We start from the raw sequence: 72,089 nt of genomic DNA, 5'->3' as shown, positions 1-72,089 counted from the left end.
CCACGTTGGAAATAGCACCTGTCAATATGAGAAAAAATTTATTTCTAAGATAACCCCTCAATGATTTATTTTGTTAATAAAACCCCCTTTAAATTGAGAAGATATTTATTCAGTGCTACACTAGTGGTAATAAGCAAAATTAAAATTTTAAATCAACAATCTGGCTCCAGAATATTACATCTTTACCATAACACTAAGCTTAATAGAATAAAGATTTAAGTGAATTTTACCTGGAAATTTTCAGAAAAAGTTAGATAAAATGCCAGTACAGATAATTGGACCAATATTTTAGCAAAGTACCTTAGCTACATCTATCAAAATTTTTAAAACGTATTTCATTCAGTGCAGAAACCCCAATTAATGAATTTATCCTATTGACGTATGGTAAAGATACACAAAGATACATATGTATAGATATGTCCAAGGCAACACTGAGTACAATATCAACAAAAAAACCTAGAAAATTTGCATAACAATCATCAATAATGGGGCTGGTTATTGTATATGTATGATATTACAGTGATTTAAAAAAGTAAAAGATGTTAAACAATCCAAAAATTGCTGGATATTTAAAAATATTTTATACATTTTTTGCTTTACATTTATTGCATTATATATACTATGAAATGTGTAAATACATAGGATAAGATTCATTAACAGTATTAACTGTATTTGAGAATAATAATATTAGAGAAAGATGATGCTTATTTATTTATTTATTTATGTATGTATTTTGGTATCATTAATCTACAATTACATGAAGAACATTATGTTTACTAGGCTCCCCCTTTCACCAAGTCCCCCCTACAAACCCCATTACAGTCACTGTCCATCAGCAGAGTAAGATGCTGTAGAATCACTACTTGTCTTCTCTGTGTTGTACCTCCCTGTGCCTCCCCCCACACACATATTATACATGCTAATCGTAATGCTCCCTTTCTTTTTCCCTGCCCTTACCCCTCCCTTACAACCCATCCTCCCCAGTCCCTTTCCCTTTGGTAACTGTTAGTCCATTCTTGGATTCTGTGATTCTGCTGATGTTTTGTTCCTTCAGTTTTTCTTTGTTCTTATACTCCACTTATGAGTGAAATCATTTGGTACTTGTCTTTCTCCGCCTGCTTATTTCACTGAGCATAATACCCTCTAGCTCCATCCATGTTGTTGCAAATTGTAGGATTTGTTTTCTTCTTATGGCTGAATAATATTCCATCGTGTATATGTACCACCTCTTCTTTATACATTGATCTACTGATGGACACTTAGGTTGCTTCCATTTCTTGGCTATTGTAAAGACTGCTGCAATAAACATAGGGGTGCATCTGTCTTTTTCAAACTGGGCTGCTGCATTCTTAGGGTAAATTCCTAGAAGTGGAATTCCTGGGTCAAATGGTAGTCTATTTTGAGCATTTTGAGGAACCTCCATACTGCTTTCCACAATAGTTGAACTAATTTACATTCCCACCAGCAGTGTAGGAGGGTTCCCCTTTCTCCACAACCTTGCTAACAATTTTTGTTGTTTGTCTTTTGGATGGTGGCAATACTTACTGGTGTGAGGTGATATCTTATTGTGGTTTTAATTTGCATTTCTCTGATGATTAACGATGTGGAGCATCTTTTCATGTGTCTGTTGGCCATCTGAATTTATTTTTTAGAGAATTGTCTATTCAGCTCCTCTGCCCATTTTTTAATTGGATTATTTGCTTTTTGTTTGTTGAGGTGCATGAGCTCTTTATATATTTTGGATGTCAACCCTTTATCAGATCTGTCATTTATGAATATGTTCTCCCATACTGTAGGATACAATGATGCTTATTTTTATATTTTGGATTCAACTTTTTTTTAATGCTTACTTTAACCATGATTATTTCATAATTACTAGTTTACATGAAAAAAATTTTGTTTTCTAACCTTAAATTTATATTGGAAAATGTTTACACTAAATGTGGACAATATCCATAATGAACTGTGAAAATGTTATTTAAAAGAAGTCATCTGGAATTACCATGGAAAGCACTTTTTCCAGAAGAAATTGACCTTGGAGAAACCCTTAGAAGTGCTAGTGTAAGTTTTTGCCCCATACACCTGCACCACAGGGAGCTAAGATAATTTCTTCAAAAGAGCCTTGTCATTTCTGTTCTGACACACAAAAAGCTTGAAGGTCATTTTTCCACCTTCACAATAAAAAGCAGAACAAAGTGCATACCAATAACTGTTCTTAGCTACATCAAAGAATAGAGGTCAAAGGACAAATCACTGTCCAGAAAACCAGAGGGACAGGTGAATACAGGAGTTTACTCAGAGCAGAAACCATGGCAGCCAGTAAGTGGTATGAATACTTAAATGGTAATTGATGAATTGCTGGAAACTGCATGTGCAACAGCTTGAGAGTTAAAAGCTCCAGGGGGCCTAGTCGTACGGGATTCCTATGCAGTAGGAGCCTATATTTTCTGTGGAAAGTTGGTGTAGATTCCCTTATCTTTTGGGCAGATGGACAGGATAAGTACCCATTTTAAAATATGCACAGAAGAAAAATAACCCTTTTGAAGTATGCCAGCCTTTAGGGTTCTGTTCTCTATTACAAAGGCCTACTTCAGGAAAACCTATTTACTTTTACTGGAGCCCTGTTTGCCCTAGGGGAAAGGTAACTAAAAAACTGGGGCCACCTGTAAGACTTGTTGTCAACATAAAGGGTCAATAGAGGTTAAAAAATAATCTTCCAAAGTTCACAGACAAGGGACTCAGCCACATAAAAAAAAAAAATCTCAGATTCAATTATATTATAATTATAACTATAATATAATTAAATGCCTCCTCTCCTCATTACCTTACCACCACATCAGAAATGCTCCACTATGACAGTGATTACAACAGCTACACACATTTCATTTAAGAAGAAGTTTCTACGGAAACCCAGTGGCAACAGTGGCCAAAACCAAGGCAACTAGAGAAAACTGAAGCCTCTGACACCCACAGCCACAGCACAGTTGGCACAGCCTAACATTTAGAGATAACTATAAGGTTTCACATGAAATGCCTCTTTACCTCTTTTCTGATTACCTAAACTGTGTTGTCTGCATTTCAATTAAGGGTATACTAAAAGGCAAGAGAAAACATAGTCTGAAAAGAAAAAGCAAGAATCAAAAACCAGACACAGATGTGGCAGAGTTTTTAGAATTATCAGAATGGGAATGTAAAACAACTATGATTATAGATCTAATGGAAAAATTGGACAAATTGGAAGAAAAGATGTGTAATGTAAGCAGACATAGAAACTCTAAGGAAAAATCAAATCACAAAGAGATGCTGTGAATGTTAAAAAGAGGGCTAGTTATAAAAAATTCCTTTGATGGGCTCATCAGCAGACTAGAAATAGCCAAGGAAAGAATCAGTGACCTTGAAAATAAGTCAGTAGAAATTTCCCAAACTGAAATCTAAAAACAAAATAAAACAAAAAACCCAGAACATGCAACTACTTTTAATGACACTACAATAGTTACATGGCATAATGCATTTGTCACAACTCATGTAACTGAACAACAAAGAATGAACTCTAATGTAAACTATGAACTTCAGTTAATAATAATGTATCAAAATTGGTTTATTAGTTATAACATATATACCACCTAATGCAAGATGGTAGTAGGGAAAACTGCATGAGGTGTGGGGAGAGCAGATACATGAGAACTCAATATACCTTCTGCTCAATAGTTGTATAAACCTAATATTTCTAGAAAGTAAATTATATTCCTTTAAATTAAAAAAAATCCTTGGCAATTTAGGCAATCAAAAATAATTTATTATATTATCACCTCTTTTGGCTTTTTTTTTTCTCATTTATCTTTCCTTCTTTCTCTCCTTATCCTTTATCTTACATAACAGAGATGCACCTAACTATATGCAGTTCAAAAAAAAGGCTATATTTGTCCCCAAATGATTATATGTACTGTTAATTATATGTTCTTATAGGTTTAATTTTAATTGTGTCTAAAATTATTTTTTAAGTATCATAACACTTCAAAAAATTATACTAGCTAGCTATATTACAGTTATTATTATTTTAAAAAACCAAAGAATATCTTTAAAATCTGAGAGTACAGTAATTAATAAGTATAAAACAGTTACTGTGCAACTATTTAGGTTTGCCTAAATTATAGGACACTTAATACCAGTATTCAATACTATTTTCAAATAATTGTCACAGCAGAGGCCTAGGCAGATTTCTTTCAGTGGTTAAATATTCAAAATTAAGGATAATGCTTCCCACAAATAGCTGTAAAAAAGTTGTACACCTCTGTCATTTCACCCCATTATTTGTCACTTAGATATGAAAAGACTGAAATATTCCTAAAATCAAATCATATGATAAGGAATACCTTACATTATCAAATTAATTGTAGGATGGATAGTTAACTAGTCACTTGAATCAACTTCATGACAATTTTGAAGTTATCATTTATTTGTGATAATTTGTTCAATGTTTTATCCTCTTTGGTAGTGTGTAAATGTCATGAGGTTAGGGCCTATTAGCATTTGTTCACCAAATAATTATTTATTCATTAATGAATACATGAATTTTCTGTCTGGTTTTACTAATTACTACAATATAAGAAGACATTACCATTACATATATACAGGTAAAGACTTACACATAGACAATGCATATTTAAATAAACAAACAAATGAGGTATGTCAATCAAGGACATCAGACTTACCATATTTATCCTTCATTAGCTAAAAATTTTTAAATATTAACTATAGTTTAGTAAATATCAAGTATCTACAATATCAGAGAGCAATCCTAGACTGGTATAGTTCTAGACCTCTTGAACATTTCCTTTATTTTCAGTAGTACTTTGCATTTTCTAAATATACTGGTTTTAAAACAAATAGTTGCTTTAAAAAATAAAATACATGTTTAAATGATTTGGAATAAACTAAATGTGGAGTATTTGATTTATTTCCCTACTTTCTATGCTTTGTACATAAGCACATTTGTTTCAAAAAAAACCACAGGAACATTAAAAATGAAATAATTTCCCATCTGACTCTTTCATTCCCAACAAGGGCAGGACTTACCACTTTGTTTTTTCTTAATAACAGGATAGATCCTTTATCTTTCACCATCATAATAAGTTAAGCTAAAAAAATAGAACAGTTAAAACAGGGGTTCATAAAAGTTATTTATGCATTTATTAAATATTAGACTAAAATATACTTGGTACTGGTATGCAGTAGATTCACTAGGGTTCAATGAAAATTTGTATCTAGTTGGAAACTATAACTGTGATCTTATTTGGAAATAGGGTTGTTGCAGATGTACTCAAGATCAGGTCATAGATCAGGAGTAGAACAGGCCCTTATCCAATGAATAGTGTCTTTATGAGAGGGAAATTTGGACAGACCCACAGGGGAGAGACCATGTGAACATGGGGGCAGAGGTTGGCATGATTTATCTAGAAGCCAAGGAATTCCAACAATTGAGGGAGACCATCAGAATTTAGGAGAAAGGTGTGGAACAGGCTCTCTCTCTCAGAGCCTCTACAGGAGCATGGCCCTGCTTACACCTTTACTTCATATTTTTAGCTTCCTAAATTTTAAAGGAATAAGTTTCTGTTGTTTTAAACCACACAGTTATTGGTAATTTGTTATGGTAACCATGGGAAACTAATACAGTATTTTATCAAGTACTTGGTAAATTGTTTTTGGTAACTAACAAACTACTAATATCACTAACTTACAAATCTTTGTGCATATATTTCAACCGTTGATCTTTGTCAAAGGCCAATGCATTTACTTCAAGTACTAGTCAGCTTCTCAAAGTTTACCACCAGCTTTTCTTCATAAAAGTCCAAAAATGTATTACTCTAAAGACAGTTTCAGTTTCTCTATAAACAAAATAAAGCATATTTAAAATGTTCCTGGAATTTTTTCTTTTTTTAAAATCTATCTACATACATTTCTTTAATTAAAAACAAATTATAGTTGGGATGACTATTTCTATTAAGACAAATACTTTTTTTTTACAAACTTGCCTTTTTAGTATCACAAAAATTTTAGTTTTTAATTTTGTACTCAAAGAACCAGCAACTCGTTTTACACTCACATTTTTTTCAGCAATCAAATTACATCATTATAATATCAGGTATGACTGGCATAAATAGCATTTGGAGCAAACACAACTGACTCTTAGTAAACATACAAATAAACAGGTGGGAGTGTACTTGAGGGCAGCGCACAGCACATACAATATGGCCTTGGCACCAGTCACATGACTGCACAAAGGAAACATTGAGATTTGATGTTCTTGGGATAAGGTCATCTGGAGGTCATAGAAGAGTGGCTCCTCTGTCTTGGCCTCTATCTCCATGACAACAACAACATCTGTTCATGTGTCTATTTCCTACTAGGGGTGAAAAAAAGGAAGGGATTTCTGTCCTACGAATGATAATATTGTGCCTAGTACAGTTCTTGAAACATAGTAGACAGTCATTTAAATATCCGGGAAATGATAATCAATAATGAATGAATGAATAAACAAAATGTTTTACTTAGAGAAACACTACCAAAGACAGTGGTTGTTATTTGAAAACAATTGTTAAGAGAGGATTCCTTAATAGAAAAACTTTCTTCCTCTATGGATATAATAAAGGTGCCCATTATCAAACTACCTTTTCTTTGTTTATATAAATTATTTAGAATTAAAACTGTATGGGGAGAATATATATCATAGAAAGTTTTTTGTTATGAACTTCGTGAAACAGAACAGATCTCATAGAAACTGGGTTTTTCTGTATTTGACAATAGTGAAAATGTAAGAAAAAACAGATCTGAAAAATTTCAAGTCTCTCTTCATAAGATAAAGATTACTTCAGTAATATTAATAATGTAATAATTTTGATTGCTCAGAATTACTAAAACTAATTACAGAGCTATAAACTTGTTGCATTATGTGATTGATACTTTCTTCTATATCTTACAGTGATAGTTCCAAGGCAGAAATCTTGTCTACTGAAACAAATTACTGTGCCTCCTGCTTTTCCTCTGTGTGTTAACGCGTCATATCTTTATGGCCAGTGTTTACTTCTGTATGAGTATTGTAGCCCTAGCAACCTCAGCTTTAGAGGTACCTTGGCCAACTGAATACAATTCAAGCAGTCTGTAAAGAATATTGTATTTTTTAAGAAGTTACCTGATCCATGTATGATTTTATGGAATAAATTTGAAAAGTTCAGTCTGCTTTCCTCCCTCCAAAGCAGGTCCACTGAAGTGTTTAAATAAGAGATTCTACTCTCACAAATGAAATCCTTATCTTCCCAGGAAAGAGTGATGGTCAAAGACTTTTCAGAAATTTCTTGAAAAATTTGTTTGAAAGTGCCCTTCATGTAGACAGATGATAGATAATGTATTAAAAGTTAATATACTGTATGTAAAAGTAAAACTTCTAGGTCTAATAGTGAAGTGAAAGATTCATATATTTATGTGTCAACAGTGATCTCTTCTGCTTCATCCTACAAACATAACACCAAATTTACACATTCTTCAAGAAAAAGGAAAAATATTTATGGTTTACATATTTTTCAGTTTCCTTTTTGGAAATATGTAGCATTGGTGCAATGAAATACTAAAGAAAATGCAATGAGAAAGCTTTGCTGAGATGACCATTTTTTTAGCGTACTAATAGCTATGATTTTAAACTGTAGGGTAGCTCCGGAGGAACTCCTAAAGAGTCATGCTGCCATCTATTGACAATGCAGATGTCTTTTAATGGTTATATGGTACATGAAAACAAATTCTTAATCAGAAAATATGTCTTTGGAAAACCAGGTGTTTTTAAAAATACCTACTTTGTATGGTAACTATGTGACATTTGAAATTTTTTACAATTGTTGACTTTTCCTTTTAATATGGAAAGGTTGTTAATGAATTATCCTGTACTAACAAATTAACTGAGTGTTGTAGACATTTTAGAGCACTGCAAGTCAGCAATTTGTAAGAGTTAGCGAATTAGTTGAACCTGTGTTTATTCATCAGAATACTGTATGCTATATTTTCTACAGTCACTTGAGTGAAATTAACATGCATATAAGGAATATAAAGCAACATTTAAAAAAGTAAACAAGACTTCAGCAAATTAGCTATTTAAAAAAAGAAAAAGGATGTGTGATCAAATAATATAGATAAAAAGGCATGCTTGCCAATTTTCTTTTCATTGTTTCATGACACATTACATCAAGATGAAAAGCACCTGTAATTCGTGACTTCTGAAGCAGAAACTTCCTGAAGAGAGCAAGACAGAACTGTAGTTGGACAACTAGAGTATAAATTGCTAACCATTTTTACTCTAGTCCATACATTGTTGGGAGAAAGCCTTCTGAGAATTTTCCTCTCTTCTTTCCCTAGTTAAATTTTTAATATGTTGAACATTTATTTAACAGGATGTTGGATGAAGTAAAAAATACATCTAAATATACCAGTTGCTTCTACTTCTGGTTGGAGAGATCAGGTCATTTGATCATCCTAGTGGGCAAATACAGTTCCAACTGACTAGGAAAAAATGCTTAATAGAACATTGAGGTTTGACGGTTGTTTCTTCTGAACCCTTTATTTAAAGCTGTACAGTGTGAGAAGCACCGATGTAAATAAGGATTCCTGGACATCCTTGGAGGAAATGACTAAAATTGCCCACCTTCTATTTGGAATGTGTACTCCAACCAAGGATTTGAATACGAGTCACAAAAGAAGAGGGGAATGGACAGGTGTATTAGTCAACAAAAAGAACCTAAATGTTGGTGCTGGAAAGCTGGTACCTAGATTGATGCCTTTCTGTATTCTGCCACTCTGACTTAGGGTCATATTCCCTTGATTCATGCTTAAACAAGTGGTGTGAATTCGAAGAGCTTTGACTTTGCACTCCTGTACCAAGGGCATGTCTATAGCAGCCAACATGCATCCAGTGACGGCGTCTAGAGATCTGGCGCTGAAGAGCTAGATGATTTAAACAGTGTATTTCTCTTTCATCTTTTCATCCTAGCAGTTAGAAATGACGCTGCCTCATCACCTCCCACAATGCAAAATTAACAAACTCTTAAGATTATCCAAACATATTAGATTAATGGAAACCTACGGTCTGAGGATATTGGACTTTCTAAAGATAAGGTTATGTTAGGAATTAAGTGGAAATTTAGGGGTGAAGTAGGGATGGAGATGTGCCTGTATTTGAATTTCACACTGGTAAAGCAACTCATTTTGTTTATGTTCTGTAATGATGGAAAATTACAAAGCATCAAAGATGAATAATGTTATGTTTTGTAAAATATAAACGAAGGGTAAATGGGACCCAAGATTTCTGTTGCCTAGTGATGCTGGTATCATACAACATCAGCTGAAAGTTCTCACCAAGCATTAATGGTGTCACCACTTTATCTGCTCTGAGACTGTGTCCCCTAAAATATAAAATAAAATGTTCTTTACTCTATTCTTTGCATTTCTCCCCTCTTTAGTCTCTTACTTGTATTCTTCATCTTGACTTCATCATAAATTCACTGTATTATAAAATTACATCTATTTTCTCTGTTATGTTGAGTTGAAATTGTTTAATCATCCTTTCTAACAAAATGTAATAATAAGCTTTTGATTTTATCGATATTTACATCTGTATCAAAAGATGGCCACTTAAATGACTTTCAGGGAAGTGTTTAATTTTCCATTCTCTATAAACATTGAAATAATCATAAGAAATTATTTACCTCACCCAACTGAATTCAATCTTCAGAAATAAACCAATTTCTTCATTGTCAACATTTTTGGTTTGACCAATGATGAAGGTGTCTAAGTATATGAAATGCACTTAGTACTGAAAGGTATCTAGATGACACTTACTTGTATCAAATGTCTCAGTTTATGTTCTCAGTTTTCACCATAATAATGTGGTGAAATTAATTAGAAAATGATACAGAGATATAAATGACTCGATTTCACAGTTTGGAGACCTTCACCATTTGAGCCCTTCACTCAATTGCCTTTATAATCCACTAAATACATACATGGAAGAAAAGCCAATAGTTAACTATTAGTGAGAACTCTTTTATTGCAAATAAAAAGTATCTCAGAATATCAAAACTTTCAAAGAAGTTAGATGTTGTTCTCATTACTTCCCTGTAGTCAGTCTGTTTCAACGAACATAACCAAAATGAACTGCACAGTGGGAGAGGAAATAAATGTAGCACCACAAGAAGACACTGTATAGTGCTATCAGAATAAAAAAAAGATGATTGATAGACAGCTAGATAGATCAATATAAATAAACAGATATTCTTGCTTCCCATTGTCTGTTGAATCTGTAGGTGACAAAGATTTCTGCCAGGTTGAAATCTCAGATAGGCTCCTTAGCCTGTCTACAAACTCAGATAAAAGTGAATTTGTCCAAGTTACTTGAATCATCTTATTTTATGAATTAATCTGTCTAATTCTGAATTACACAAAACTTTAATATTGTTTTTAGAGTTAAAAGTGTTTCCCTCCCAGAATGTCCCTGCCACAGGCTGACCCACTGCTGAGGGAAAGGGAATGGCAGTGGCTTTTTTATTTGCCATTCTTAATGCTTCTCTCCTGTCTTCCCCATTCACTTGACTGTTCTTGTGTTTTTCAGGATGAAGGTGGAGTAGGAAGGAGCGGTAGGAGGCAAAAAGATCTAACTGGACTGCCATTTTAAGTAATTAGGTGGTGTTTTTTTCTGTCAAATCCTAATGATGGAAGCTCCTCTTTTCTCTTGGGGTCTCTAAGAGTTCCTTACAGGGTCCCAGCAAGCAGCTCTTTGTTCTTGGATGGTGCTTCTTCTTGAGCTGGCTTCTTAAAATCGACTCTTAACTTCTACAGCTATTGGTAGAGGTTGGCCTCTGTGTGTGGGTTGCATCACCTCTGTCACCATCCAGGGCACAGTTGTCCCTTGTAAATCAACCACAGGCTAATATTGGCACTGAAGATAGGAATCTGGTCCCCCATTCAGTTTCTGGTAATCATATAACGTCAACTTCCTACTATAGGAAGAGAAATCTACTCTGCTGCCACAGACTCACTGACAGAAGCTCTCCTTTACTATTTTTTTTTTCAGCAGAGTCAGACATTGGTTGATAGTTTCCTATATATTCTAGAAAATGCATAACAATATCTTCTGTGTAGTGTGCTTACAAGACAAGAAATGATTACTCACCAAGTCTCTGTGATCTAAGTTTAGAGCACCACTTTCTTCAAGGAAATCCTCCAGTTTCCACAAATTAAATTCTTTTTATACCATCAAATTGATAATGGATTAAGGATTGGAAACTGCTTTTAAATGCTTCCTCTACAATTCTGCAAAGGTCACCTAATTTATTGGTTATAAATATAACCCATTTATTGTTTATTTTGTGTATTGTAAGGGCTTAGGCAAAAATAATAATAATAATAATGCTGCCACCACCACCACTAGCAACAAAATTCCCAAATCAGAGTCTCATTTCAAGAAGCTGGCACCAGGGTACAAAGATCTTAAAAAGTAGATACTATGATGCTTCATACTGAAATTATGAAAAATGAGGTGAAGAAGTTTGAAGTATATCAGGTATCAAATCATAATAATAAGATTATTACAGACATACTGAATTCTTGTATGGTATATTCTGCTTTGAGGAAAACATTTTGATCTTTAGAAATACAAATTGTGGCCAGTCCTTAGAGCCACACAGTACACATGTAGAACCCAGTAAGAACTGTCACTAGCTTAGCACTACTCTACATCAAGCTTGGCACTAAGTCCCGTAATTGTTACTATTCCCACTTAGGATAATAAAAGAGCATGAAGCTTAAATAAATTAGGTGTTCTTATGATGCTCATTCATACACAGCTGTTAGGGGGAGAAGGTGGGATTTAACAATAAAGCCTAGACTTCTGTCACTTGCTTTGTCTCTGATGTCAAGAGTTGTTACAGAAGATCCTTACAAATTCCAATGGTATTAGATAAATTATTGAATTAGATATACATTTGATAAAATGTAGTACATAAATATTAGATCATTGAGAGGAACTAGAATGATTCTGTTTCATATTTACTTTTTGAAGCTGTTATCTAAAGGACTTCATTAAGCTTTCCCATGACACAATCTAGAATTATGCTCTTCCAGTCAGAGTCTTATGTTGTAACAAACATGAGATCTGAGAAGACAGAGCTATGGTTGTGCTCTAATCACTTCTTTGCTCAGTTACACGTTTGCACCACATGATGTCATAAGGAAAAACCAGTGGTCAGTTAAAGGAATATTCCAGCTTCTGAATAGCCAGAGTTTAGGAACTTAATCATAAATACAAATCCAAATATCAACATTATGAACTTAAAAGCATCCACATGGTATTCTGAAACTCATCTAAATTCAAGGAAACTGCTTACTTTTTCTTAGTTTTGCATATGTAAGTTAAACTTAATGATTATAGTATTTATAGGCTGTTTAAGGTATTTTTTTAGTTTTGTTGATGCTCAAAGGATAATTTGGGGGAGATCAATTGTAAAGATTACAGATGATTTGAGGTAAACTGTCAGTGTTCAGACTTCCATTTTCAGAAACATTAGTATTGTGCTGCTACACCATTTTTATTCTCATGGAGAATTTGGAGTGAAAATATACAACCTTCATCTAAAAATAAGGTAGAAAATTTTGTTAATGACTAATATGGTACAACTTTTATTGTTTTTATCCGATCTATCATCAACTTCTAGTGGAAAGGAAGTGACTGCTACAAATAAAAGGGCAGAATTTTTTAAAATATTAAGGCCTTCAAGGTTTATCCTCTATTTATCCAGGATGCACCTGCACACTGGAGGAATAAGTAGATTCAATTTTTTCATTGAATTTATTTTGGAAAGAAAAATTTAAGTAAGACATGGCTGAGCATCTCTTTATTTGTTTGAAAGAAGATGATACAGTTATAATCTTGGAATAGATAGAAAGATACATTAATCTACAAGTTCTTAGCTATAAGTGAAATTAACAAACTTTTGAAAGTTTTGCCAGTTTAAAAGTTCTCTCTTGAAGATACTGTCAAAAACAATTTGCAATACTAGAAAAGTCATGAAATTTGGATTCAGCCCAAGACTGATCCAAATCCCAGTTCATCACTAGTTGAATGAGCTTCACCAAGTTCAAAACCCCTGAACCTCAACTTTCTCATCTCTATAATTCTCCTGAGAGAGGTAAAGATAATATATATGGCTTGGTGTGTGGCATGGGGTCAGTAATTGGTGTCTGAGATAATTTTGAATGAAGAGTGACTCAGTTTTACTATTCATCCAAGATCATTGTTTTAGATCTTCAGATCTTGGCAATCACAATTATTTTTCTGACAACTCTAAGTGATAAGCAAGACTCACCCACAGGCTTATCTATGCATAGGATGAGAAAGGGAGTTCTGGTCAGATTAGAGGCCTTTCAATGCAGTTCTAAAATGAAACATATTGCAAGTGACCTGCATCTCCTTCAAGATGAAACAGAACTACCTATCTTAAAATAAAATTGAAAAAAGTAAATGCTAGTAAAGGCATTATTTTATAGAGCAATGCTTTATAAAGAATCAACATTGCCTGAAAATAAATGCTCAGGTGCTATAACCAGATTCCCTGATATGTTTGACCTCAGTATGAATAAGAGTTCTCCAGAGAAATAGAACCAGTAGGATACACACACACACACACACACACACACACACATATATATAAAATTATAATTATTTATTCATTTTATATTTTGTTTTATTTATTTAAATATATATATTATTTGTTACATTTATATATTTTTATATATTTTTATAGTATTTTATATACTTTTATAGTATTTTATATTTTATGCATTATATACATATAATAAATAAGTTATGAAATATATATAAAAGACATTTATTATAAGGCATTGACTCACATGATTCTAGACTCTGGCAAGTCCCACAGTCTGCCTTCTGCAAGCTGGAGACCAAGGAAGGCCTATGGTGTAGTTTGAAGGCTTGAGAGCTAGCAAGACAAAGGTATAAATTCTAGTCCATGTTCTGAAGGCCTGAGAACAAGACCATCAGTGGCAGGAGAATAAGATGCCCCAGCTCAACAGTTAGTCAGAGAGAAGTCAGAGATGCATAGATCTATCACATGTTCTATTCAGACCCTTAGTGGATAAGCTGGGGCTTTCCACACCCGGAAGGGCACCCCTTTGCACAGTCTACCAATTCAAATGCTAATCTCTTCCAGAAACAACCTCATAGACACACCCAGCAATAATGCTTAATCAGATATTTGGCCATCCTAAGATCTAGTCAAATTAACACATAAAATTAACTGTGACAACTTCTCAATCTAACACTTCAGAGCTCTGTGCTCTGTGACTCAGTTTCTTCATCTGAGAAACTGACAAAATAAAATAGTGTGAAAAATAAGTCATTTACTATTATAAGTTGTTATATTAATGTTTAATTCTATACTTTTTAGTAATAAATGCTCAAAAAATGTCAGCTACTATCAGATTTTATATTTTATTTTTCTTCTACGTTTCTGTCTGTTTCCTCCCCTTCTTTGTGTTCCAGCCAGTAGTCAGGATTATAGAAAATATAGGAAAATTAGACTGCTAGTGACTATGACAACACAGTTTCTGATGTATTGATCTATAATGTTCCTATACAAAAATGACCATTTATGAATCTATTCATTATTACAGTCCTGTTAGGTTTCCTTTGTTTATAAAAATATGCTATTTAGAATTTTTTAAAAGCCAGAGTAACACTTACTCCATTATTATTGTAATCTTGTAGAGTCAGTCATATGTTCACTTCTTAAATTTACAAAATTTGAGACTGAGGCAAAGTCTGAAGAAAGCAGCAGAGAGAAGGGAGGGTGGGTACTGAGTGCTGAGAGAGCTGTCACCTCCTTCTCGGATGACACCAGTGCTGTCTCCACTCATGTCCACCGGGAGACCTTCTTCTAAGTCCCATTGCCCACTGACTACTGCTCCAGTCTCATTAAAATGTAATCTGGTGTATATGATAAATTTAATATCAGAATCTTTCTGATAGGATAATGAGTGTAGTATATTTAAAGGTAATGCTCTCCCACCCCACAAAAAATGATAAGTCCAGGTCCTAATCTCTGGAACCTATAACTGCCACCTTATAGGGTGAAATATGTGATTAAATTAAGGGTCTTGAGAGGGGACACTGACCCTGAATTGTTTTGGTTGGCCCTAAATCCAATGAGAAGGGGCCTTGTAAGAGCGAGGAAGAGGGAGATTTGACAAAGAGAAGGGGAGGAGGTAATGTGACCATACAGGCAGAGACAGGAGTTACATGGCTGCAACTCAAGGAATGTCTACAGCCTCTAGAAGCTGCAGATGTAGAACAGATTCTCCTCTAGATCCATTAGAGGGAGTGTAGCCTTGATTTCACACATCAGGTATTCTCAGAACCGTGAGAAAGTGAATTTTGTAGTTTTTAGCTAGAATTGGAGTGAATTATTATGTAGACAAAGGGAACTAATGTGAGTGATTATGTAATTGAAGAACTTTGCAAAGATAATAATAAGAAAGGGCTGCTTGATGAATCCATCTATTTCTTCCACAATAAACCATTATTAGTATAACTTTTTTTGAGATAATAATCTTGAATTATTTCCATGATGTATTTACAAAGCTGATATATCAAAACATACGGAAAAGGAGTACATGTCATGGAATGTGTGAATGCATGGAGATTGTATGCCTGTGCATATGTGTATTCTAGGGCACAAGAAAGTTGATTGACCTGTAATCCTCAATTCACACTAGTCAGAGGACCACTGCCTCACTTACATAGCTACTGTTTTAAACGCCATTGTTGTGATGACAGTATTTCTAGATTTACATTAAAGGAAATGGTGGTTGAACTGCTGTGACTGTGGAATATTGAAAATACAAACATAAATGAAATTGAAATTTGGGGAGTATTTCAATGACCATAAGATTATTGATTTATTTTTATTACATTCCAAACAATTTTTGGAAATGTGATGAACAAACAGACACTAGTGTGTAAACACACACTTGCATTAGTAGCAAATATCCCCAGAGCTGTTAGGGATATGTACAAAGATAGGTAAATAGACAGAGTGCAATACTCTTACATGCTTAGAATCTAAATAGAACATCTTTAAAGGAAAATATGTAATGACACATTTGAGAAATGCCAATTACAGTAGCATATGTATGCATCAGTGGAACACAGTTAAATTGAAATATTATGTTGCTTGAAGAGAAGCAATATTTCAGGAAAAGTTAAACAGGGTTTAAGTAATATCCACCTTACTATGATTTTTTAAAAATTATGAAGAATTTAGAAAGATTTAGAAATTGAGAGTAAGTAGGCATGTTAATCTCACAACAGATTTTCAGGCAAATGATTAAGTCAAAATACACACACATATACATATATATGCATATATGTATAAAAATGTTTTTTTTTAAGGATGGTAAGGCAGACTTTATTTAAGAGGGGCTATTACAATGGGGGCTAGTATTAGGAAAGAGAGATCACAATAGGCTTCTCGTACAATAAGGAAAAGTGGGGATTTATAGCCAAGGAGCGGGGTTGCGGGCCAGATTGGGGGAGGGGAATACAGAAAATTATAAGAAGTAGGATGATTCTTTGCTAACCTGACCTGCTAGCCTTTTTGCTAAAGGCAGGCCAGACGGACGATATCAAGGGTCCGGCAGGACCAGCGGTGGGGGATTCTGACTAAACTGATGCAGCAGTGTTCTTGCTGAAACGGGACAATGCAGAGATGAACAGGAATCTCAAGAGTCAGGACCTCCTTGAGAGGAGAGTTCAGAGGAGCCTGTCTAGACTTTCTCAGGAGGAAAACTTTTCTTTTATCATCTTATGTTAAATGACTGGGTCCTGCAAATTGAAGTGAGGAAAGACAAATCAGCAAGAGAAAAGACAGAGTTTTTTTTACGCCTGCACCAGTTTAGTGAGTAACTTAAAAAGGTGGTTAGAATTTGGAGTTTATCTAACTTAGTAGGATAAAGGGAGGGGGAGAAAAGCCTCCCAGAGAGACTTTTTTAGGAAACACAAATGGTTTTTTTTTTTTAAGAACATTATGTTTACTAGGCTCTCCCCTACCCCAAATCGCCCCCAAAAACCCAATTACAGTCACTGTCCATCAGCATAGTAAGATGTTATAGAATCACTACTTGTCTTCTCTGTGTTGCACTGCCCTCCCCTTTCCCCCACCACCCACATTATACATGCTAATCATAATACCCCCTTTCTTCTTCCCACCCTTATCCCTCCCTACCCTCCCATTCTCCCCAGTCTCTTTCCCTTTGGTAACTGTTAGTCCATTCTTGGGTTTTGTAATTCTGCAGCTGTTTTGTTCCTTCAGTTTTTCCTTTGTTCTAATACTCCACAGATGAATGAAATCATTTGGTGTTTGTCTTTCTCCACTTGGCTTATTTCACTGAGCATAATACCCTCTAGCTCCATCCATGTTGTTGGAAATGGTAGGATTTGTCTTCTTCTTATGGCTGAATAATATTCCATTGTGTATATGTACCACCTCTTCTTTATCCATTCATCTACTGATGGACACTTAGGTTGCTTCCAATTCTTGGCTAATGAAGTTGTGCTGCGATAAACATAGGCGTGCATCTGTCTTTTTAAAACTTGAGTGCTGCGTTCTTAGGGTAAATTCCTAGGAGTGGAATTCTTGGGTCAAATGGTAAGTCTATTTTGAGCATTTTGAGAAACCTCCATACTGCTTTCCACAATGGTTGAACTAATTTACATTCCCACCAGCAGTGGAGGAGGGTTCCCCTTTCTCCACAACTTTGCCAACATTTGTTGTTGTTTGTCTTTTGGATGGTAGCCATCCTTACTGGTGTGAGGTGATATCTCATTGCAGTTTTAATTTGCATTTCTCTGATAACTAGCATGTGGAGCATCTTTTCATATGTCTGTTGGCCATCTGAATTTCTTCTTTAGAGAACTGTCTGTTCAGCTCCCCTACCCCTTTTTTAATTGGATTATTTGCATTTTATTTGTTGAGGTGCATGAGCTCTTTATATATTTTGGATGTCAAGCCTTTATAGGATCTGGCATTTACGAATATATTCTCCCATATTGTAGGGTACCTTTTTGTTCTATTGATGGTGTCCTTTGCTGTACAGAAGCTTTCAGCTTGATATAGTCCTAATTGTTCATATTTGGTTTTGTTTTCCTTGCCCGGGGAGATGTGTTCATGAAGAATTAGCTAATGTTTATGTCCTAGAGATTTTTGTCTATGTTTTTGTCTAAGAGTTTTATGGCTTCATGACTTACATTAAGGTCTTTGATCCATTTTGAATTTACTTTTGTGTGTGAGGTTAGACAGTGATCCAATTTCATTCTCTTACATGTAGCTGTCCAGTTTTGCCAATACCATCTGTTGAAGAGACTGTCATTACCCCATTGTGTGTCCATGACTCCTTTATCGAATATTAATTGACCATATATGTTTGGGTTAATGTCTGGAGTCTCTAATTTGTTCCACTGGTCTGTGGCTCTGTTCTTGTGCCAGTATCAAATTGTCTTGATTACTGTGGCTTTGTAGTAGAGCTTGAAGTTGGGGAGTGAGATACCCCCCACTTTACTCTTCTTTCTCAGGATTGCTTTGGCTATTTGGGGCCTTTGGTGTTTCCATATGAATTTTTGAACTATTTGTTCCAGTTCGTTGAAGAATGTTGTTGGTAATATGATAGGGATTGCATCAAATCTGTATATTGCTTTGGGCAAGATTGCTATTTTGACGATATTAATTCTTCCTAGCCAAGAGCATGGGATGAGTTTCCATTTGTTAGTGTCCTCTTTAATTTCTCTTAAGAGTGTCTTTTAGTTTTCAGGGTATAGTTCTTTCACTTCTTCGGTTAGGTTTTTTTCCTAGGTATTTTATTCTTTTTGATGCAATTGTGAATGGAATTGTTTTCCTGATTTCTCTTTCTATTGGTTCATCGTTAGTGTATAGGAAAGCCACAGATTTCTGTGTGCTAATTTTGTATCCTGCAACTTTGCTATATTCTGATATCAGTTCTAGTAGTTTTGGAGTGGAGTCCTTAGGGTTTTTTATGTACAATATCATTTCATCTGCAAATAGTGACAGTTTAACTTCTCCTTCACCAATCTGGATTCCTTGTATTTCTTTGTTTTGTCTAATTCCCGTGGCTAAGACCTCCAGTACTATGTTAAATAACAGTGGGGAGAGTGGGAATCCCTGTCTTGTTCCTGATCTCAGAGGAAAAGCTTTCAGCTTCTAGCTGTTCAGTATGATGTTAGCTGTGAGTTTATCATAAATGGCCTTTATTATGTTGAGGTAGTATCCCTGTATACCCATTTTGCTGAGAGTATTTATCATGAATGGATGTTGAATTTTGTCGAATGCTTTTTCAGCATCTATGGAGATGATCATGTGGTTTTTGTCTTTCTTTTTGCTGATGTGGTGGATGATGTGGATGGATTTTCTAATGTTGTATCATCCTTGCATCCCTGGGATGAATCCCACTTGGTCGTGGTGTATGATCCTTTTGGTGTACTTTTGAATTCTGTTTGCTAATATTTTATTGAGTATTTTTGCATCTACGATCATCAGGGATATTGGTTTGTAATTTTCTTTTTTGGTGGGGTCTTTGCCTGGTTTTGGTATTAGGGTGATGTTGACTTCATAGAATGAGTTTGGGAGTATTCCCTCCTCTTCTATTTCTTGGAAAACTTTAAAGAAAATGGGTATTATATTTTCTCTGTATGTCTGATAAAATTCTGAGGTAAATCCATCTGGCCCAGGGATTTTTTTCTTGGGTAGTTTTTTCATTACCACTTCAATTTCTTTGCTGGTAATTAGTTTGTTTAGATTTTGTGTTTCTTCCTTGGTCAGTCTTGAAAGGTTGTATTTTTTTAGGAAGTTGTCCATTTCTTCTAGGTTTTCCAGCTTGTTGGCATATAGGTTTTCATAGTAGTATCTAATAATTCTTTGTGGTTCTGTTGTGTCCATCTTGATGTTTCCTTTCTCATTTCTGATTCTGTTGATATGTGTTGATTCTCTTTTCTCTTAATAAGTCTGGCTAGAGGCTTATCTATTTTGTTTATTTTCTCAAAGAACCAGCTCTTAGTTTCATTGATTTTTTCTCTTGTTTTATTCTTCTCAATTTTGTTTATTTCTTCTCTGATCTTTATTATGTCCCTCCTTCTGCTGACTTTAGGCCTCATTTGTTATTCTTTTTCCAATTTTGATAATTGTGACATTAGACTATTCATTTTGGTTTGTTCTTCTTCTTTAAGTATGCCTGGATTGCTATATACTTTCTCCTCAAGACTGCTTTTGCTGCAACCCACAGAAGTTGGGGCTTTGTGTTGTTGTTGTCATTTATTTCCATATATTTCTGGATCTCTATTTTAATTTGGCCGTTGATCCATTGACTATTTAGAAGTGTGTTTTTAAGCCTCCATGTGTTTGTGAGCCTTTTTGCTTTCTTTGTACAATTTATTTCTAGTTTTATATCTTTGTGGTGTTAGAAGTTGGTTGGTAGAATTTCAATCTTTTTGAATTTACTGAGGCTCTTTTTGTGACCTAGTATGTGTTCTGTTCTGGAGAATGTTCTATGTGCACTTGAGAAGAATGTGTATCCTGTTGCTTCTGGGTGTAGAGTTCTATAGATGTCTATTAGGTCCATCTGTTCTAGTGTGATTTTCAGTGACTCTGTGTCCTTATTTATTTTCTTTCTGGTGAATCTCTCCTTTGGAGTGAATGGTGTGTTGAAGTCTCCTAAAATGAATGCATTTCATTCTATTTCCTCCTTTATTTCTGTTAGTATTTGTTTCACATATGCTGGTGCTCCTCTTTTGGGTGCATATATATTTATAATGGTTATATCCTGTTGTTGGATTGACCCCTTTATCCTTATGTAATGTCCTTCTTTATCTCTTGTTACTTTCTTTGTCTTGAAGTCTATTTTGTCTGATACTACTACTGCAACACCTGCTTTTATCTCCCTATTGTTTGCATGAAATATCGTTTTCCATCCCTTGACTTTTAGTCTGTGCATGCCTTTGGGTTTGAGGTGAGTCTCTTATAAGCAGCATATAGATGGGTCTTTTCTTTTTATCCATTCAGTGACTCTATGTCTTTTGATTGGTGCATTCAGTCCATTTACATTTAGGGTGATTATCTATAGGTATGTACTTATTGCCATTTCAGGCTTTAGATTCGTGGTTACCAAAGGTTCCAGGTTACTTTCTTTACTATCTAAGAGTCTAACTTAACTCACTTAGTATGCTGTTACAAACACAATCTAAAGGTTCTTTTCTATTTCTCCTCCTTTTTCCTCCTCTTTCATTCTTTATATATTAGGTATCAGATTCTATACTTTTTCTCTATCCCTTGATTCGCTTTGGGGATAGTCAATTTAATTTTGCATTTGCCTCGCAGTCAGCTGCTCCACCCTCCCTACCATGATTTTACTACCTCTGGTGACAGATATCCAACCCTAGGAACACTTCCTTCTATAGCAGTCCCTCCAAAATAGACTGCAGAGATGGTTTGTGGGAGGTAAACTCTCTCAGCTTTTGCTTATCTAGAAATTGTTTAATCCCTCCTTCAAATTTAAATGATAATCTCTCTGGATAAAGTCATCTTGGTTCCAGGCCCTTCTGCTTCATGGCATTAAATACATCATGCCACTCCCTTCTGGCCTGTAAGGTTTCTGCTGAGAAGTCTGTTGTTAGTCTGATGGGCTTTCCTTTGTATGTGATCTTATTTCTGTGTCTGGCTGCTTTTAACCCTCTGTCCTTATTCTTGATCTTTCCCATTTTAATTACTATGTGTCTTGGTGTTGTCTTCCTTGGTTCCCTTGTGTAGGGGGATGTGTGGATCTTCATGACCTAAGAAACTATCTCCTTCCCCAGATTGGGGAAGTTTTCAGCAACTACCTCCTTAAAGACACTTTCTATCCCTTTTTTTCTCTCTTCTTCTTCTGGTATCCCTATAATGCAAATATTGTTCCACTTGGATTGGTCACACAGTTCTCTCAATATTCTTTCATTTTTAGAGATCCTTTTTTTCTGTCTGTTCTTCAGCTTCTTTTTATGCCTCTTCTCTAGTTTCTATTTCATTTATTGTCTCCTCCACCATATCCAACCTGCTTTTAATATTCTCCATCATGCTCTTCAATGATTGGATCTCCGACCTGAGTTCTTGGATGTCTTTCCGTACCTCCATTAGGATGTTGATGATTTTTGTTTTGAACTCCCTTTCAGGACGAGTCACGAGGTCCATATTATTTAAATCTTTCTTGGGAGTTGTAATAATAATTTTACTCTGGACAAGTCTTTTCCTTTGGTATTTCATGTTTGTATATGGTGCCCTCTAGTGTCCAGAAGCTCTCTTCTGGAGCTACTCAGCCCCTAAAGCAATGTCAGGGGTTGCAGGGGAGCTATACTTGTACCTGGATGGAGGAAAGAGCTGTTCCCCGCCTCCTGGCTCCTGTACCTGTCTCCACTGCCTGAGTCAGTGGGCCGGTCACACAGGTATGTTTTTGTCCCAGAGCAGCCGGATATGTATCCCTGCTTTCCACAAGCTGCTGGAATCCCAGTCTCCCCAGGAAGTCTGCCTGTATTAACTTTCCAACCCAGTAGCCATGCGAGTCTCATGAAAGCATCATGAAATGTAGGTTTGTGCTCCCAGAGCAGATCTCCAGAGCCAGGTATTCAGCAGTCCCAAGCCTTCCACTCCCTCCCTGCTCTGTTTCTCTTCCTTTCACCGGTGAGCTGGGGTGGGGGAGGGGCTCGGGTCCCGCGGAGCCACAGCTCTGGTACTTTACCCCGTTCTGAGGTCTGTTCTTTTCTCCAGGTGTGTGCAGTCTGACGCCGTCCTCTTTCCTGTTGCTCTCTCAGGATTAGTTGCACCAATTAAATTTTCTAATTGTATCCAGTTTTAGGAGAAAGCCTCTGTCTCTCCTCTCATGCTGCCATCTTTAATCCTTTGTATAAACATTTTTTAAAAAGTAATTCAAATGATAATTTGAGTGAATTCTGTGCAAGTTCCCTTTCTATTTACCATATTAAAATTCCACTATAGAAAAAATTGAGTATTTTTTAATCTTACAGATTTTTCCTCATGTCTAGAATTCAAATAACCTTAGTAGCAATGGGAATAGAATCTTTGTTTAATGGGAGAAAAAGTTCCTGTGGATATCAAGAATTTAACCTTGCTTAATTCAACAGTATCTATCTCAAATGGCACATCAAAACTGCTAGATAGAACTATGACTCCCCTTGCATATATGAGTTCCTCCCTTTCCAAATAAATATTTCATACTTTCATTTTTTTCTCCTCATATCTGTTGTTTCTTTTCTTTCCATTGTTATTTTTCATTAGAACTTGCTTATGTTTTATTGAGAAAATATCAGCAGTAAAGCTAAAATTCCTTCCCATCATCATCTCTGTACTATTTCTATAAAGATTTCTCTGTACTTGTACTCAGTTTCCTAGTTGAAGGATGAAGCAGCCTGGCTTCTATCAAAGTTCAGTACCCCCATTTGTGCTCTGAGTCCTATATTCTTAACTTCTCAAGGACATTCTGCTGTGCAATTAATTTGTCCTCCATCCATATCATTTGTTTATCCCTCTCCTTTAGAACACTTCCATAAGTTATCCATATACTAATGATTCTTCTCCTTTAAAGAAAAACAAAATCATTGTTCTTACCTCAATTAGATTTCTCTGCTCTCTGGCATGACAAAAATCTCTAGATAGAATTTTGAAAAAACTGCAGCCATCAAGATTTTGTCTCTACCCACCTAGATAAGACTTTTCTCTCCACAATTCTACTGTGAAGTATCTCTTTAAAATCACCACTGGTCTCTATGTGACTAAATCCAATAATACTTTTTGAACTTATCTTAGTTACATTTTTGGAAATGTTTAGCATAGTCATCAGTTCCACTTTCTTAAGCACTGTGTCTCCTTGGCCTAGGCACAATGCACACCTGGTTTGCCATATCACATAGATAACTCTATCTGCTCCTTCTCCTTTGCTAGCTCCCTCTCCTTTGGTTGATGTCTAATTCATCCTGCAAATCTCCTCATGTCATTTCTTCCATATTTTAAATAACACAAGTAATCTTATGTGAGACATATTTTCATTTGTCCATTACCTGACTTCTAGACTATTTACAAAGTATCTTAATTTAATATATTCTAGTAAATAAGTATGTAAAAATTAGCATGTACAAAATACCCCTTGAGATTAATCTATACCTAGCAGTACCCCACTTCTCAGTATATGGCACTAGATTTAACCAGTTGCTCCAGCCAAAGACCTAGAGGTCATCTTTGATTCCTCTTTCCCAAAGTTCCCATAAAAAGGTTGAAGAGGCTTGGAGATTTTTTGAAAGGGTTTCCAAGAATACAGAGAGCAGATTCACATAAGACTCACATAAGTGATGACAAAGAGAGTGCAGGCAAGGCATTTGGACCTGAGGGACATACAGGCCCAAATGCCCTGGGATTCTTCTTATTTGCACAAGGATACATTTCTTTCTCTGGACTTAGGTGTCAAGATTTGTCTTATGAATTATGATTTCAGGACCATTCAAGACAGGAGCACATAACAGGGTCATTTATGCCTCTTTAGTCATATAGCTTGACTAGGCTGTCTAAACAATCCATCAGGTGAAAACCACTAATAAAAACTCAGCCGTGGGTGCTCCCAGGAACCTCAGACTATAAAAAGGACATAGTAATCATTCATTAGTTATTTAGATAGTTGCCCTTACCTGTGAGCAAGTGTTAAAAGCAGACATCCAGTCATTCCTGGAGATAAGCATAGAGCTGTCCCATATCGGCTGTAAAATTACTCTCTCATACCACCATTCTACAAGAAATTCTGTTGACTCTCTATTCAAGATAGATCGCCATTTTCCCCATTAATACCTTGGTCCAGTCCAAAACACCAACTGTTAAAATTTGGGGAACTTCAATTACCTCTTATCTCATTGTACATTTTTTTGTCCAGCCCCATGATACATTCTCCACTGAGCAACAATTGTAAAGATTTAAAAATAACAATAAAACCAGGTCATTTCCTCCGTTAAAATGTTCCAGTGTCTCTTTACTTTGCAAAGTAAAAATTTCTCTAAGTTCCTAATATATTTTAAAATACTTTGTCATTATACCAATCCTCATGAGGAAGGTATTCTTATTTTTCCTATTCTAATATTGAGGAAACTGAGGCACAGAAAGATTTTGAAATTTACCTAAAGTCATACACGTTGTAAACATTGGAGTAAGAAGTTGAATTCAGGAAGTCTGTCTCAGAGGATCATACTCATAAGAACTAGACTGTTTTCTCTTGATTATATGACTGTATTCATATAAAATAAAGATTTTGTTCATTTTTCATATCTAATATATTAACATGGAATCCTAGTTTGAATCCTTATAAGAAAAATAAGGACACTGTGCCTTTTCTTACTGCTTAAAACTGTCTAGTAAAATTTTATGTCTTAATCAAGTTAGTCTGACAGGCACAATAATATCTGAATTTCATCATTTATTAGAGAAATTGGAGCTTCATTTTAAGTTGAATTCCCTTCAGAGGCAAATGATAGACTACAGTTACGTATTTTTAAAAGCTTATGCTATTCAAGTGCCACCACTCTTCATCATTATGAATAGGGCATGGTTAAGCAGACACCCTGTCACAGTTGAAATACATGATCATCTTTTTTTTAAAAAAATATACTTCTGCATCTTTAGTTTCATCATGTCCAATTATTAGACTATATCCTGCCATAGTATCATTCACCATTCTTGTCTTTGGTTCTTTAGGTGAGGTGACAACCAAGACATAATATTGTAAAAGTCAGTCATAGAAGAAAGTGTAGAAAAGTTCAATAAGATTTTGAAATACAATGAGATATTCTTGAAACTTAGTGAGGCAAAGGTTTTTAAAGCCATTTTTTTGCCCTTTAAAGTGTTCACATTGTGATTTAACCACATTATTACTAGGCGAGATAGGGGAATCTCATTTGATACACTTCATTGTATATCATATTAAAATTCAGAGATTCTGAGGCTTTTAATGCATAGAAATGTTGCAGAATTTACATCTCCTACTTTAGTAATCAGCCATGGTATTGTCTGTTACCCTTTGCTGATTCCAATGTCAGAAACAATATTTCTCTCTATGTCTCAAACTAAATTCATACATGACTTAGGGTACAAATGAAATTTTGAACAATCGTACTTTAGCAGGAATAAAATAAATAGAACTCAATCAGCAAAACAATTAATTGAATATAATTTAAAAACTTCAACAATATTTGTCCCCCAAATAGCGCACATACTGTATTATGGTGAAGCATATATGTAAATACACATGCATACACTTACAATAGAGTATGTGTTGTGTGTGTGTGTGTGTGTGTGTGTGTGTGTGTAATTCCTAACAATAGGCTAAAGTTTTCTTTAATAAATCACTTTATTTTATAGTGGAAAATACTCATTTTTGAGAGCTGGGTGGACACTTTTTAGTAACAATTTTCATTGAATTTGTACAATGAAAACCATAAAATGACAGTGTAGTTCCAGAAAGCTGTACTTCAAAGAAGTTCAACCTTGATTTGTCAATATTAAAGTATCTTTCATAGTTAAGATAAGGATTTTCAAATAGTTCTGCATGGGAAAGCAAATACACACATTGGTAATCCTTATCTATTTTTGAAGAGTAAATATGTTAAGTACTATGCTATGATTTTTCTTTGTGATTTAAAAAGATGATTTGAAAATCTGCTGTAAAAATATAATTGACAAGCTACTTGAAATATAACCAGTGTTTCTTGCCCTACATGGCATAAAATCATAATCAATTACAAGAAGAACACTATGGTATTGGCTAAGAGATACAAATATATCAGTGAACGAAACAGGTAATCTAAAAATACATCCAAATAGTGAAGTTGACTGATGAATAGTGAAGTTGGCTGATATTTCAAATATAGAGAAAGATAAACAATTTAGTAAATACTTGCAGACTATTTAGAATCCATTTTGGGGAAAAAAGTTCCTAATATACTCAAACTGAAATAAATGCACTTCTAATCTAAATTTTAAAAACACTTTAAAATAATTACAGAAAAATCAGAATATTTTCAAAATTATTTTGGGTGCTGCAGATATTGTAAAAATTTTCCAAGACCAAGGGAAAATGTTTGGATTCTTAAAGAAAAGACTAGATATTTAAATACATATAATATGAAAGTCAAGTAATGGAAAGGATACTATAAATAACAAGTAAAATGACAGACTGGATAATTTAAACATATGTAACCAAAGAGTTCTTAAAATTAAGAAATAAAATTACAGATAGGAAAATAAATAAAAAGCATGAACAAAATGTGAGATATACATACAAGAAATATAAATTTTTAATTAACATATAATGATTAGCTTTACTAGTAATTAAGAATATGGAACTTGGAAAAATAAAACTCCACCCCTCCCTTTAGGCAAACTTTTAAAAGACTGTTAAAATCTCGAATTGGGGAATGAGCAGTGGGGTTGGTCATAAACTGATCAGTAAATAATTTGGGGGGTGCAGGCTTGTTTGTTTTGGATGACAATTAAAAGTCTATAAAACTCAATCAGTGTCTTCAAGAAAGACTAGAAGAGGTGCATAAAAGGGAATATAAAAGACCAATTACTGTAAAAACAAATTTTTTAAACAACCTTGATGTCCATCAAAAGTAAAATATATTTAAACATTGGTACATACACGACATGAAAGTCCATTCATCCATTTAAGATGTGTATATTTAAAAGCAGTGATATAGGAAGATCTCAACTACACACTGATGAATGGGAGTAGATATAGTTCCTGTACATCATCTCATTAAAAATATCTCAGCCTGTGAGTCTGTGAATATGTCTGTGTGTGTATTAAATGCAGAGAAAATTAGAAAGCAAGTGAAAAACTTTTTGTACTGATTTTGACTTAACTTTGATTATTTTCCATATTACTCCCTACATACGCAGTTATGCTTTTCAGCCTATCAAAGACTATCTATAAATTAGTATTCATGTACTTGTGTAGGTACTAAGTTCCTCAACAGTTTGCAATAGTTTTTAGACATTGAGCATTTACTCTGTGACAGGCATTGTATTGAGAATTAAATTTTAATCCTCATCATCTCCATAAAATATATTTCACTACTCAGATTTTACAAATAAGAAACTGAAACTGAAAGTGATGAAATAATATATCTAACTCCACACTGCTATGTGATAAGGTGAGGATTCAGTGTTAAGTTTTGTCTGATTTTCTAGTACACCTGACAGATGTACTTGATGTTAGCTCTCAGAACACCTATGCCCACTTTCTTTTCTTGGTTCCACATCAGTTTTTGAAAATAGGAAACCTGAAAATAAGGAATTCAAGTAATAAATTGTAAAAAATGAAAAAAATGAGCAAATGCTTTCAGAATAACGTCTTAGAGGTTGTTCACTTTTATTTATATTTAATAAATAATTTATTAGAGACTATATAAGGCATGATATCAATTATATAGGACACAAACACACCACCATCACCACTTTCACCAAACTGCATGAATTTATGATAATATATTATTCCTGTTTATTTCTTGTGTCAATAGTTGTAATGGTTATTTTCACCATTGTACTTGCATTACATGAGAAAACATAAATATAATAAATATAGATGCTTAAATGTTACATTTAATCTTGCTTGAATATGCATCAGTCAAACATTAAAGCCCATGTACAACACTGGAATCGATCCTCAGATTTGTGTATGTGTTGCTTTCCTAGCTATATATAAGTATTTTTGTATTCTTGATTATTTGGGGCTTAAGCATTGCATTTCCCACATATCAGTGTTCTCTGCTTTATGAGGATACTCAGTAGGTAATGAGAGTTGTTATTCCTAATCTTTCTCTCTTTTTCTTTCTTCTTTTTTTGATTTTTTACATTTTCCCACAAGGAACTGCCTCAAACACATTAATCCTCTTTGTTCTGTATCCAGGTTTTGTTTCAATTTCCATATGTTCTCTGATTTCTGCCTCTTCATTATGTCTCCATGCCAGTATATGTGACATACTGAGAAAACTCCCATTTGATATTTTCCCAGGCAGTAGTTTATCTAGTGTTAAGATTTCCACTGTTGCAGCTCAATCTCACTTTTTTCGGTGATTTTTTGTGTATAGTGCAAATGACTCTGACATACATTTCAGGTAACTAATATTCACTTCATATCCATTATGGGGGTTGTGCATGATGTATTTTACCATTTCCTGCTGGAATGAAAATGATGCATAGTGAACATATTCGTAAACCTTTATGGACATTTCAAAATTTCAAAGGTTGATGCTACATAGGATTTTTTTTTTCGGGCCAAATTCTCTTTTTTAATAAGCACAGTGCACAGTCCCAGATACTCTACAGTTGTCTTGTGCTCCTGTAACACTTGCATGCATGTTTTTATTTATTATTTTTTTATTTTTTATTATTTATTTATTTATTTATTTATTTTTTGAGAAGGCATCTCTCGTATTTATTGATCAAATGGTTGTTAACAACAATAAAATTCTGTATAGGGGACTCAATGCACAATCATTAATCTACCCCAAGCCTAATTCTCATCAGTCTCCAATCTTCTGACGCATAACAAACAAGTTCTTACATGGTGAACAAATTCTTACATAGTGAATAAGTTCTTACATGGTGAACAGTGCAAGGGCAGTCATATCACAGAAACTTTCAGTTTTGATCACGCATTATGAACTATAAACAGGTCAAATATAAATATTCGTTTGATTTTTATACTTGATTTATATGTGAATCCCACATTTCTCCCTCATTATTATTATTATTATTTTTTTTTAATAAAATGCTAAAGTGGTAGGTAGATGCAAGATAAAGGTAGAAAACATAGTTTAGTGCTATAGGACAGCACATGTAGATGATCAGGTGTGTGCCTATAGACTAAGTATTAATTCAAGCTAGACAAGGGCAACAAAACATCCACGGATGCAGAAGATTTCTCTCAAAACAGGGGGGTGAGGTTCTAAGCCTCACCTCTGTTGATCCCCAATTTCTCACCTGATGGACCCCCTGCAAGTGTGCCTGTCTTAGGTTGTTCCTCCCTTGAGGAATCTTACCCATCTCTGGCTAAAGAGTCATCTTCTGGGGCCATACAGGGAAATGAAAAGTTGGTAAGTGAGAGAGAAGCAATATTCTTTGAAAAGGTTAGCTTTTTACTTCTTTGCAGATTTATGCCCTGTGGCTTCTATGCCCAGCATTTTTCTTGAGGAAACTTTACCACTTGGAAGAATTATGATACACGGTAAATTCGATATGAGGCATGAATTCTATTTAAGGGTTGTAATTAGGAAGGAAGAAGAAAAGCTATAGAAATAGCAGATGGAAGAAAACATGGGAAGATTGATTATTTCTTTGACATATCTTCTTGTAGAGTAACTTAAACTTGTATAGGTTTTAAACTGCTAATTAAATTGCGCACACACATTAACATAATACGAATACAGTTACATAACCAAAGCAGACCTACAATTACCAGCCATCTCCAGTAAACCCAAGAAAACCAGTTAGGCCCCCTAGGCATTTGTGAAAATTTATCTTTGATATGATGGATATTGTATAACTGAATTTGAATAGTTTGAGAAAAACCAGACAAATTAAAACAACACATTCCTGGGAACTGTTCGCATCCCATATGTTCTTTTAACAGTAGATAGTCTATAGTTGCAAGATTTTGGAGCACTGCAACTTGCACTTCTCCTAATTCTTGGTTGAGTTCCAACAGTACAGATCCAGTCAAATTTGTTGTTTTACTGTATGCACAGGCCAGCTTAGATATCTCTTTCTTCATTTCAATGGCAAGTCCAGGAACCAGTGGGATGAATGCAGTTACAACTGCAACAGTGCCAGGATCTTTGTTGAAGTTTTTTGATGATCATCTTCTGGAATGACTCTTCCAGAGGATGTTGATGTTGGAATTTCTTCTTGATATCGTATCTTAGTTCGTTTTCTGGGTAGCCAAATTAGGCTTTGATCCTCTGTATAAACACAAAAAGACCCTTTGCCAACACTTTCATATGCCCTTTATACCAATGTGAAGAACTTATTGGAGGTCACCACACAGGAACTGTTTTGTTTTTTTTTTAAGAGAAATGAATATTATCAGAAAAAAGTACTTCCATAGCTGATCATCTGACACCCTTTAAATGATCAAAATTAAAGGATATTTAAAGCATGCATTAATCATTGATTTACAGTTAGTTTTATCCTATCAGGGAGTAATCACCCTTTCCTTTCTTTTTTTTTTTTTGTTATCATTAATCTACAATTACATGAAAAATATTATGTTTACTAGGCTCGCGCCTATAACAGGTCCCCCCGCATAAGCCCTATACAGACATCAGCATAGCAAAATGTTGTAGAATCACTACTTGTCTTCTCTGTGTTGTACCTCCCCTTTCTCCCACCCACCATTATGCATGCTAATCATAATAACCCCTTTATTCTTCCCCCCCTTATCCCTCCCTACCCACCCATCCTCCTCAGTCGCTTGCCCTTTGGTACCTGTTAGTCCATTCTTGGGTTCTGTGATTCTGCTGCTGTTTTGTTCCTTCAGTTTATCCTTTGTTCTATACTCCACAGATGAGTGAAATCATTTGGTATTTCTCTTTCTCCACTTGGCTTATTTCACTGAGCATAATACCCTCTAGCTCCATCGATGTTGCAAATGGTAGGATTTGTTTTCTTCTTATGGCTGAATAATATTCCATTGTGTATATGTACCACCTCTTCTTTATCCATTCTTCTACTGATGGACACTTAGGTTGCTTCCAATTCTTGGCTAATGAAATTGTGCTGCAATAAACATAGGCGTGCATCTGTCTTTTTAAAACTTGAGTGCTGCGTTCTTAGGGTAAATTCCTAGGAGTGGAACTCTTGGGTCAAATGGTAAGTCTATTTTGAGCATTTTGAGAAAACTCCATACTGCTTTCCACAATGGTTGAACTAATTTACATTCCCACCAGCATTGTAGTAGGGTTCCCCTTTCTCCACAGCCTCGCCAACGTTTGTTGTTGTTTGTCTTTTGGATGGTAGCCATCCTTACTGGTGTGAGGTGATACCTCATTGTAGTTTAATTTGCATTTCTCTGATAATTAGCGATGTGGAGCATCTTTTCATGTGTCTGTTGGCCATCTGTATTTCTTTTTAGGAGAACTGTCTGTTCAGTTCCTCTGCCCATTTTTTAATTGGATTACTTGTTTTTTGTTTGTTGAGGTGAGTGAGCTCTTCATATATTTTGGATGTCAAGCCTTTATCGGATCTGTCATTTACAAATATATTCTCCCATACTGTAGGGTTCCTTCTTGTTCTACTGATGGTGTCTTTTGCTGTACAGAAGCTTTTTAGCTTAATATAGTCCCATTTGTTCACTTTTGCTATTGTTTTCCTTGCCAGGGGAGATGTGTTCAAGAAGAGGTCACTCATGTTTATGTCTAAGAGGTTTTTGCCTATGTTTTTTTCCAAGAGTTTTATGGTTTCATGACTTACATTCAGGTCTTTGATCCATTTCGAATTTATTTTTGTGTATGGGGTTACACAATGGTCCAGTTTCATTCTCCTACATGGAGCTGTCCAGTTCTGCCAGCACCATCTGTTGAAGAGACTGTCATTTCCTCATTGTATGTCCATGGCTCCTTTATCAAATATTAATAGACCATATATGTTTGGGTTAATGTCTAGAGTCTCTAATCTGTTCCACTGGTCTGTGGCTCTGTTCTTGTGCCAGTACCAAATTGTCTTGATTACTATTGCTTTGTAGTAGAGCTTGAAGTTGGGGAGTGAGATGCCCCCTACTTTATTCTTCTTTCTCAGGATTGCTTTGGCTATTTGGGGCCTTTGGTGTTTCCATATGAATTTTTTAATTATTTGTTCCGGTTCATTGAAGAGTGTTGCTGGTAATTTGATAGGGATTGCATTGAATCTGTATATTGCTTTGGGCAGGATGGCCATTTTGACAATATTAATTCTTCCTAGCTACAAGCATGGGATGAGTTTCCATCTGTTAGTGTCCCCTCTAATTTCTCTTAAGAGTGACTTGTAGTTTTCAGGGTGTAGGTCTTTCACTTCTTTGGTTAGGTTTATTCCTAGGTATTTTATTCTTTTTGATGCAATTGTGAATGGAGTTGTTTTCCTGATTTCTCTTTCTGTTGGTTCATTGTTAGCGTATAGGAAAGCTACAGACTTCTGTGTGTTAATTTTGTATCCTGCAACTTTGCTGTATTCCGATATCAGTTCTAGTAGTTTTGGAGTGGAGTCTTTAGGGTGTTTTATGTACAATATCATGTCATTTGCAAATAGTGACAGTTTAACTTCTACTTTACCAATCTGGATTCCTTGTATTTCTTTCTTTTGTCTGATTGCCGTGGCTAGGACTTCCAGTACTATGTTAAATAACAGTGGGGAGAGTGGGCATCCCTGTCTAGTTCCTGATCTCAGAGGAAAAGCTTTCAGTTTCTCGCTGTTTAGTATAATTTTGGCTGTGGGTTTACCATATATGGTATTTATTATGTTGAGTTACTTGCCCTCTATTCCCATTTGGCTAAGAGTTTTTATCATGAATGGATGTTGAATTTTGTCATATGCTTTTCCAGCATCTATGGAGATGATCATGTGGTTTTTGTCTCTTTTTTGTTGATGTGGTGGATGATGTTGATAGATTTTCGAATGTTGTACCATCCTTGCATCCCTTGGATGAATCCCACTTGGTCATGGTGTATGATCCTTTTGGTGTACTTTTGAATTTGGTTTGCTAATATTTTATTGAGTATTTTTGCATCTACATTTATCAGGGATATTGGTCTGTAATTTTCTTTTTTGGTGGGGTCTTTGCCTGGTTTTGGTATTAGGGTGATGTTGGCTTCATAGAATGAGTTTGGGAGTGTTCCCTCCTCTTCTATTTTTTGGAAAACTTCAAGGAGAATGGATATTATGTCTTCCCTGTGTGTTTGATAAAATTCTGAGGTAAATCCGTCCAGCCCGGGGGTTTTGTTCTTGGGTAGTTTTTTGATTACCGTTTCAATTTCTTTGCTGGTAATTAGTTTGTTTAGATTTTGTGTTTCTTCCTTGGTCAGTCTTGGAAGGTTGTATTTTTTTTAGGAAGTTGTCCATTTCTTCTAGGTTTTTCAGCTTGTTGGCATATAGGTTTTCTTAGTAGTATCTAATAATTCTTTGTGGTTCTGTTGTGTCCATCGTGATGTTTCCTTTCTCATTTCTGATTCTGTTGATATGTGTTGATTCTCTTTTCTCTTAATAAGTCTGGCTAGAGGCTTATCTATTTTGTTTATTTTCTCAAAGAACCAGCTCTTGGTTTCATTGATTTTTTCTCTTGTTTTATTCTTCTCAATTTTGTTTATTTCTTCTCTGATCTTCATTATTTACCTCTTTCTGCTGACTTTAGGCCTCATTTGGTCTTCTTTTTCCAGTTTTGGTAATTGTGATATTAGTCTATTCATTTGGGATTTTTCTTCCTTCTTCAAGTGTCCCTGGATCGCTATATACTTTCCTCTTAAGACTGCTTTCACTGCATCCCACAGAAGTTGGGGCTTTGTGTTGTTGTTGTCATTTGTTTCCATATATTCCTTGATCTCTATTTCAGTTTGTTCATTGACCCATTGATTATTTAGGAGCATGTTGTTAAGCCTCCATGTGTTTGTGAGCCTTTTTATTTTCTTTGTATACGTTATTTCTAGTTTTATACCTTTGTGGTCTGAAAAATTAGTTGGTAGAATTTCAGTATTTTGGAATTTACTGAGGCGCTTTTTGTGGGCTAGTATGTGGTCTATTCTGGAGAATATTCCATGTGCACTTGAGAAGAATGTATATCCTGTTGCTTTTGGATGTACAGTTCTATAGATGTCTATTAGGTCCATCTGTTCTACTGTGTTGTTCAGTGCCTCCGTGTCCTTACTTATTTTCTGCCCAGTGGATCTATCCTTTGGGGTGAGTGGTGTGTTCAAGTCTCCTATAGTGAATGCATTGCAGTCTATTTTCCCCTTTAGTTCTGTTAGTATTTGTTTCACATATGCTGGTGCTCCTGTGTTGGGTGCATATATATTTAGAATGGTTATATCCTCCTTTTGGACTGATCCCTTTATCATTATATAGTGTCCTTCTTTATCTCTTGTTACTTTCTTTGTTTTGAAGTCTATTTTGTCTGATATTAGTACTGCAACCCCTGCTTTCTTCTCTCTGTTGTTTGCCTGAAATATGTTTTTGCATCAATTGACTTTTAGTCTGTGCATGTCTTTGGGTTTGAGGTGAGTCTCTTGTAAGCAGCATATAGATGGGTCTTGCTTTTTTATCCATTCTATTACTCTGTGTCTTTTGATTAGTGCATTAAGTCCATTTACATTTAGGGTGACTTTTGAGAGATATGCACTTATTGCCATTGCTGGCTTTAAATTTATGGTTACCAAAGGTTCAAGGTTAGCCTCTTTAATATCTTACTGCCTAACTTAGATCGCTTATTGAGCTGTTATATACACTTTCTGGAGATTCTTTTCTTCTCTCCCTTCTTATTCCTGCTCCTCCATTCTTCATATGTTGGGTGTTTTGTTCTGTGCTCTTTCTAGGAGAGCTCCCATCTAGAGCAGTCCCTGTAAGATGCCCTGTAGAGGTGGTTTGTGGGAAGCAAATTCCCTCAGCCTTTGCTTGTCTGGGAATTGTTTAATCCCTCCATTATATTTACATGATAGTCGTGCTGGATACAGTATCCTTGGTTCAAGGCCCTTCTGTTTCATTGCATTAAATATTTCATGCCATTCTCTTCTCACCTGTAGGGTTTCTGTTGAGAAGTCTGATGATAGCCTGATGGGTTTTCCTTTATAGGTGACCTTTTACTCTCTAGCTGCCTTTGAAACTCTTTCCTTGTCCTTGATCTTTAGCATTTTAATTATTATGTGTCTTGCTGTTTTTCTCCTTGGGTCCTTTCTGTTGGGGGTTCTGTGTATTTCCGTGGTATATTCGATTATTTCCTCCCCCAGTTTGGGGAAGTTTTCAGCAATTATTTTTTCAAAGACACTTTCTATCCCTTTTCCTCTCCCTTCTTCTTCTGGTACCCCTAGAATAGGGATATTGTTCCTTTTAGATTGGTCACACTGTTCTCTTAATATTGTTTAATTCCTGGAGATCCTTTTATCTCTCTCTATGTCAGCTTCTATGCATTCCTGTTCTCTGGTTTCTATTCCATCAATGGCCTCTTGCATCTTATCCATTCTGCTTTTAAACCCTTCCAGAGTTTGTTTCATTTCTGCGATCTCCTTTCTGGCATCTGTGATCTCCCTCCGGACTTTATCCCTTTGCTCTTGCATATTTCTCTGCATCTCCGTCAGCATGTTTATGATTTTTATTTTGAATTCTTTTTCAGGAAGACTGGTTAGGTCTTTCTCCCTCTCTGGTGTTGTCTCTGTGATCTTGGTTTGCCTTAATTTCGCCTTTTCATGGTGATAGAAATAGTTTGCAGAGCTGGGACGAGTAATGGTTGGAAGATCTTCCCTTCTTGTTGGTTTGTGGCCTTCCTCTCCTGGGAGAACAGTGACCTCTAGTGGCTTGTGCTGGGCAGCTGTGTGCAGACAGGCCTTCTGCATCCTGCCCAGCTGCTATGGAGTTTATCTCCGCTGTTGCTGTGGGCGTGGCCTGGCTCAGGCTCCTGCTCCAATGTGGTGGAGCCGCGTTGGAAGGGGAGTGCCCGGGAGCCTATTTATCTCCATAAGGGGCCTCTGTGCTCTCTGCTGCCCAAGGGTTTAGAGTGCCCAGAGATCCCCAGATTCCCTGCCTCTGGACTAAATGTCCCGCCCTGCCCCTTTAAGACTTCCAAAAAGCACTCGCCAAAATAAAACAACAACAACAACAACAACAACAAAAATGTCTGCTCACTTTTCTTTGTTCTCTAGTGCCGCCTCCGGTACCCTCTCACTGGTCTTGCTGCCCTGTTTCCCTAGTATCCATGACCCTATGGATGCACAGATGTCTGGGGCTGGGTGTTCATTCTCTGCTCCGACTCCTCTACTCCTGCCGGTGCTGGGGGGAGAGCGCTCGGTTCTCGCCGGGCCGGAGCTTGTATCTTACCCACTTTGCGAGGCACTGGGTTCTCGCAGGTGTGGATGTGGTCTGGAAGTTGTCCTGTGTCCTCTGGTCTCTATTCTAGGAAGAGTTGTCTTTGTTATATTTGCATAGATATATGTGGTTTTGGGAGGAGATTTCCGCTGCTCTACTCCAGCCACCATCTTGGCTCCACCTCAGGATTTGTTTTTCATTAAGGTATCATTGATATATATTCTTATTAAGGTTTCACAAGAAAAACAATGTGGTTATTATATTCACCCTTATTATCGAATTCCCTCTCATACCCCATTGCAGTCACTGTCAGTCAGTGTAGTAAGATCCCACAGAGTCCCTATTTGTCTTCTCTGAGCTACACTGCCTTCCCCGTGACCCCACACACACCATGTGCACCAATCATGATACCCCGCAATCCCCTTCTCCATCACTCCCTACCCACCCTCCCCTTTGGTAACCACTAGTCCCTTTTTGGAGTCTGTGAGTCTGCTGCTATTTTGTTCCTTTAGTTTTGCTTCATTGTTAATACTGCACAAATTAGGGAAATCATTTGGTATTTATCTTTCTCTGCCTGACTTATTTCACTGAGCATAATACACTCTAGCTCCATTCATGTTGTTGCAGATGGTAGGATTTGTTTATTATTATGGATGAAGATTATTCCATTGTGTATCAGACACATGAAAAGATGCTCCACATTCTTAATCATCATGGAAATACAAATTAAAAGCACACTGAGATATCACCTCACAACAGTTAGGATGGCCAACATAGAAAAGACTAAGAACAACAAATGCTGGCAAGAATGCAGAGAATGGGGAACCCTCCTACACTACTGGTGGGAATATAAACTAGTTTCACCATTGTGGAAGCAATATGGAGGTTTCTCAAAAAACTAAAAATAGAAATACCATTTGACCCAGGAATTCCTCTCTTAGGAATTTACCCAAAGAAAATAACTTCTCAGATTCAAAAAGACATATGTACCCCTATGTTTATCATAGCCCTATTTACCATAGCCAAGATATGGAAGCAACCTAAGTGTCCATCAGTAGATGAATGGATAAAGAAGATGTGGTACAGAGAATTTTAAATGCAGTTGACTTTCATTGTATCTAAGTATAATGAAAAACTCCATTTTTTTGAGAAATTACCTATATCTTTACTGTAATTAGTACTTTTTGTTAAGGAAAATATCATAATGGAAGAGGATTTAAAAAGCACTGTCTGATATAGGTATTTTGCAATACATTTGAATTTGATATTATCTACATTACCTTTTGTGAAGAAAACTGGAAACATACAGCCTAGGGCAGAAAGGAGAATACCATTCAAAGATATTTTCATTCTTCTCTCTCTATCTCTCCTGTATTTTCTCCCCTGGCCTTGTCCTTACTCTCTGCATCCTCTCAAATACACTCAAAACACATTACAGACACAGACATAGCAAAGCAATATATTTTACTGAGAATGTATAACAATATATATCTCAACTCTCTAAAAATCTGTTAAAATTGAGTCCTAATTATGCTGTAATCCAAAATATATCTACAGTAAACTGAGATATTGGAGAAAGCTAGTTTTCATTTAATATTCATTAACCGATTTTGTGATTATTTTATAAGTATAACCCTTAGGCTTTTCTTCCCATCATTTTCCATTTGTGCATCTCATTCACACATGCCTGGGTTCTTCTCATCTTCAACTGGTCTAATGAAAGGACCTTGGACTGTGACGTCAAAGTAGATCAAGTTAGTGGTTCAACTCTGTCCTATTTGTGTGATACTATGTTAGTTACTTAAGTAGGGTGATCCTCGAGTTACTCCTTGTCCTAACAACAAAAACATTGTATCATATAAGAAGATATAGGAATTAGCATGTGGTAAAATAAAAGTTGATTTTCTTTTGCTAATTATATATTCATTTAGCTTCTTATATATAGCAATATAGGATATTTCCTACACATATATAGATGGGTAGAAGAAAAGTATGAAGGAGAGCTAAATATGTTTTAGAGGATTATACTGATGTATTTATATGAATTTATATATTCCTGTACATATTTGTTCATCCATTCATTCAAAAACATATTGAGTGTTGACTATGGATTACATTCTCTGCTAATAATCATAAATAAAATATAGGCACAGTTCTTTTCTTCTTTCACCTGCCATGAAATCACACACTGAGTTCAAGTCTTTGAAGATAAGATATTTCAAAGTTGTGATGACCAACATAGTATAGTTCAAATTATTTTCATTCTATATATTAAAAGTATTGGAAACTGAGTATATATTATCCTTTAACATTATGAAAATATAACTATATCACATGCTCAATTTTCACTTGTGACAGTTTCAGTACACAAAGGGATTGCATTTTAAAGCAGCACCAAAAATCAGTATCGATTACTTTTGATAGATAAACAGATAAGTGGAAATTTACCAAACTGATTGATAACAGATAAGACTTTCATGTAATTTTGTGAATTTTTAATCTCTAGGTCTGTATTAGACCTTTTCTAAAATGTCTAATTAAAAAAATATATTCCAGTCGTGTAGCATTTGATATCTGGGGAGCTCTTTAAATGCGGTATATGTGCAATAATAGAATATTAGTTAGTTGCTTTTGATGTTTCCTTAAACACAATGACATAATATTGCATGCATATACACATATACACACACACACCTAATCCTAAATTTAAAAATTAAAAGCAATAAACCTATCAAATCTACAGTCATAGCCCATCTTGTTGGTCTTTGCAGGTACTGCACATTTTACAAACTGAAGGTTTGTGACAACCTTTTGTGGAGCAAGTCTTTTGGTATCTTTTTCCAACAGCATTTGCTCACTTAATGTCTCTGTGTCACATTTTGGTAATTCTCACAATATTTCACGTTTTTTCATTAATATTATATTTAATAAGGTAATCTGTGATCAGTGATCTTTGATGTTACTACTGTAATTGCTTTTGGGCTCATATAAGATGGAGAATCTAATTATTAAATGTGCATGTTCTGACTGTTTCATCAACCAGCTATTTCCCTCTTTCTCCCTCTCCTTGGGCTTCCCTATTTCCTGAGATGTAACAATATTGAAATTAAGCCAATTAATAACCATATAATTGCCTGTAAGTTTCAAGTGAAAGGAAGAGTCACCCATCTATCACTTTATATAGCTTTAAATGATTAAGATTAGTGAGGAAAGCATGTCAGAAGCTGAGATATGCCATAAGCTAAGACTCTTGCTCTGTTAGCCAAGTTATGAATGCAAAGGAAAAGTTCCTGAAGGAAATTAAAGTTACTATTCCAGTGAACACATCAATGATAAGAAAGCAAAACAGACTTATTGTTAATATGGGGAAATTTTAGTTGTCTGAATAGAAGATCAAACCAGCTACAGCATTCCCTTAAGCCAAAGTCTAAGGCAGAGCAAGGCCCTTTCTCTCTGCAATTCTATGAAGGCTTAGAGAGGTGAGGAACTGTAGAAGAAAGTTTGAAGCTAGCAGAAGTTGGGTTATGAGGTTTAAGGAAAGAAACCATCTCCATAACTGAAAAGTGCTGGTGAAGCAGCAAGGGCTGATGCCAAAGTTGTATCCAGTTATCAAGAAGATGTAGCTGAGATAATGAATGAAAGTGGCTACACTAAACAACAGATTTTCAACATATACAAAACAGTCTCTGTCAGGAAAACATGCCATGTAGGATTTTCATAGTTAGAGAGGAGAAGTTAATGCCTGATTTCAAAGCTTCAAAGGACAGGCCGACTCTCTTGTTAAGGTCTAACACAGCTGGTAACTTTTAAGTTGAAGCTGATGCTCATTTACCATTCCAAAAATTCTAGGGCCCTTAAGTATTATGCTAAATCAACTCTGCCTGTGCTTCACAAGTGGGATGACAAAGTCTGGATGACAGCTCATATGTTTACAACATGGTGTATTGAATATTTTAAACCCACTGAGACATACTACTCAGAAAATATTCCTTTCAAAACATCACTGCTCATTGACAATGCAGTTGGTCACCCCAAAGCTCTGATGATGTATGAGATTAATGTTTTCAGGCCTGCTAATACAACATCCATTCTGTAGCCTATGGATTATAGAGTAATTTTTACTTTCAGTCCTTACTATTTAAGAAACATATTCTGTAAGGATAAAGCTGTCATAGATAGTGATTTTTCTGCTGGATCTGGGCAAACTAAATTGAAGAATGTGTACTTCTGGAAGGTATATTTGGTGGCAGTAAAGTATAAAAGACAAAATTCATAGGACGATTAAGACTTTACCCAGATGATTACAATAAAGAAATGCTCATTATTAAAAGTGTCTTTAAGAAAAGGAGACTAATCAGAATTTTAGAGAGTTGAACAAAGTCTTACTAGTCATGAGAATGGATGGAGACTGGTTTTACTTTGAGGCATTACCGGAAGGTGAAGGCATAGATGAGAACAGTGTGGCCTTTTGCAGTTATCTGTATCTAAGTTGACAGTAGGATGAAATCGCTCAACCATCACTGCTTTCTGTGAGTGCAGAACTCAGATAAAATTGAACATTGTCAATTCTGTTATCTACCAATATAGGTAAATATAATTCGTCACTGAACAAGTCCGACAAAATTAAACCTCTGGAGTAGAGTGAAGCAAAATCTAAGACATTGTTTCTGGAAGATTCTTTTTGGAGTTTTTCCCAGTAACACTATTTTGACCATCTGTTGAATGGTCGTGGTAAAGGTTAATTTTTTTCAGGTCTAAAGATCAGGCATCTAAAAAAGGGATGACTAAAATAAAAAAGAAACATTAACATAAGAGGTTGTATTAAAGTTTCAGCTAACCCTGAAGATACCAGTATTGTACATGTAAAAATGTCTATAAAGGAAAATCTTTCAATTATGCAGCACTATTGCTTGAGTTTCTCAAAGCTCTCTTGCTAGGATGCCAAGCTCTTGGCAACATATAAAGTCTTGTTTACCTCTTACATGAGGACCTACATGATCCAAACATTTCCTCAGACAGCAGCTTGTCTGTGGAGGTCTGTCCATCCATGGTTTGCAGTTGTGGTGAGTCCTGCTCAAGGTCATAGGATAAGGGGGCCACTATAAGGCAACCTACAACCCAAATCTGAGCAGTCAGTTTTTAGTTCTCAGTGATGCTGAGTCAAGCAGGAGGAAGAAAAATTGGAAAAGTTGGGTTGAAGGGTTGTAACCAAAGAATTGAAAATTTGGTATGGGTTGACAGTTTGGGCAAGATGCTGGGACCCAGTACTGTTGTGTTGCAGTAAGGTAACACAACTTTTTTTTCCAGAGAAAGAGAGAATGAGTCAAATAACTAACAGATGTATAATTTTCCATAAACAAAAAGTTCACTGTACAATTACCCGTCTTTTACCCAAAAATAATATGAAAGGAAGATTGTTTTTAATTATAAAACTGGTGTCATTAGACTTAGCCTAATAATTTACAAAGGAGAGCCAAGAATGATAATTATAGACTTTCTTAAGTTCATTTTGCTGGGAAGTTTCATAATGAAGATCAGAGTAGATTTTTAAAAGCCTCCTGAGGCTATGAAATCAAGTCATAAACTCTCCATCAGAGTTCACCTGTAGTGCCTATTCCTTTCTCCTTGATGACTGTAAAACGTCTTAAGATTTCTGAGCCTGCAAAAAGTGGTCTTCTTTAGTCATCTGAAAGGCTGGGAACTCTGCAAGCCTAATGCTAGGCCAATATTCCCAAGAGGATTTTGTCAACATTGGCTCCATAAAATTAAACTTAGTTTCTTAAAAGTGTTTGATCCTATGTGATCAGATTATCATCATTCTCAAATATAGCATTCCAGGGATGACCTGACTACATGAATGTTTCCAATTATATACTGGTAAAATGGAGGACAAATTATTGAACTCATTATATCATGATGAAAATAAGAATACTGAACACGAGTTTCAAAATTCTGGAGGGTCATTCAAGGTGAAAAACTATATATGCAATTTACAAATCCTTCATTTTTGTTTTAAAAAGCATAGTCTACTTAAATATTGTTACAGATTGCCTAAGAGAACAGGTTTTTTGTATGTTAAGAAAATAAAACATGAAAACATCAACAGTATACCAAATAAAAGCCACAATCATATCAGCAGTTTATTCAAAATTATTGGAGATGTCAATAAAATAGTCTTATGCTTTTTTTTTTTTTTGGTCTGTTTGTTGCTTCACTTTGGTTTAGCATTTTGTGATTTCAGATACCGAATACTCCAGAAGGCATTTTACTAATGCCTGAGTAATTTTTCTCAAATTATATTAATTTAATGTTCTGTAAAAAAATAAATGGAAATCATTAGCATGATCAGCGTGATTGTATTGTTTATGGACTAAAGTACAATTTGCCTAAGAAAACAAGAACTGCAGGAAAGAATACTATACATTCTGCCTTTAATTGGCAGCTGCCAGTTATCTGAATTCCAGAGGCTGTTTCTAATGCTTTAATTTACATTCAGTGCTCATAAAAAGCAAGAAACAGACAGCCTAAAAGAACACCATCTCCAGTTTGAGCAGAGCTATAACAATGTAAATAATGGCTACATCTCCTCAAGCTTGCACGAAGGAAAGCCCACACCCAACCCAGCAGACACCCTGATCTTGTATGAACATCCTTCAGAACAGTGAGAAATAAATTTCTGTTGTTTATAATCCATGGTGTCTGGTATTTGTTACAGCAGCCCTAAGGACTAAGACAGACACATTATTACTTGAATATAAGGCATATCTTTAAATATATTACAGTTATGTAATCATGGAACAAGGCTTCTAAAATAATTACTGTATTATGAGTAATTTCTTTCTCCAAGCACAATTCTTCAAGCACAAAGTATTCCATGATATCTTAAAAATATTTTCTGCATTTCATGGCATATTAAACTAGTGAGGTAAACTTTAAGACCACTTTTAAAATAAATATAATAATTTGGTAAATTATTAATTTACTTAAAATAATTTTGCAATTTAATTAGATATATTAAGTAAGCCTTTATTATGTAAATCCTGAAAATATGAAGTAATGATGATACATTTACTTTCAAATTAGTAGGTTTGATTCAAATCAGTAGGTTTTTTATTGGTGTTTGTTGGGTGTGAATCCAACTTGGAATTTAAATAAAAGGAAGAACCTTCAGTTCTTCATTGGACTTTTCTTCTTTTGACAATGCCAAAACTTATCTGAGCCTTGTGCTCCTAGTTGCAGTGATGGTTGACAGATCCCCTGTCCTTTTGCCATCAAAGAAAGGGCCAGAAATGATTTGTTTTATTTGATGTTTTATGGAAGATCTTTCACCATGAAATCCATATTCCCCTTCTATATTGTGGGGTTGTTACTGATTCCTTGGTTCCTCCTTCCTTTGAATACCGATTTAGCTATGGCCCCAAGTTTCTCAACAGAATGTCTAAAGAAGTGCTGTATTTGACTTCCAAACCAGGAATGAAAGAGGTGGTCCTGCCTTCTGTGATCTTTCCCTTTTCTTCTGACTGTATGCAGTTGATGATAGACATGGACAGAGCCAATGAGAGAGTCCTTGAATGTCTTCCTTCTGGAGGAGAGCTAGTGACCAGAAAACTAAAAAACTGACACCTATTTGGATTTTTGCATAAATATAAAATAAGCATATTCTGTCAGGCCCCCTGAAAACTGTTATGTCTTAACTGAACATGTCTTACTAATGATGAGAATGTTCATTCTGTTGTGCTATGAATTCCCACCCTTCCCTCCCATCCGAACTTATTTCCCTGGATGAAGCATGTATATCTGACAATTTAAGATGTATTCTCTTCTCAAAAATTGCATTCTATTTCAGTAGATTTATTTACAACACATGCAAATAGATTCATTTGTTATTCTAAATCTGAGGGCTATCATAGATAGGGAGAGTATTAAATTCGGCTGTCCAGGTAGCAAAGAATAAACCAATGTCTTTTGCCTGAAGTGATAGGGATTTTTATTTGTAAGGATAAATGGAGATGTAAAGAAAAATGGAAAACAATTAGCAGTTGTATAATGAAACCTTTTGGTATTGGATTATCATTAGAGTTTTACCAGCACCTCATCATTTTATCCTCTTAGAACTGCTCATAACTGCTCCACTCTAAGACCCCGATATCCATACATGGATACATTCTACACCTCCTGAAAGATTTTCTCTGTTGTGACAATTGTTATAAATTTCTCAAAAAATGCTGATAAATAGAGATAGAAGGCATCGATGTTTATGTTTTCTGTTCTTACGCTCTTCCAGTTTACAAACCTTTCTTTGAAGCATCATTATTTCTACCTTATGGTCTCTGTCTTCTTGGTATTTCTTTATGAACTTGTAAGTGTGTGTGTTTTGACCTCTGCATTACTCACCCCTTTGCAATCCCTTGTTTCTACCCACTCACTAAGAAAGAGTCTGATTTGATCCTTTAGTCACTAAGCAATATGGAATACCTATTATATATTATTACCAGTTCTACATTTTTAGAGATATCACCTTAATTCTTCCTTAATAAAAACTTATTAGAAGTTAATAATATTTCCTTTATTTTAGAGGTGATAAAAGTGAAAGGCAAAGAAGTTAAATAACTTGCCCAATATCGCAGAGCTAGTAAGTAATGAAGCAGGAGAAAACTTAAACACTACTCGATACTGTATTTCACAGTCTACTCCGTTGACCACTGGACAAATGAGGAATGGCTGTATTTCTGCATTGTTTATGGACTAAAGTGCAATTTACCTAAGAAAACAAGAACTGCAGAAAAGAATGAGGAATAGCTGTTTATTTCTGTCTCAATTCACGGTGCTCAGGATGGCAACATCATCAGGGACATAGCATGGAGATGTCTCATCAAGTGCAGATAGAGGATATTTTTCTCAGAAGGAGATTTAGTATGTCAGAGTGATTCAAATACTGCTGTCCAGCTCCAATCTCTCTTCTTCTCTCTTTTCTCTCCATCTCTCCCCATCCTTAACTTTTCTTTGTCTGATTTTAACAATCTTCAGCCACATACCCACTGTAGATACACATATAAATAAACTCATACTTTATAATATGGCCATTAATGCAGGTAATGATAGTTTCTTCATTTTTTATTTAAAATTTAAGAATATTGAAGCCAAAGGAATTTATTAATAAAACCAATGGTCATTATAAAGATGGTACCAGTACCAAGTCCAGTATTATGCTATAATTAGAATCATGAAAATCTATACAAATGTTACATTGCAAATAACTCTAAATAAAAAATAAAGAGTACGTGAGAAGGGATTTGGAATTTTAAAAGGTATGTCAGACAAAGAAATGACTTGCTCACACTTTACATGAACATTATTAAGTGAGTTTTCCATTTGCTACTTAAAAAAACTAAACTATTGCTATAAATTGTGTGAATTGATAGCTAGTATTTAATATTAAAAAGATGTGTAATTTGTCACATTGGGATATACTTTATATGTATATTTATATAGCACCATGTCAAAAGCTAACAAGATATTCTCCAGTTTGACACATCAGAAATGCAATTTAAATCTGTAAAAGAAGTACAGGGAAAAGATAGCTATTTTTGGCCTCACAGTATGAACAATACAGACATTGCTTTTTTAGCTAAGCCAAATGATTTTATTAACTTGAAATGCTGGAAAAAAAAGATGAATTATTTTACTCTTTCAACATTCTATGCTATATGGTTAGAATCTTTAATGAGATTTTTTTCAGAGTAAAAAAGCTTGCTTATGCTTTCACCTAGAAAACAAAATTAGCTTTACAAGTGTGAATTAGCATTGTCCCAAATGTTCTATCACAACCCTGAATTAAGACATCAGCAATAAAGTATTAAGTAGTAATATCATATGATCATTATTTTTTAAATGCTAAAATATATATATATATATTGCAAATTTCATTTTCTGAGTTTTGAAGTGCAGAGTAGATTTTATTGAAGTTTTGCCATTATGCTGTACTAGTAAAGGTGAGAAGGAGCTTCTAGAGGTAGAAGCAAAACATCAAAGGGAATAACTTTTCTGCATAATTTACACTTTGATTCCAACACTGGGACAGATATTTTAAAAGATCTTTATTTCTTACATGTCACTGACTTGTGAGTTTGGTTTAGGTGGACCAATTATGTGCTATGGCAGTTTCCCTGTTACACTTCTGAATCTGCTCAGAATGCCTTCTTTTTAACACTTTTAAAATTTAACATAGTGCCTGGCATATATATATATATATATATGGCATTCAATATATACTTGTAAATGCATGAGTAAATGAAAAATTTAAATATCTTGTCTAACTAAGTAACTCTACAGTGGGTTGTACTTTGTTTTCCATATTGATGTCTTTCAAGTTTAAGTGGAAACCTTTACAGGATGAGAATCAACTTAACCCAATTATTCTATAATAGGCATCTTACTGTCAATTTATCTAGTGAACAACTCATTTATGTTCTCATACATTTGAAGGAGCACATGTTCAGTTTTTAACTTTGATAAATTAATTAAAAATTTACATCCTTCTTGACATACTTGCACATCATCTGCCATTAACCACATTGGTTTCCTAAAATCTATTTTTTATTTATTTTTTCTAGGTGAATAAAAAGATGAAACGAGATATGAATTCACTGACTGGTTTATTGGGTTCCAGAGAGTGTAGCCACTACTCTATAGATGTCATTTCACTTATCTCTTATAATCTTAAGACTACCTGTTATTATTTGTCTTTTTCTGTAAAAGTAAATGTAACCAACATAGTTTAAAGGGGAGGCATTCTATTGTATGCTAAATGCACAAAGATTTTGGAATCAGCAAATATTATTTAAGATTTTAGCCCTCAAATTTACAAACTGATCTTGGGTATGTTATCTATCTGCCCTTCAATTTTCATTTCTATGAAATCGAATAACTGTAATCAAGTTTTAAGGTTGTTGTGTGAATGAATGAGGTTATTGTAGGAAATGTTTATCGTAGTGCTAGGTTCATAAAAGTGTTCAATATTTGGTAAAATAAAGAGATTAAATTGTAAAGACCACAAAGTCTAGAGTGAGTGCAGGGAATTTCATCAGTCAGTGTTGGTTTTTCAACATATTCTATGAAATCTACACTGGCTTTAAATTCCATATGAAAGTAAGAACTTTGAAATAATCCTAGGTTTTCTAATTATCTATTGCTTTTATTATTTTATAAATAAGTCTCTAGTTGTTTCAGTTGATCATTTTTTAAAAAGTAACCATGTTTGTGAGAGTAAGCTTTATCTTAGCAAACAAACCAAACCTTAGAAGCCCTGTAACTCTTTTTGTACCTATTGAGACATCGTAGTTCACATATGAGGTTCTCTAAATGACACCAAAAGGGTATTTGGTTAAGTGGATTATAAAGCGGTGCAGGATAGCATATTGAAAGAGACACAAGTAGGTTTAACTCATATAAATAGATCATGATTTTAAGGATTTACTGAGATAAGAAACAGTTTTCATTAGTTGAGTTGTTATCTCTAGGCAAGCTTTATTTCTCCATTTTCATGTCTGCCTGTCATTAAAGTTCTCAAAGTTAATTTCTCCTTCCACAGTATTAGTACAATGTTGATCATTTGTGACCTAATGTGGTACAGATTCAACATGAATCCTTGAAAGGACCCAAAAATCAGTTATCTAAGCATCAGAATAAAACCAAACTCTGCAATGTTCTTCAATAGTACATGAAGTTTATATTGTATATCTAATGCTCCAGATACCAACAATACTTGAAACAAAGACGTAAGTAAAAGCTATTATGTGTTGATCTCTCAGCCTGACACCCATCTTTCTAAATTCTGCTAAATATTTCTGGGCTGGGGTTGTGTTTAACTCAATTTTCCCTGTTCAATTGAAGATTGACTTTCTGTTAGGTACTTCTGATACGAGGCCCTCAAGGAAGATCAGATTATTGAAGAAGAGAAAACCCTGCCTCTAAATCCAACAGCTGACATTTGCTGGAAGAGACTGAAACAGCAGTGGGGTGAGCTGATTAGTGAACCCACCAGTCCAGGTAGAAGCAGTATTTGCTACTGCCGTTGGTACTGTGACTCCAGAATGGAATGCAAGAGCATTTCCAATCCTGTTTGAGAAAGTGTGAGTTTATGGGCTCCAGCCTGGGGTACTAATTTGTTTTATACTCTTGATATCATCATCTCTTCTTTATTTATGTTCCTGACCTGCATCCATTTTGTTTGTGCACTTCTAGTCCTTCTGGCCCTTTTATGTTCTTTAAAGCCAATTTGCTATAGTAAATGTTCACTGTTTGAAATATTTAGAGTGGTTTCAATTTTCTCTACCTGACTGATATACATGGTTCAAATTCTCAAAATTCACAGGGAAGAGGTATTTTCATTTCTAAATTATTTTGGATCTTTAATAACTCTGATCTCAAAATATATATTTTCTTCTAAGTTATTCTAGTGATATGTACCTTTTTGCTGCCTCTAATGACTACTATCCATTCATAAGTATTATCATAATATGCATAAACTAATTATCAGTTCATGGTGCTAATGAGACTGATTTAGTTTCTAAACCTTTATTTTACAAGATGAAATACTGAGTCTTCATGCCATATGTAATTTCTTAAACATTAAAAAATAAATAAAACCATGCTATTAGTCTCACAGTCACCTAAGCAGAAATAGATTATTCAGCATTTTCATTTTGAATCATGAATATGTATATGCTTAATGATCACTAACAAATACCATCATCTCTAAACTGGAGAACAGATAGTATGTCATGTCCCATTGGCTGGGAATAAAAGCTCTCACATCTAAATGGCTATTGAGGCCTGGAACCCCCCAGTCACAAGTATGACTTTAATTCAACTACTGAACTCCTCTGTACCTCAGTTTCCAACATGTGAAGCATCAAAGGGTAGCTGTAGTGATTAAATAAGAAAACATAAATGACACTTGGAACAGTGCTTTGCCCTTATTAAACCCTTTGTCAGTGTTAGTTGACATTACTCTATTATTATTAATTTCTCTGAAAATGGCTGAGAACTATTTCAAATGAACAACATTGAAGGAAATTTTTCATGGATTGTCATTCTGAATCATAGTACATAATTTGCTGAAAATAATTTGCAGATTAAAAGTACAGATGAGTATTTTTGCAATTAAAATGTCACTTAAGAGTGCATTTATAGTAATTATTTGAAACATAATTTGGCAAATGTTACCATATGTAATTTATTTTTGATTGCTTAGGTATTAAGTGCTTATTCTGATTATTTGATGCACAATATTACATCAGGTTTAAGTTTTGCTAAAATAATTCACAGCGTTCAGTAACATCAATTTGTTGGGTTTCATCTTTGTGTCACATAGATTAAGACTGGTGATAAAAGATGAATAAAAATTGGGAATATGGTCCAGTCCTCCTCAGAAATCATAGTATGCATGGGCTGGATAGAAATACAGAGAAATAGTTATAACATTGTATGGTAACACTATACCAGAAATATGCTAAAAACTCCATGAAAACGTAAAAATTTGACAATAACAATCGTATCTGGCAAACAAAATACATTGTATAGAGGCTTCAAGGAAATGGTAGTTTTTGACTTCAGAAATATGAAAAACAAACAGGATTTTAGATAAGAAGTGATATAGAAAATGTACAAAAGTACTCCAAAAACATGGCACTTTTTGGTAATCCTTAAGCAATACATTAAATAAGATACAGAGGTGAAAATGATCAGAGCTGAGTATGAATTAGGAAAGAGAGACAGAAAGATTCAGCTAGTTGCATGAAATTTTGACAAATCCAGAGGTAAATTAATTTCATTCTGTTAAATTTTAACAATTTTCCCCTATTTTAAGCTGTTCAAGTTTTCTTTGATGAATATTCCTTATTAATTTGTCAGAAAAAAATAAAACAGAGGCTTAGAAAATAAATATCATATTCTTTTCTCACTCATATCTCAATTGTATTCATCATATAAAGTTTTTTAAATTCATGTATTAAATAAACATGCATTGCAGTACTATAGATTCTGTTAGCTATCCACATCTAAATTCACATCTAATATAATCATGAGAGCTCTAGTTATATAGATTCAAATTACCCTCAAATGAGAAGCCATTTGGGAACATTTCACATAGTCTTTAACTTAGAAAGTATAACCCTTATCTTGGACTTTGAGCTTAGGTGAGTTAAAAGCAACAGCTTCCTGCTTCAAGGTTTGTTATTTGTTTTGGACAGGTGTTGTGTTATTAATGAGCAACTTCAACCTACTCTTAAACAGAGATTCCTCCCCAGAGCCTACTATGAAGTGTGTGATCACTCTTCACTCTCTTGACAAAACTGCTGCTGTTAATGAACATCAGGGTCAACCTGTAACTGTGCAACTCTCTGGCTTGTCTTTTTGAGATGAGAGCTCCATAGGGTGATGAAAAACACTCTTCCCTCTCCTAACTAATGAGAAACAAACCTTCAGCCCGGGCAAAAATAGTGCAGAGAATGTGCCTCAGAGGAATCACTGATACTATCCAGAAAACTATATTCAGGATCATTATAGATCTCAGTATGGCATTTTTCATATCTTTCCGTGAAAAGAGCATAAAGTAGAATTTGAAAGCACATGATGGAGACTCAAATCATTTACTCTAATGCAGACCATTATTTATCTATAAAGAAATATTTCACATATTTAATTTCAGAACTCATAAAACATCTGAGTCAAGTGCCCCATTTGCTTATCCTAGCACAGCCTGCAATTAGGCTCCCGAGCCCCAACACAAGCTTAGGTAGAAAGGAACCTGATAACAGAATGATTTATTTGAGTCAGGATTCCAAGTTGGACAGCAAGGAAAAGCATACATATTTTCTAATACAGAGCCCTAGAGTGTAAATGGAATTTGCCCTTTGACTTGACTCACTAAATGCTGGGAACATTAAATGTTCTGTTATTTCATACACTGTCTTGTTCCCCTCCAATTCATTCCCGAACTTTTATTCAAAAAGATTTTTCTAGGAGTCAATTCTAAGAACTTTTGATGAAAGCTACTACAATAGAGTCATAGTCAATAATGTGACTTCCCTGAAAACAACCTCCACCCCTACAACCAGCTAAAATGAACCAAAGTAAACCTAAAATGCCAGAAACATTATATATATATATGATTTCAAACAATTTGGAAAAGCAGAAGTCAGCATATAAATGCTATTTGAGAGCCCAGTATGTGAGCTGTCATGTAAACAGAAAAATTTCTGAAAGGGTCACTATAATATAGCCCAATATGTACAAGTTCATGTTCTGAAACCTTCTGACACACCTTTTCCAAAATTCAGAATATTTCCAATTTAAATAAATAATATCTCATATACAATATGTTGTGTAAAACACCCTTGGTAAGATTTGGAATAACAACTTCAGGGAAAATTAAGACAATATAAATAGCCTCATACAAATTCAACTTTATATAAGATATATAAATGAATTACCCTCAAGAAATCATTTTTTAAATATTGATGCATTTCAGAAATGTGGATTAAACACAGTAGACTTATAATAAAAATAAGTGAAATTCTGGTAAGAGTGTTGAAACTATGGAGAATATCCATTTCTGTGCTTATCTACCTCAGTGGATGGGTAATAATGTGGAAACAAAAGAAAAGACCTTCCAGCTACATACTGAATATTTTTGCATAAATACTTTATCCTAACAGGAAGGATAAAGGACTAGAGATGAGTAATTATTAGAAGCAGGAGAGGCAGGGAAAACAGAACCTTTGAAGGGAAAATTGACCATATTATCTTGTAACTTGACCAATTGTAACTTGACATCAAAGATAATACAACTTGGAGGTTTCATTCTTATGTAATAGTTCCTCCTTGAGGCTCAGTCACTCAGAACTGGGGAGCAAACTGAAATCTGAGCAGTACACATACATCAGGAAGGGTTTACACCTCAGGACTTATAAATGCATTTTATTCATGACATTTAGATTCTTCATTCCCTTTTTCACAAAAATAAATCAAAATGGATACATTCAACTATTTTAAAAAACAGATTTGACAAAAGTATTACAAAAATGATAGGTTGGTGGTTTAATTTTCTTTTGTGGTCATTGTAAGGGTACGTTATGTTCACAGTCAGATATGCAACTCTTGAATTATTTATGAATCAATTTTCTTATAATTTCAAGCTCCTGATCAGTAGGTTTGATAGAGATGTAATCTTAGTTTGAGGTCATTTTCCCATGTGGTAGTTTTGCATCTAAGTTTTGAGTGGGGGAAGGGTGTTATTTGAGCACAGTCATGGTTTTGCAGTAGCTCAGGTGTTTTCCCTTGATGCCATATGATTACAGAGGTTCTTAATGAGCATCCACATGGTCGTAGTGATGGCCTTCACATTTAACTGCCTACTTACCTTTATTTTTGTTTCATGGACCCTAAATGTCTGGGAACTATTCTATTTCCAGGGTCTTCATGGTACATTACAATGGTCCCACTGTAGCCCCTATGAATATTGAGACTAAAATTTACCAGGCTGTGAGGCTTTTTGTGGCCTTTCCTGCATTTATACACCAGGATTAATTTCATTGTTGAGTTTATCACAACTTCTCTTAGATTCTACTTGGAAAATCTGTCATATACCCTTTCTGTATTCGGATCTGGTTCATCAAAATAATTAGCGATTGTAAGGCTGGAGGCACTGGAGGGAGGAGCGAGCACATCGGACACCGATGACATGACTGCTGCCCCCTCACACATCAGACACTGATGATGTGTCAAAGTCCCTGGCTGTTGCCCCCTCCCAACCTGAAAAATGTGCCTTGGGCTAGCCAATCCTCACGCCGCTGTAAATCTAATCTCTGCCTCCCCCTATCTTCTTTAAAAACTCGCTTCCTGTCTACTTACGTGCTAATTCCCCAGCCTCCATTTCTATAGACTGGGAAATCTCTCCCAGCTATTTGCATTCAAATAAATTACCTAGCCCTTTGTTGCCTCTCTTCATCTGCTTATTTCGGCTAGAATTTATCTTAACAGGGATGTTTGCCAAAACCCAGGCCTGCTGTAGGATGTATAGAGTTACTTCCCTAAATTTTCATCATTTCCCTTCCATTAATCCCACAGATCTACAAAGTAGATATTATTCTCTCCAGTTAGGGGAGTGGGAAAACCCTGTTTTTCTTACGATGTTTCTTTTAAGACTTTGACCTTTATATTACCTTAATGGCCTAGGTTTTCTAATCATAAAAGTGAGAGGAAGACACATTTATGCAAATTTTTGTGATGCAATAGCCCTTAAGTTTGGGCATAGAATAGCCTATCTGCTTGAATACAGTGAAGAGAAAAATTCGTTGCTGAAGGGAAAAAAATAAAAACTATTTTAGAGCAAAAATACCTATTTATAATGGCAAAATTTTGTATAAGAGAAATATATATAGCTGGGAAAATATAAAAGAAAAGATTAATTGTTTGACTCTTGATAGGTGGAAAATTATATGTAAAAATATAGTCAGTCAATTGAGAAACTGGAGGAATGTTGTTTTTCACATTAAAAAAGTTATATATACATTAAATATGGTTTAAAATGTTAATATTTAAATATTTTGCTTACAAGTACAAGAAAAACTGGAAAGCTGAGTGAAAGCCATAAACATTCAAAAAATAAAAGAAATCTCAACATACTATGTTTGTGCATATTAATCATCAAACTTAACTTAAAAATTACCTTTATTTACTTATCAGTTTGACAAAGACTGAAAATAAGTATATACCTCAGGAATTCATAGGTCTGGGAAAAACAGACCCACTCATACAGTTCTGGATATATATGAAAAGTGTTATCCTATTTTTGACAGTAATATACATATCAAAACATTGTATATTCATACACTGCTCTGTAAGTTTCACATTAAGCATATGAAGTATCTAATGTATCTTCGTTAATGGTTGTTCAGTGTAGATATGTAAGTTAAATAGTTACCATAGTTAAAATTGTCTAAAATATTTGCATAGGGAGTTTATAAAATGAATTCTGATAAATCTATAATATGAAGACATTTCCACCATTAAAATTTATTATAAAGCTCTCATTATATGTGTGTGCATATATATACATATATGCACACACATATATATGAAATAATTTTAAGCTAACATTAAATTATTTTAAAAACCTACTTGAACACTATGATCATACTAATGAAAATGTGCTTGTTCAACAAATATGCTTCTAGTACTGCTGTGTATTAGAGCCTGTGTTATGAACTGCGGAGAAAATTTTGGACATAATAAGTATCATCTTTTCCTCATGCAGTTAGTAGAGAAGAAAGGAAATCCTTAATAGAAAGTGTAATTCCTGGGGCAAATATGTTCCCAGCCCGGGGCAAATAATTTTTGAAGCAAAATCAGTCAAAAGGAGAAACCTGTTTATTGCTTATAAACAGTCATCACTTCTACTCGCCTGTGTCTCTCATGATCCAGCTTCAAAAGGGACCCCACCACACCTCTCCAGTCCAGGGGTACACTCGCTGTCCATTGCCCTTTTTAATCACCTATTGATATGGAGATGGACTACTTCTCTCCACCCCTTGGAAACACTTATTGATGTGGAGATGCACTAAGATCAGATGAGAGATTCTGGAAATACTCTAATTTTACCCATAAAAGAGGTCATAGAGGTTATAGGACCTCTATCATGGCTTTTCTTTATTTCATTTCCATGTTATCAAATATTTATATGATACCTGATTCTATATGTTTTATATCATTCAAGAAATATTTTTCCAGGTTCTAAAATGACAGCAGTGGATAAAGTTTATATGTCATTACCCTTGTGCATAGATAAAACTATAGTTAAAGTCCATTTGAGTTGAAATTATAAACTGAATGATGGCCATATATACATTTACTTAATTTATTTCTAGAACATCTTGTTTCCTTATTTATTACATGTATGAAGTAATCATTACAATAAAGACTGAAATCCATGGCCTTTAGAAACTTTCAATGAGTTCATTATCATAGACTAAGTTCAAACTATTTTCTTGGAATAAATGTCCTCTATGAGCTTTTCCTAACCTCTAAATAATGTGAATTATTTAAGATTTTTCATTCTCACAAACTTGGCTTTTCCAAAGAACATTTTTTGCAGATCTTAATGAATTTCCCATTTTCCTCATTTCTTCACCCACTTCTTTTTCCCCAAGTGTCCTTTCCCAACACTTTCTATAAGTGTTTAATGTTCCTACTGTCTGGAATGACTACTACCCCTAACCCCAGTGTACATCCTCAAATCCAACCAAGTCTTCAATTTCCAGCTCTTAATATAATTTTGCTTCCTAAATCTCATGTTTCATATAAATGTAATCTCAATCCTCTACTGAATCTTCACTGAATTTGCAGCCCTGTTCTTGTTCTCTTGTGTTTTTCTCTTCATTTTATTATGGAGCTTGTACATGCACAAACACACTTCTACATGTATTTGTATGTATATACATATGTAATCTCCTTTTAAAACTATAATCTGCTTGAGAAGATTAATATTTGATTAATTTTTTTTGAGTTGTTCAAGGTAGCTACCACAGAACTCTAACACAATATTAATATGTTGTTGAGTGTCTAATATATGCTGGGTACTATTCTATGTAATGTACATATACTGATTCATATATTAATTCCAAAAGTGTGTGTTATTATTATAATTAAGGAATATTAATGTTAATCACTGAACACATATGTATTGAGTGAGTGTATTGAAAACAGCTACACATATAGAGAAATATTTGCTTTTCCCCATATTCGCTAATACAGAAGTCATGTAATATAATTTCCCTTACAATGATCATCATTAGGTTGGTTAGCCATTACAGGACTGTACACAAATCAAATAGTCTTCAGCTAAGCATAAGCCCCAGGGACCTGGCTCAGTTCTTTTAGAACTCCCCTTGGTTCATGAACAAATTGTACTGTTTATTTGTACATTCAAACTTGAAACAACTGAAATAACCTAAGAATTAAACTATCAAAATCAGTTTCTGTTTTACCTCAGCTGTATTTCCCATTTTTCTAAATTGCCTGTCCATATTTTGTGTTCCTCAGAGAACAACATCCTTTTTCTTATTTTTCCTCCTTTTTTATTAAATATGGGCTTTAACTACATTTTCTTCATTGTTTCCCTGCAATGCTCACCTTTTCTGCCTGCTTCAAGTCTCATAACTGGAACCTCAGGTCAAGTAGGTGGCAACTCTCTGTGTTCTAAGCATTAGACGATCAAAGTTGTAATTGTTCATGACCGTAAATGGTGGGAAACAGGTCTTCAAGGATAAGAAGATCTATTAGTTATGTAACGAAGCAGGACTAGGGAACAGTGTTTCCCCTGCAGGCTGCTGCAGCTGGTGGAGCACTGTCACCAAGCTTGCTCGCTGGCTCTCCTGGTGCAACTGCTCCCTGTCTTTCACAGGCCAATGTATTTACTGTTTTATTCTTACCTAACATAATCCTCTGCCCATTTATAGTGTAAAAATGATTTTGACACATAATTCCCTGGTCTTCTTCCTTTTTTGTTTTGTTTTGAAACTAACTGCAGCTGTTCCTTCAGAGTTTAAAAAAAAACATCAGTTTCACAGCCAGAGAGTGGTGAAGATTCAGCCTTTACTTGTTTTTCTCTTTTTAATTCAGTTCTTCTGTGAGAACCACTGTTTATTTGTTTGCTTTTTTTGTTTTGTTTTGTTTTGTTTTTGCATAAAGTGGAACTTGCTGGAGGAAGTACAGAGTGAAATATTAAGAGCAGCAGGATCTTTGCCTCTGCTTATGATTGGAGACAGGGGAGGTAAGGGAGCCATTCTCTTTAATCCTGAGCACTGCAGCTCTCTAATCCCTTGCTGCCTCTGCTTTTTGGTCACTTTTTTGGACCATTGGCTGAATAACACTAAAAACTCCAAGAACTTTCTATCATTTAAGGAAACAAGTGTACTACATCAGCTGCCTAGCTTTCCTTCAGTGGCTCAAACCCTGATATTTGAAAGTAAATCACTAATGTAATGTTCTTGGTGAATCAGTTTTTCTTTTCCTGTACTTTGTGCTTTGTAATAAAAAAGTCTCATGTGTTTTTAAGAAGACTATATCTTTATAACTGTATCTTTCTCACTTTTACATATCCTTAATATGTAAGGCTGAAAATGGAGGCCAGCATCATACTGTAAAGTTCTCTGAAGAGTTATCACTGCATCCTATAGGTGATAGGGAGACAATAAAAGTTTATTTCCAAAATATCTACTCAAATGCAATACAACAATAGTTTTAATCTTGTGATACAGTACTAAAAGATAAAAGAAAATCAAATCACTTACATCAGGAGTCTTTAAAATGGAGCTGGGAGGCCACTAAGGAGGTGGGCCTTTGCACATCTTTACCTGATAGAACCATGAACTTTTGAATTGGACTAAACCTGCAAAGACTCTAAGGACCCTGCAACTTACCACATTCACAAACACATGCATAATGACAACATTAGCGTCCAGTTGTGTTTAACCAAGATTAGTTTTCTGCCACCAACACCAATCAAAATTCTTTGTGAACAACTTAAACAAGCCTTCTCTTGATGTCTTTAAAAACCCCAACTTATGCTTCCTAGTGGGATACTATTTGGGTTGCTGCCCAAATCTGTGCCCCCCCAAACTGCAATTCTTTGATCCCAAATAAATGCTTTAGGTTAATTATTGTTCCCTGACAACTTTAGGTTGACAGTACAAATCCTTTGATGTCTATTAAAATATATTTTGTTATCTTCAATTATTCCTTAGTGGCAGAACTTTAAGATCTATCATTGTAAGTCTTACATGAGCCAAGGGCTACCTAGAAAAAGGATGCTATAAATTTAAGTGTGTTTGTACTTAATAAAGTAATTAAGGAAATACTTTGAGGATGACTCACTTTTATAAAAGTAAATCCACCACAGTGCATAGTATGGCTTTGACTTTGGAGTCACTAAAAGTATGTAACTGAGGAATCACTTAGAAGCTATTTCTATAGCCTTTGGATAATGATTACCCAGGGGAGATTTCTTAAGATCAGGGACTGCTGAGTTAGCAATAGAAACAAAAGGGGGGAATGCAGTGTATGGACATTATGTTAATAAAATCTATAGGAATTTGTAATTGATTTCTTTTTTTTTGGAGAAAGACATAGGAGTAAAATATTCTGAACCTAGCTTGAACAAGGTAAGTGTATAAAAAACTCTGAATTTCAAGAAATAACAGGGTAGGCCTGGAAGGAATGGTTTGATGGAAGAAAGGAAATAATTTTATATTTTGAAACTCTAGGTATTATTCTTAGCCATGACCATAACTAGCAATGATCTTTATTTCTCATCAATAAGAAAAAAATACATGAAAGAAGGCAATCTTCACAGGCCCCTCCAGCTTGAATATCAAAATGCTTCCAGAGCATTATTCCATGATTTTTGATAGGAAAACCTGAGCTAGAAGAAGGGATAGAGTGAGAGTGAAGGAAAGAAAGAGAGTTTCATATTCAAAGGGAGGTATATTACATGTTTGTGTTTAAAGTGAAGAAAAAATAATGTATATCCTAGAGAAGAGAGGTTAATTTTTAGCATCTGACTCTGAAGGCCATGAGTAAGTAAAGTACTAATTGAACAGACAGGTATATAATTTAAAATTGACCAAGAAAAGGAAACACAATAACACAGTTAAAATTTATATAAACTATACATCATACATTATATGTTAATTGATACAAAGAGAAAAATACATATATATATATATATATATATATATATATATATATATATATATATATATATATATATGAAAAGGCTAAAGAATGAAGTTATAAAGCAAGGAAATTGAGGGCTGTTTTCTCAAATTTCTCAGAAAGTTTGAAAATGAGGCTGCTAAGTGAGAAACCCAGAAATAGAATTAAGGATGGCTATAAACAATGTTTAGAATCAGTTACATAAGAAAAGAGGTGATTCAACAAGCCAAAATGAAATAATTAAAGAAAACTCAGAATTGTATTTGAAGGCAGATAACATGAAATTTAGAGATATGAATAAGCACACTTTCTCTAGAAGTTTCTCAGCTTTCACTCTTATGCATGTGAAGATAATAAAGAATGTGTTCTTCAACCTGCTAACAATATTATCTTAAAGAGGAAATGTCATAAGATCACTTTGGTGGGAGATATTCTGGGTCAGATAACTGAGATGAGTCAATGAACTTGGGAATTTCCAATGAAGCTGAAGTAGATCCTGAGGGACCACAGGAAGCTTCAGTTTCAAGATTAAGAAAATGGTACTAACTGGAGTGGTGATAAGGTGCAGAGTATAGTCACATTAGGGTAGATGGTGGGAGTGTGATGTAGAGATCACTAGAGTAGAGTAAGTAGAGGTCAGGGCATTTTAGGGACATAAATTGAGCTGTTAACATATCTGGGGCTTCTTTGAGTCTGTTAGGTACTATAGGTACATATCAGTTTTCACAATATAAGAAATAATCAAGAAAATTAAAACCTAAACAAATCTCAAACTTATTTTTATTATCAGTATACTCTTAAAGTATATGCTGAAGTGTAGTGGAAAAGCTGTGTAATAAGAACACATTGAATAAATACATTGTCATACATAACAGTGAAGCTTTTGAAAGATGAGAACATGGAAATATGAGAAAACACAAATAATTACTTGGATATGGGTTTATAACACATGCTAGGATAAAAGAAATCCCTCTAAAGAACTAGCATTTTTAATCTAAGACCTGACAAGTGTGTCAGAATTACTAAAATGAAGACTCAGAGAAAGAGTTCCTGGAAGTGGATGCAGGAAAACCAATACTACAGAAGAGCTTGCATCATTCCTTTTTGGTTGGGGTAGGGTGCTAAATGAAATTGAAGAAACTGGACCTTTATATTCCAATAAATGTGAAAACACATTCTAACACTGAGAAGCTAATAACATATATGATAGAGAAGGTAAATTTGTTTCCTCTTTCTCATATTTGGATAACTATACACCAGAAGGGTTATTAAGATGTTTTCAAACTACATGATGTAGGAATGAAAAATCATTGATTTAGATGTCAGTAGAGAAACAAGAAGATAATATATTAATCATGAAAGTATATGGCATTTTCATTCATTCCTAAAAGCTCTAAGTAGTTTTTATTTAAAAGGAAAAACTAAACTAGAGCCAGGATGTTTAACAGAGACAGGGGGTAAACTGCCTTCCTAAGTACAAGATTACGAACAGATTTTGTCTAGTTTCATTTTTCTTCACTGTTGAGGCTTGCCTTTTTGTCAAAATTGTACTCACCATTGCTATCAGCTGACATTCCACTCTGACCTCTAAATACAAATATCTTCTGCTATCGGAAGAAGGAAGTATTAATTCAAGTTAGGTCACACTGGGACTGATCTGGGACAGGGCAGAGTTTGGGTACCTTATCCAGCATTACTCAAAACGGATGCTCAATACATGGCAGATAACAGCCAGTGATTTGTGCTCCTCATGAGCTGGTACTGATAATAGATTGTCATTATATGTGGGGCTCTTGATTTTCTTCCCAGAATCTTGATCCCCCTCAGTCTTAACTGCCCTTCCACAGTAGATTTTACCAGAAACAACATATAAATAAATATTTTTCCAGGGTTGAAATTGGGTGGACCATGATCCTAGATACAATTCAAGTGCAAATTATTACGTACTTTTTAGCACTTGTTTTGATTAAAGCATCGATTTCATTACTTCAGTGGATAAAAGATCAGTGAATTTTAAAATATTCCTTAAAACTTTTCTTGAGAAGAAGATAGATTAATAGCAGATCCCAAACTAGATTAGGACATAACAAGAAAAGGTGGTAAACTAAGAACATTAGAAGATTACAGACAGAAATGTCACAAAGCATTCTTACCTGCAATATATTGGCATATATTCAAGTGATGGAGGTGTAGATTAACAATATTATAGGTAAACGTAACAGCCTGAGGTTAAGATCAAAGAATAAATACTAAGGCCTTTTGAACTGATGATTTATTCCTCAGGATAGGATGGTACTATGAATTTAAATCTGACAATAATTTTTATGAGAATGCTAGTTGAAGTTAAAGGGATGAATAAAATCATATTAAAAAAAAGTGATGAAAGTAAAAAAGACAGATTATAGAATACAAGTAAACCTCAGCAACCAAAAAAAAATCCTTTGATTTTCCCTCCAGTTTTCACACCTTCTTTCCCACACTTCAGACCCCATAGTTCTGTAATTTTTTTGAAACTTATGTTTTCTTTTTTTTTTCAGATTTGCTTATTAATTTGTTTTTCATTTTTCAAAAGGATCTTAAAGTTTTTACTGTAATATAAAACACAAAGTAACACAAAATAAAACTGTAGTTTAATTTTACATTATTCTTATTGTTATTTTATTTTTACAAGGTGGACTCCCTAGTAAACACTCCAGGTCAAGAAATAGAACTTTCCTAACTACCCTGGAAAAGCCTTTATGTGTCTCAATCCCAACTGTGCCTTCTCTCTGAAAGTAACTAGGTTCCTGACTTCTAGTAATCGCTTCCATCGTGTGTGTGTGTGTATATATATATATATATACATATATTTTTTTAAATTTATTATTTTATTTTATTATTTATTATTTTTTATTTTGGTATCATTAATCTACAATTACATGAAGAACATTATGTTTACTAGGTTCCACCCGTCACAAAGTCACCCCCAACATACCCTTCACAGTCACTGTCCATCAGCGTAGTAAGATGCTGTAAAATCACTATTGTCTTCTCTCTGTCGCACAGCCCTCCCCGTGCCCGCCACCACTATACATGCTAATCGTAAAGCCCCCTTACTTTTTCCTGCCCTTGTCCCTCACTTCCCACCCATCCTCCCCACTCCCTTTCCCTTTGGTAAATATTAGTCCATTCTTGGGTTCTGTGATTCTGCTGCTGTTTTGTTCCTTCAGTTTTCCTTTATTCTTATGCTCCACATATAAGTGAAATCATTTGGTACTTGTCTTTCTCTGCCTAGCTTATTTCACTGAGCATAATAACCTCTAGCTCCATGCATGTTGTTGCAAATGATAGGATTTGTTTTCTTCTTATGGCTGAATAATATACCACTGGGTATATGTACATCTTCTTTATCCATTCATCTACTGATGTACATTTAGGTTGCTTCCATATCTTGGTTATTCTAAATAGTGCAGTGATAAACACAGGGGTGCATCTGTCTTTTTCAAACTGGAGTGCTGCATTCTAAGGGTAAATTCCTAGAAGTGGAATTCCTGGGTCAAGTGGTATTTCTATTTTGAGCATTTTGAGGAACCTCCATACTGCTTTCCACAATGGTTGAACTAATTTACATTTCCACCAGCAGTGTAGGTGGATCCCCTTTCTCCACAACCTCGCCAACATTTGTTGTTGTTTGTCTATTTGATAATGGCGATCCTTTCTGGTATGAGGTGATATCTCATTGTGGTTTTAATTTGCATTTCTTTGATGACAAGCGATGTGGAGCACCTTTTCATGTGTCTGTTGGCCATCTTTACAGAACTGTCTATTCAGTTCCTCTGCCCATTTTCTAATTGGATTATTTGCTTTTTGTTTATTGAGGTGCATGAACTCTTTATATATTTTGGATGTCAAACCTTTATCGGATCTGTCATTTATGAATATATTCTCCCATACTGTAGGATACCTTTTTGTTCTATTGATGGTGTCCTTTGCTGCACAGAACCTTTTTAGCTTGATATAGTCCCACTTGTTCATTTTTGCTTTTGTTCATTTTTGCTTTTGTTTCTCTTGCCCGGGGAGATATGTTCATTAAGAAGTCACTCATGTTTATGTCCATGAGATTTTTGTCTATGTTTTTTTCTAAGAGTTTTATGGTTTCAGGGCTTACATTCAGGTTTTGATCCATTTCAAATTTACTTTTGTGTATGGGGTTAGACAGTGATCCAGTTTCATTCTCCTACATGTAGCTGTCCAGTTTTGTCAGCACCATCTGTTGAAGAGGCTGTCATTTCCCCATTGTATGTCCATGGCTCCTTATCAAATATTAATAGACCATATATGTTTGGGTTAATGTTTGGAGTCTCTATTCTGTTCCACTGGTCTGTGGCTCTGTTCTTGTGCCAGTACCAAATTATCTTGATTACTGTGGCTTTGTAGTAGAGCTTGAAGTTGGGGAGTGAGATACCCCCCACTTTACTCTTCTTTCTCAGGATTGCTTTGGCTATTTGGGGCCTTTGGTGTTTCCATATGAATTTTTGAACTATTTGTTCCAGTTCATTGAAGAATGCTGTTGGTAATTTCATAGGGACTGCATCAAATCTGTATATTGCTTTGGGCAGGATGGCCATTTTGACGATATTAATTCTTCCTAGCCAGGAGCATGGAGTGAGTTTCCATTTGTTAGTGTCCTCTTTAATTTCTCTTAAGAGTGTCTTGTAGTTTTCAGGGTATAGGTCTTCCACTTCCTCGGTTAGGTTTATTCCTAGGTATTTTATTCTTTTTGATGCTATTGTGAATGCAATTGTTTTCCTGATTTCTCTTTCTATTAGTTCATTGTTAGTGTATAGGAAAGCCACAGATTTCTGTGTGTCAATTTTGTATCCTGAAACTTGGTTGAATTCTGAAATTAGTTCTAGTAGTTTTGAAGTGGAGTCTTTAGTTTTTTATATACAATATCATGTCATCTGCAAACAGTGACAGTTTGACTTCTTCTTTACCAATCTGGATTCCTTGTATTTCTTTGTTTTGTCTAACTGCTGTGGCTAGGACCTCCAGTACTATGTTGAATAACAGTGGGGAGAGTGGGCATCCCTGCCTTGTTCCTGATCTCAGAGGAAAAGCTTTCAGCCTCTCGCTGTTCAGTATTATGTTGGCTGTGGGTTTTTCATATACAGCCTTTATTATGTTGAAGTACTTGCCCTCTGTTCCCATTTTGTTGAGAGTTTTTAACATGAATGGATGTTGAATTTTTTTTTTCTGCATCTATGGAGATGATCATGTGGTTTTTGTTCTTCTTTTTGTTGATGTGGTAGATGATTTTGATTGATTTTCAAATGTTGTACCATCCTTGCATCCCTGGGGTGAATCCCACTTGGTCATGGTGTATGATCCTTTTGATGTATTTTTGAATTCGGTTTGCTAATATTTTGTTGAGTATTTTTGCATGTACGTTCATCAGGGATATTGGTCTGTAGTTTTCTTTTTGGGTGTGGTCTTTGCCTGATTTTGGTATTAGGGTGATTTTGGCCTCATAGAATGAGTTTGGGAGTATTCCCTCCTCTTCCATTTTTTGGAAAACTTTAAGGGGAATGGGTATTATGTCTTCTCTGTAGTTCTGATAAAATTCCGAGGTAAATCCATCTGGCCCTGGGGTTTTGTTCTTGAGTAGCTTTTTGATTACTGATTCAATTTCATTGCTGGTAATTGGTCTGTTTAGATTTTGTGTTTCTTTATGGGTCAGTCTTAGAAGGTTGTATTTTTCTAAGGAGTTGTCTATTTCTCCTAGGTTTCCCAGCTTGTTAGCATATAGGTCTTCATAGTATTGTCTAATAATTCTTTGTATTTCTGTGTATTTCCTTTCTTGTTTCTGATTCTGTTGGTGTGTGTTGACTCTCTTTTTCTCTTAATAAGTCTGGCTAGAGACTTATCTATTTTGTTTATTTTCTCAAAGAACCAGCTCTTGGTTTCATTGATTTTTTCCATTGTTTTATTCTACTAAATTCTCTCTGATCTTTATTATATCCCTCCGTCTGCTGACCTTAGGCCTCATTTGTTCTTCTTTTTGCAATTTTGATATTTGTGACATAAGGTTATTCATTTGAGATTGCTCTTCCTTCTTTAAATATGCCTGGATTGCTATATACTTTCCTCTTAAGACTGCTTTTGCTGTGTCCCACAGAAGTTGGGGCTTAGTGTTGTTTTTGTCATTTGTTTCCATATATTGCTGGATTTCCATTTTAATTTGGTCATTGATCCATTGATTATTTAGGAGCATGTTGTTAAGCCTCCATGTGTTTGTGAGCCTTTTTGCTTTCTTTGTGCAATTTATTTGTAGTTTTATATCTTTGTGGTCTAAAAAGTTGGTTGGTAGGATTTCAGTCTTTTGGAATTTACTGAAGCTCTTTTTGTGGCCTAGTATGTGGTCTCTTCTATAAAATGTTCCATGTGCACTTGAGAAGAATGTGTGTCCTGTTGCTTTTGGATGTAGAGTTCTGTAGATGTCTATTAGGTCCATCTGTTCTAGTGTGTTGTTCAGTGCCTCTGTGTCCTTACTTATTTTCTGTCTAGTGGATATGTCCTTTGGAGTGTGGTGTGTTAAAGTCTCCCATAATGAATGCATTGCATTCTATTTCCTCCTTTAGTTCTGTTAGTATTTGTTTCACATATATTGGTGCTCCTGTATTGCATGCATATATGTTTATAATGGTTATATCCTCTTGTTGGACTGAGCCCTTTATCATTACATAGTGTCCTTCTTTATCTCTTGTTACTTTCTTTATTTTGAAGTCTATTTTGTCTGATACTAGTATTGCAACACTTGCTTTCTTCTCCCTGTTTTTCACATGAAATATGTTTTTCCATTCCTTGACTTTTAATCTGTGCATGTCTTTGGGTTTGAGGTTAGTCTCTTGTAAGCAGCATATAGATGGGTCTTGCTTTTTTATCCATTCTATTACTCTGTATCTTTTAATTGGTGCATTCAGTCCATTTACATTTAAGGTGATTATTGAGAGATATGTACTTATTGCCATTGCAGGCTTTAGATTTGTGGTTACCAATGGTTCAAGGTTATCTTCTTTACTACCTTACTGTCCAACTTAACTCGCTTATTGAGCTTTATAAACACAGTCTGATAATTATTTCTCTCCCTTCTTATTCCTCCTCCTCCATTCTTCATCTGTTGGTTGTTTTGTTCTGTGCTCTTTTTAGGAGTGCTCCCATCTAGATCAGTCCCTCTAAAATATCTGGTAGAGGTGGTTTGTGGGAGGCAAATTCCCTCAACTTTTGCTTTGGGAATTGTTTAATCCCTCCTTCATATTTAAATGATTATCGTGCTGGATACAGTATCCTTGGTTCAAGGCCATTCTGTTTCATTGCATTAAATATATCATGCTATTCTCTTCCTGCCTGTAAGGTTTCTGTTGAGAAGTCTGATGATAGCCTGATGGGTTTTCCTTTGTAGGTGACCTTTTTTCTCTCTCTGGCTGTCTTTAATACTCTGTCCTTTTCCTTGATCTTTGCCATTTTAATTATTATGTGTCTTGGTGTTGCCCTCCTTGGGTCCTTTCTGTTGGGAATTCTGTGTGCTTCCATAGTCTGAGCAACTATTTCCTCCCCCAGTTTGGGGAAGTTCTCAGCAATTATTTCTTCAAAGACACTTTCTATCCCTTTTTCTCTCTCTTCTTTTTCTGGTACCCCTATAATGTGGATATTGTTCCCTTTGGATTGGTCACACAGTTCTCTTAATATTGTTTAATTCCTGGAGATCCTTTTATCTCTCTCTGCATCAGCTTCTATGCGTTCCTGTTCTCTGGTTTCTATTCCATCAATGGCCTCTTGCATCTTATCCATTCTGCTTGTATATCATTCCAGAGATTGTTTCACTTCTGTAATGTCCCTCCAGACATCATCCCTTAGCTCCTGTATATTTCTCTGCATATCTGTCAGCATGTTTATGATTTTTATTTTGAAATCTTTTTCAGGAAGACTGGTTAGGTCTTTCTCCTTCTCAGGGGATTTGATTTTGGTCTGTATCAAATTCTTTTGCCTTTTCATGATGATAGAGATAATTTGCAGAGCTGGCACAAGTGATGGCTGGGAGAACATCCCTTCTTGTTGGTTTGTGGCCTTCCCTCCCGGGAGAACAGTGACCTCTAGAGGCTTGTGCTGGGCAGCTGCACACAGACTGGGCTTGTGATTCTTGCCCAGCCACTATGGAGTTTAGCTCCGCGGTTGCTGTAGGCATGGCCTGCCTCGGGCCGCTGCTCTGATATGGCGGAGCCACGTCAGAGGGGAAACGGTTGAGAGGCTGCTTATCTCCGTGAGGGGCCTCCGAGCTGCCCTATTGTCCAGGGTGTTAGGGTGCCCAGAGATCCATGAGACTCCCAACTGCTGGGCTAAGTACCCCGGGATGCTTCCATCCAGCTGTGGGGTCACTGTTCCTTTAAGTCTTTCAAAAAGCAATCGCTTTTCTTTGTCCCAGGGGCACTGGCTGCGGGGACATGCTCACAGGTCTTACTGTCTTGTTTCCCTTGTTTCCAGCACCCCACTCACGCACTGTGTCTGCGCTCTGGTGAGGATGTCTAGGGCTGGGTGTTTAGCAGTCCTGGGCTCCCTCTCCCTCCCCACTCTGACTCCTCTCCTCGTGCCGGGAGCTGGGGTGATGGGCTCTTGGGTCCCACCAGGACACAGCTTGTATCTTACCCCCTTTGCAAGTTGCTGGGTTTTGGCCAGTGTGGATGTAGTCTGGCTGTTTCCTGTGTCTTCTGGTCTCTCTTTTAGGAAGAGTTGTATTTGTTGTATTTTCAAAAATATATGTGGTTTTGGGAGGAGATTTCCACTGCTCTACTCACGCCACCATCTTGGCTCTCCTATATTGAAACTTTTGTTTTCTTACATAATGGAATGTATTTATGCTTTTGTTTTTGACTTTTGCTCAATACTGGTTTAAATGAATAATCCATATTGTTGCATAATATTTTTATTTTTATTTTTTGCAGTTAGAAATACCACTGAACAAGTGTCTCAATCATGAATATTATTTTCTTGTACCCATATTAAGGTGAAAGTGTTTGCTAGTTAGTATAATGCAAGCTTCATATTTACTGAGAGATATACTTCATCAAATAAAGGAAATTTCCCTCTGTTCTTTGCTGAAAGGTTTTATGTATTAAAATGTTGTAAAACAAATGATCTTAAAATAAATACATAAAACTTTCATAAGAAGTTTTTACAATAACTTTCAGATTTTCTATGTATGTGAGCATGTGCTTTTCTGATTGTTTCCTGCTCATTTGGAATATTGTATATTGATCAGTTATTGAATATTAAACCAACCTTCCAATCCTTTATATATTGTTGGATTGAACATGTCAATATTTTGTTCAGAATTCTTCTCTCAATATTATCAGGCCATATTGGCCTTTCCTTCTCTTTTATTGTTATATCCTTGCCAGATTTTAGTGTCATAGTTTGGTTGGTCTCATGTAACAAGTTGAAAAGTGTTTTATTTCTGAACGAAGTTGTACAAGATAGGTATATTTCTCCAAGTGTTAGGAAAATATCACTGCTGCACCATTTGAGATGGAGTTTTCACTATGAATAGTTTAGTTTACTTAATTAACATAGAATTATCCAGGTTTTCTATTTCATCTTTTTCAGACTTGGTAAATTGTGCTTTTGAAGCAATTTTCCCATTTTGCATATTCCTCAAATATACTGACATACATTTTTTCAATAATAACATCTGTAATCTCTTTAATGTCAATAGTATCTCCTGTGATATCCCATTTTATTAGAAATTAGTGTTATCTCTATTGTTTTGGCAGCAGTTTATGAGTTTCCTTAACTTTTTCAAAAAAACTACTCTTAGTCTCCTGAGTTCTTTTTTTTTTCCTCTGATGGGGACTGCTTTCATTTAACTGATTTATATTCTTAACTGCATTATTTAATTTCTTCTTTTTGGATTTACTTGCTTTCTTTCCATAGCTTTTTGGGATGGAGACTTAGTTAAGTTTTAACTCTTCTTTTCTACTAATATATGTACTTAAAGCTATAAGTTCTTGGCTAAATGCTGATTTAGCTTAATTCAAAAATCTTTGATATATCATAATTTCATTTCAGTTCAAATTATTTTTTAATTTCCGATTTTTTAGACCCAAAATTTGTTTTGCAGTATATGCTATAGTTGCAAATCATTGGGAGTTAAAAAATTTACTTTCCGACATTTATCCCCAGTATAATTCTTCCAAGTACAAGGATATAGTCTTTGTATTTAAAACATTTTGAAGCTTCTTTTATGGTGTTTCATGTGGCTCTTTTGGTAAATGCCATATGTAGAAATAAGGAGAATGCAGTTGGTGAAATTTTTTTGTAAATGTCTACAGTGTCAAGGTGGTTAATTAAGTTTCTTAATTCATCAAAATCACATGATATTTAAAAATGTGATATCATTTATTGAGATTTCAAATATAACTGTGGGTTTGTCTATTTTTTATATTAATTTTTCAATTTTACTCTAAATATATTGAAGTTATACTAGTAGATTCATATAGTATTCATTAGTATTCGTATAAATTCATTAGTATTATTAATTCTTGTTGCTTTGAGTCTTTTATCAAGAATTCTTCTCTATCGCTAATAATATTTCTTGCCTTAAAAATCTATCTTGTGTAATGTTCATATAGTCATAAGAGCTTTATTTATATTAAGATCTGTGTGATACAAGATTTAACATAATTTACTGTCTAACCAATTATGACCTAACTATTCAGTGACTTCTATAAATAGCATAAGGGGGATCACTTATTAAGTTTTCAGCCTGAAAAATCTTTGTCTCTAAATTTAAATGTTTTGTCCACTTACATTTAATATAATTAAGCATAGCTATTTTTAATCTACCATTCTACATTTTTGTGCTGTGTTTTCTTTGTTTCTTTATTCCTACTATTCAACTTTCTTTATTTTAATAAGTTAATCTTTTTCATTATTTGTTCTCCAATAATTTTTATAAGTTCATTGTCACATAATTGACATACACAAATTTAATATGTACAAATTAAGTTTTTTTATAGGGATAAAGTCACATATCCATGATCATAATCAGATAGTGAACATATCTAACCATGCCCAATATTTCCTATTGCTTCTTTGTAATTTCCATATAGCACCTGCTCCTAGGAACAACTGATCTGATTTTCATTATGGTCGAGTAGCTTGCATTTAATAAATTTTTGTATGAATGGAATTATAAATGTGTGCTTTTTATCTAGCACCTCTAATTCAGCATAGTTATTTTGAGATCCATCAATGTTATTGGTTTATCAATAGTTTATTATGTTACATTGCTAAGTTGAATTTTTATTGTGTGACATACTAGAAGATCTTTATCCATTAGTATTTTGATGGACATTTAGGTTGTTTTAAGTTTGGAAATATTATGAATAAAACTACTGAGATCATTATAGTATAAGATTTTATATGGAAATACTGGATAAATACTTAAGAGTAGAATCATTAGGTTGCAGGATAAGCATATGATTAAATTTTTATGAAAATGCCAAAATGTTTTCTAAAATGGTTACACAATTTTACATTTTCATCATCTGTGTATAAGAGTTTCAGTTCCTCCACATCTTCATTAACACATGGTATGGTAAGTCTTTATAATTTCTAATCATTCCAATTAGTGGTTTGTAGTGATATCTCATTAATTTGCATCTCTTATGATTAGATAGATTCATCATCTTTTGACTACTGATGTACCATTCATATACCTTCCTTGAAGTATCTGTTCAAGTGTTTTTTATATTTTTGTTTAGAAATTTTATTATTGACTTTTGAGTGTTTTTATTTAATGTATGGCAGGCACAATTACTTTTACATATATATAAACTACAAATATTTTCACCTAGTTTGTATATCCTAGTCTTTTTATTCTCTTGACAATTTATTTCAACCAGCAGGAGTTTCAATTTAAATGTAGGCCAACTTATCAATTTTTTCTTTTGTGTATTATGCCTTTAGTTTGTACCTAAAAAATCTTTGCTTAACCCAAGGTAACAAAGATTTTCTTGTGTATTTTATTGTATAAAATGT

This window comes from Manis pentadactyla, chromosome 5 (genome assembly GCF_030020395.1).
Source record: "Manis pentadactyla isolate mManPen7 chromosome 5, mManPen7.hap1, whole genome shotgun sequence".
Lineage (NCBI taxonomy): Eukaryota > Metazoa > Chordata > Mammalia > Pholidota > Manidae > Manis > Manis pentadactyla.
Note: the sequence above shows the minus strand (reverse complement) of the source record.